The 58,038-nt window shown below is 35.8% G+C and overlaps 1 protein-coding gene across 1 annotated transcript; it reads right to left on the bottom strand.

Moving 5' to 3' along the window:
* Positions 1-21,388: 21,388 nt before the first annotated feature.
* GFRAL (GDNF family receptor alpha like) lies at positions 21,389-56,360 on the bottom strand. Its single transcript, XM_030317083.1, has 7 exons — positions 56,339-56,360; positions 51,595-51,729; positions 49,193-49,351; positions 36,477-36,533; positions 35,290-35,620; positions 29,750-30,000; positions 21,389-21,582 (listed from the first exon to the last, which is right to left on the bottom strand). Exons 1-7 carry the CDS (start codon positions 56,358-56,360, stop codon positions 21,389-21,391), a joined length of 1,149 nt encoding a protein of 382 aa, XP_030172943.1.
* Positions 56,361-58,038: the final 1,678 nt, after the last annotated feature.

Genomic DNA, 58,038 nt, shown 5'->3' with positions numbered 1-58,038 from the left:
CTATTGTTGCTACCTTTTTTTTGTTACCCTTAGGGGAAACTCCTGGCTGCTCTATGGCCGTAGTCTTCATGGGAGTATTTTGCTAAACGCATTTCTAACTTACTTCACAATTCACAAGAGAAAAATGTGTGATCCTTAAAATTAATTAACAGGTTCATTTTAGGTGCCTTTCACTGATAATTTGAAGTGAAATCACTCCTAGCTTTGACTCAATTCAATGCAAATATGAATGTCAAACATACCAATAGCCCAATAACCAATTTCTTTGATGATGAAGATTCAGGTAAAATTTGAGTCTTTCAAAAAGGTGGAGGATCTCATGAGATAAATCTTCCTCTTGAGACAGGATTTGCTGTCCTCTCTGATTGTTTCATGTACTTTGAGAACTGGAACACTAAGTATGAGTAGACTGCTGTTTGTAGAAATGAGTGCATCACATAGTGGAAATACATCTGATGACAATAAGTGACAATAGGGTTTGAGTAGGAAGGGAGATGAGAAGACATATTACCATTAGTCCCATTTCATCCTCTCTCCACCTGGCGTTGCTGCTGTTCAGAAGCCAACTGCTTGGAAGCCAACATTTGAGGTCTATGTTAGGAATAATCACCAGAAAGCACAGAAGACAGACTTCAGATCAGTAACAAAGGTCTCAGGGTGGGGCCAAGAGAAGGAGCCAAACATAAGAGGTAGAAAAGTGAGGTTGTTTTTTTTTTTTTTTATTAGAAAACCTATTTTCGAGAAGTCTAAACTCTAATGCAGTGAAAATATTTTAGCTCAAGATTTTTAAATCTCTGATTTACATATTGGATTATTATATATTTCTAGAAGTCTTTCTTAGGAACTGAAAAATCTGTAATGCAATCAGTTTACATTACTCTTCTAAATGTAAAAGTAATAAAGGTAGATTGTGTAATTTTTTTTCAATTTTTTGGTTATAAAATATTTTTTGTTGTTCACTAAAGTTAGAATAGAAAAATTGAGCTATTTCAAATACCATTTTTATACTAGTGGTTTCTTTTTTTGGACGGATCTTAATCAAATTTATCTTACAAATTTTAGTGAAACAACTTATATTAAAAGTTTAATTCAAATCAATTCAGAATATGAAGAGTAGTTTTACTTTAAAAAAAAATTCTATGGTGGCTCAGTTGGTTGAGTGTCCAACTCTTGATTTCAGCTCAGGTCATAATTCAAGGGTCCTGAGATAGCCCCGTGTCAGACTCCATGCTGGGTGTGGAGCCTGCTTAAGATTCTCTTTCTCTGCCCCTTTGCCCCTTTCCCCCACTCATGCTCTCTTTCTCTCTAAAAGAAAAAAAGAAAAAGAAAAAGAAAAAAAAAGAAAAAATCTATGGCATTTTGTGATGCTGTAAACATTTAAAAATGTTTTAATTCTATAGCATTTTGAGGCAGATTCATGGTTCAAATGTAAACGTATATAATGTACATTGGATAATTATGTGAATGATGCTATATTTTCCTTTATGAAATCCTATCCCTAAGTACATTTGGTCTAGTTAGGTACAATGATTCATCTTTGCATAAGAAAAAAGGTCACTATTTTGACAAATTAGGCTACCTTTTAAATATATCTGCCTAAAGTGATTGTTAAACATTCACCTAGCAAAATTTAGAAAGAATCGTCTCATTCACTAAATTTCACTCACATGGAACTCATTAACAAAGTTATAATAGATCAATGACAGAAATGTTAGCTAATGATCCCAGTGAAAATTTTAATGTGTCTAGCAATCACTCCACAATCTTAAATATTGCCCCCTAGGAGGATACCGAATATCAGTTAGAGAGATTAATGTTACAGAGGGTTTCTTGGCTACTGAAGCCCATTGGAGATTCTCTTCTGCCTTTTATAAACAGTGAGGTTTACAATGTTTTATAACCATGAAATTAAAGTCGGCAGAGTTAATAACCAACCTCGGTCCCACACCATCTGCTATATTTATAGATAAACACTGTCAGTGACTTGTTTATCTTAACTCGTACCCTAGAGGAGTTAAACACTATTATGAACTATATTGTAAAATCCCTGTACATTTGACGGGAAATCAAGATTAATTTCAGCCTTATGTTAAGAACAAATTTAAATAGTGTTCTCCCCAAATGAGCTACAGAGATCTGATCATTCCTTTTTTTTTTTTTTTTTTTCTTCTCAAAATCCTTGTGCAGCAGTGGCTGAGGGCTGATGGGATCTAAAACTTTACTTTGTATAATTTATATGATATGGTAAATACATGATTAAAGATATGATACATCATATAAAATCTAATGATTTAAAAATAAATGTCATGGGGTGCCTGGGTGGCTCAGTCGGTTGAACATCCAACCTCAGCTCAGGTCATGATCTCACAGTCTGTAGGTTCGAGCCCTGCATCGGGCTCCGTATTGACAGCTCAGAGCCTGGAGCCTGCTTCAGATTCTGTGTCTCCCTCTCTCTCTGCCCCTCCCCTGCTCATGTTCTGTCTCTCTCTGTCTCAAAAATAAAAACATATAAAAAAATTTTTAAATAAATGTCAGAATAGTTGAAATAGAAAAATATAATCACAAAAAAACTTTTGCAGAGAATAATTTAAAAAATATATTTTATAGTTATTTATTTTAATTGTTAATGTATCACATGGCATAGTTAAATTTTATTGTCTTCTTTCCATTTTTAAGGAAAAGATTGCCAATACCATGGCAATATCATAGTAAGAATGAAAATTCGAGGACGACCTTCTTGCATATCCAAGGATTGGAGCTATTTCTAATTTGTCCATTATTTTCTCACCTGAAGGTATTTCAGTTCCCAAATTGGAAATAATTTTTGAATTTTTTCACTTAATAATCAGTAGTGATATTCATGTATCATGGACTCTTTCAATTATTAGTGTATAAAACCTTCTAAGATGAATCTAAAAAGCATTGCAGTTGGGAAGAAAGGAAAATATATAAACATCTTTAAAGTATGAAAAAAACCAATACATTAGTAACGTGATAAACCGAGGTATTAAAAACATACAATGACAATATAACTCCACTGCTTCTAAAATGTAGGTCGTAAAAAGTAAATTGAGCAAATAATATGCTTGACCTTAATAGACATAACATGCATCAACAAAGCACATTCATTTATTTAGGGCATAAACTCCAAAGAAGATAAAAAAATGTCTTAGATTTATCTTCTTGCACTATGTATGGGTAAACAAATGGTTGCCAGGGGTTAGGGAGAAAGGGAAACTTAGAGGTATTAGCCTGCTAGTTTGCAATCCTCAGGAATTCCCTGATGAAATCTATAATCAGCCCCCCATACACAGAGGGCAAGGAAAAACTAAAGAAAAAGGTAAGTCATTCCAGATTTGTAGGTGGCTGTTTTAACAAGGGAACTTATATACGAGGCTTGTCTTGGGCACTCACAAGATAGTAGATCTTGGCACTCACCCACCAGAAAAGTAAAAGTTTATACAGATGTCTTAAATGGGGTTCAGCCACAGAGACAGTCCATATGGTCTCAACAACACATTGCTCTCTCAAGACTGCATCTTTGAAACACCTCTGGCTATGAGGACAGTGAATAGAATGCATATTCCAAGAACAGGGAAGGTGGCAAGGATCCTCCAATTGTCCTGGTACAGCTCACATGTCAACCAACAGTAATATCTTCTGGCGACCTCCTCCAACATAATCCAAAGGTACAAAATTTCAGTTATGCAAAATGAGTAAGTCCTAGAGACCTACTATACGCCATAGCACCTATTGCTAGCAATGCTATATTTTACACTTAAACATTTTCTCAGAGGGTACCTATTAAGGTAAATGCTCTTATCACACATGCAAAATAATAGCAAATAGAGGACAGGAAGAAACTTGTGGAGGTGATACAGATTATACTTATGGTGTAGATAGTGGTGGTAGTTTCCTGGTGTATATTTACCTTGAAGCTCATCAAGCTGTATACATTAAATATGTACAGTTCTCTGTATGTCAACAAAAACAAAAGCAAAAAACGCCTCCTTGAATAAGTGTACCCTGTAGAACATTTGCCTTGATCGTTTGGCATGAACCAAAAAGCTCAGTGTTAGTGAATGACGGTATTGACAAACCTGGCAACTACTCTTCGGCCCTCCGTTGAATAACAGTGTTGTTCACACGTCAAGTAGATTTGCTTAGAGATTATAGTGAGTCTCAGCTGCACTACTAAAATATCTCGAATTTTCTACATTTTCCTTAATAGTTTCTGCAAATAATAAAATAGCAGCTGAGACAGCAATTAGAATGCAAATTATGTATCGGTATCTGATAACCAACACTAGATTATTTTATTTTTTTTTAATTTTATTTATTTATTTTGAGAGAGACAGAGACAGTGCCAATGGAGAGGGGCAGAGAGAGAGAGAGAGAGAGAGAGAGAGAGAGAGAGAATCCCTATCAGGCTCTGTGCTACCAGTGCAGAACCTGATAGTGGGGCTCGAACCTCTGAACCATGAGATCATGACCTGAGCTGAAACCAAGAGTCAGACACTTAACTGACTGATTCAACCAGGTGCCCACTATGATTGACTTAGAAGGCAATAATTTTACATTTTGGAATTAAAAATATATGTCACCTGTGGGCTCATATAAAACATATCTAAAGATACAGATTGAAAATAGGATTAAATATTCATGGTTAGAGTATATGTCAATAAATGTGATTATATATATATATATATATATATATATATATATATATATATATATAGTGGAATTACAAACTGGATGGGATTCCTTAGATGATCTAATTCAAACTTTCCATTCTTCCTCACTGTTGACACAAGTAAAACTATTCTAGGAATGAGCCATTTCACACCTTCTATCTTTCCACTACTGTTGATGGTCAGTTCTAGTTAAAATATAAAGTATTCTAGACATCTCTTTTATCACCTCATGATGATAAACCTACCTTCTTTTGCCTAGCCCTCTGGTTGCTACATACATGTATGTTTGTTTTTGTGGAGGGAGAAAGATCAGACTGTAAGGAGACCTCATGTAGCAATGGTTTTCAAACTTTAACATGAATCTCAGTTTACCTTAAAATGCCAATTTCGAGTCAGTAAGTCTGGGATGAGGCAGAAATTCTGAATTTCTTACAACTCCCCAGATGCTGCTGCTGCCAGAATACACACATACACAGAAAGAAATGCATATACATACTCATCCAATACACAAAATGCTTTACTTCTGTATATATGATGCTTCATACTTTAAAAGGCACTTTGACAAACACTGCTAAACTTTATAACATCTAGCCAAATAGGAATTATTATCTCCACTTGATAAAACAAACAAACAAACAAACAAACAAACAAAAAAAAAACAAAAAACCTCAGACTCAGAATAGTTGTCTTGTCCAAGATCACAGATTTGGTAAATAGTAAAGATGCAATCTACAAAAGTATGTAAAACACTTTCAATGTTGCCCGGTGTGGCAGCCAATTGGATTGAGAAATAACCTTGAAAAGTAAGAGGGGCAAGTTGTATTTGATAGTGTTGCACGATAAGAGGCATTTAATAGTAATATCTGCTTGCAAATGTTCATGACCATGTATGTTTCTGTTGCTGAAATCTGCAATAGAAAAGGTGACATAAAGCTAATAATTAAAGCTTCTGAAATGACTCATATACACCTGTAAGATGTTTCAACTTGTGCACCCTTCTGAAATATGTTAATCATTTTCAGTGTAATCGAATAAATCAGCCACTTAAACTGTGACATTTAACAGAAATTAAAAAAAAATAAATGCTGCAATTTTCAAGGTAGTTATCTTAGACTATGATATCAGTATGAGCATTTTCTGTTTTTACAGATGTAGAATTAGGACTATGCATAAAGCTTTCCAGAGTGTTCAACAGACAAAGGGCGCACAAAGAATAATGCACAAAAGATCAGTTATAACTGTTTAAAATCAGACTTGGCTATTTCTTTGGTTGCTATAATCTGTGTCTATATTGATACAACCTGAATCTTGGATAAATATATAAAATAACCCCACTGTTTAAAAACTGCCTCTATCTGGAATGAATTTATTGGGGGAAAATGTGTTCCTGAAATTTAAGAGTAATTTTTACCTTGAATTATATTATACACGCACTAGGAGGGCTTGTAATGAGACAAAAGTAAGATAAGAGTGGGAATAATTTACACTGTATTTAATCAATTTCATAGTTTTTGTTTTTCTATATGGAGGTTTCTAACATACAGAAATATTTTTATGAAAAAGTATATGTGACAATACATTAATTGTCCAGATAGCTTTTGCTTTCTGATGTTTCCACTTGGAATTGAATGATTCCCTAATGTCTGCCCTTTTGAAAATGTGTAAGACTTCACCTGGCTAGCTTACACAATTTTTCATAAACTAATTGAAAACACCAGGGAAAAGAGAGTTAGGAAAAAAATGAAGAAAAGGGATACATTTTGGAAAGTCTTCATAGCCATTTGGAATGATGAAATAATTCAGAAAGTTTTATAAATTATTGAGTTTTAAAATGGGAAAAAATATATATATAATTGCAGTATCTCTTCCCTGCACATAAATTTGCAAATTTCTAGGAGAAAGCTGAATTTAAAGGATGATATATGTTGTTGGTTTTCCTTAAATAGCAAACTTCTTAAAAATAGACACCATATTTATTCAATTTGCAATATAATATGACCATCATAATGCCATGCCTATGCAATTATCTAATGGCCAAAAAGCATATATTAGCAATTTTACATTTGAAATAGCACATCTGTCACTGTGTAGTGACATATACCAAATAATGTATGATTATATGATGTTTAGTTATTTCTTTGACATTAACCCAGGGTCATTAGATAAATCCCATATTTTTCACATATTATCAGTTTTGTAAGTGAAAATTCAGAGTCCCATCTGTAATGCATATGGTCACCCAATCAACAATAATGTATTAAGAAACTATTTGGCAATGAATTCTAATGGTCAGGTTTGTTATACTGATGGGCAAAGAGTTAATATTTTGGTCAGTGGATTAGGAGATATCCAAAGCAAAGAATTTTGAGAATTTCTCTAGGCTTCAACTCTCTCATTTATAAAATAAAACTAGTACACCTAGCTTTACAAGATTTTTTTGAGGATGAAAATATTAAAACTCATTAGCATAAACAGGGCTTTTGGAGACTTCCATGAGAAAGAAGGTACAATTATAGGGAGAATGGGAAGGGAAAATAAGGCTAAGAGAAGGGATTCCTTTGATGGTTCCTTTTCCTTTCCTATCCTCCTTTCCTTCCTTTCTCTCCTTGGAAAGATCTTGGGCCAATTCACTGAAGCAGAACCCCCCATTATTTTCTATTTCAGAAACCCGATTTCAAGTGGACATAGTCAATTCAAAGTTTGTTAGAAGAGGCAAACTTATCTAAATGTTTTCTGTGAAACACGATTCCTGTAGAACCCTTTAATGTGTTAGCCAAATAAAACATCTTATAAGTAAATGATTGGAAAATTTTAGATTTGACAAAATAAATTCTGTCCTTTTTTTTTTCCTACAAGTGTTTTCTAGGTTTTTGGTGGTGTTGTTTTGTTTTTTTACTATAGTAGAAGGGACACTTTACCTAAATTTATATTCTCCATGGAATATGTCTAGGAACCCACTTAAAAAAAAGAGCAAAAAACAAAAAACTTAGAAGGGGTGCCTGGGTGGCTCAGTAGGTTAAGCATCTGAATTCAGCTCTGGTCATGATCTCAAGGTTGGTGAGTTTGAGCCCATATCAGGCTCTGTGCTGACAGCTCAGAGCCTGGAGTCTGCTTCAGATTCTGTGTCTCCCTGTCTGCCCCACTCATGCTCTCTCTCTCTGTCTCTCAAAAATAAATAAATGTTTATAAAATTTTTAAAAACAAAACAAAAACTTAGAAAATATCGGCATATGTGATTGATAGACAAATATTTATGTATTTTGAGTAGGTATAGGATTTTTATTGAGGATAATTATTTTTATTTAGTCAATGGAAAGCCAGATAATATCATACTAATAGTATTTTGTGTTCCTGAATACAGGCACCATTTATAATCATTTCCTCTATTAAGCATACATATATACAAGCACCTGACACCACAATTTCTCTTGTTCTCTATTCCTGAGAGTTAAGCAAATTTTTTAACCTATGGTTTGGGAGATGCCTGACCCACAAAGGCTACTCCTATTGCCCCTTAGAGAGATTGGTGTGATGCAACATTAATTCCACATTTGCTGCCAGTTAATCTGCCATACTTCAATTTCTCAATTTGTCCTCAGGGGACATGGAGAATTTAAAATCTGCCCTCTACTTAGGAGACCCATTCCAGCAGAACGAGAAGGGGTTCATGGATCATTTACACCTAGTCACCTATGAATGTCCACAGGACCCCGTAGCAGAAACCACCATATTTGGACCCACATAAAGATTTTCCAGATAAGTAATTACTTCCTACTTCAAAATTAGCACCATGGCAGTCAGCATGGGAATATATTGGTAGGATGATGCATGACCCCACTCTTATGAAGTTCTCAATCTAGTTTCAGGTAAGGGAAATAATTTAAATAATGTGAGGTGGGAACCGACCAGGGAGAGCTAAGGGAAGGTACACATTTGAGGAATGGGGAGAAATAAGACTGATTTGCATTCAGGGTGTTCTTGGGAATCTGAGGAAGTTTAGTGATCTCTCTGTCCTCAGACCCCAGCTGAGGTTGGAAAGAAGGAGCACTGGAGAGCAACAGAGGCCTTTTGCAGACAGAAATAGGATGATCAGGACAGAGTTGGAGACTCAGTCTAGTCATAGTCTAGTCATAGACTTAGTCTACTCATTTGGTGAGGAGACTACGAAACAATTCAGATGTGAGAAGATGAAAACTAAAAATAGGTGGTAGAAAGTATTGTAGAGAAGAGAGACAGTGTGTGGTTACATTTCAAACATAGCAGGCACAGATGTTAGAATTGGGTATGGATCAGACACCAGCTCGGCCTCACCTCAGCGCTGTCATTTTAGGCAACTTACTGAGACTTTGCTCCTTTATTTTTAAAATGGGATAATGCCTACCACAGCACTGATTGTTCCAAATTAAACAAGACAGTATGTGAAAAGAACACAAAGGAAGTGCTCAGTAGATTACATAGTTATTAAACATTTTGCCATTTGGAGTTTTATTTGATACCAAAAAACGCAGAGGACTAAATGAGAGGTGACTCTTAGGTTCTTGAGACGACTTGATGTTTTAGGGTACTTCAGTGAATTGGCCCAAGATTGTTCTAAGGAAAGAAAGGAAGGAAAGGAGGATAGGAAGGGGCAAGGGGTAGAGAAAAAGAACCATCAAAGGAATCCCTTCTCTTACCCTTGTTTTCCTTTCTCTTCCTCCCTACAGATGCACATTATTTCTCATGAAAGATTCCACAAACCCTGCTTATCCTAATATGAGTTTTAATATTTTCATCCTCAAAAAACTCTTGCAAAACTAGGTATTCTAGTTTCATTTTATAAATGAGAGAACTGAAACTTAGAGACATTATCAACCCTCTTTGCTCTTGAATGTCTCCTAATCCAATGACCTAGATATAGAGAATGGTCAGGATGGAGATTCACTGGTAGAGAATGGAAAACACATGGTTGGACAGAAGGGAGGGCAGAAGGTGGACAGAAGGGAGATAAAATTCTAAACCACATTATGGTAGGCTAATAGAAGTTCATAACTAGAAAGAGAGAAGAGGTCAGAGATTTAAGTTTAGTAAGTAAAGGCCTTTGAAAAAACCAGCAGTTGGTGGAGAGTAAGATACATAGATAGTAATTGCTAAGTAATTTACTGATTGAAAAAGATATATATGTATATATTTGTATCAGTAAAAGATGTTACACCTCAAAAGTTCCCTTTCAGCTACCTGGCAGTATTAAAAGAACAAAACAAATTAATGTCGAATCACTATTTTGTACACCTGAAATTAATATAACACTGTATGTTAACTAACTGGAATTAAAAACTTTAAAAAAAAGAACAAAACAGTTCAAAGCAACAATATTTCCATTGTAGAGGAGGAGGGGTGCTGGAATGGAAATTTGGGCCAAAGAACAGTGAGAGAAATTGACTGGGTGGAAGCAGCCGTGTAGAAGTGTTGGAAGGAGCTATTAGGGTTGTAGACATATGCTTAGTGTACATTTTCCATGTAATAACTACCATATGTACTTAAAACAAAATACTATTGTAAGTTTCAGGCCATTACACTAGGAAGAGTGAGTGAAGAGAGATGCAAGTACTGAATCATAGCTGCCTAGACACTAAAGACATCAACAGAGGCATCTTCCTACATAGACCCCAGTGACACACAGCAGTGTATCACTAAGCTAAGTTGCCCTTTGGAGAAAGCACTACAGTCCAATTTATATGGCTTTTCTCCTTGCAGATCACCTTGACTCTCAACTAAAGTAGACATACAATCTGGAATGAGTGGGCTCTGGCCTCTGTCTTCAGTTGAGTTACTTTGAAAGTCCCTAACCTATGCCTACAGTGAGCGTCTGGCCACTTGAATAAGGTGCTAATGCAATAGTCAAACACCAGTCCCAGAGTTTTCTGAATACTCAAAGCATATTGGGATTGGTAAAGCCACTCTCCGGGCTCAGTGGCAACCAAAGGAAGCCATTCCACCCTAAGCTGAAAGCCAGTGGAAAGGAAAGTGACAATGAGCAATAGTCTCTGTCTGTCACAGATGCACACTCTCATCATATCACCAGGCAAGCACACCGTGCCATATAGCAGCTTTCGTCCATTCTCCACACTCTTATCTACTTATCTACTTATCTACTGAAAGTCAGTTTGCTCACTGTGATTTGTACCACAAACCCCAAATAAATGCTTTTCAAGGAATAATATTTAGAAGAAGAAAAAATATGCTGTGCCCATTCTTACGGTTGACTACATATCTGTGTGATGTTAGGGCATTCTTGCAAATTTGAGACTGAGAGAATATTTGCCGATGTTGGCAATGCTGTAAAAGTTTTTCCTGAACCCATGGGGGGAAAAAACCTCTAGAAAGAGGTTTGAGACAATCTGATATACTAACGGAAGATGAAAGATTGTCGTTATCAGTGAATTGTTAATAATTGTCTCTACTCCTTGTTCACCTATCTCATCTACAGGATTTTATTTGTCTGAGTGCCAAATGTTCTTTACTCTAAGGAGTCTCCCTTTAAGATGATATCCCAGTATATAGGTGCCAGGGCAATAACTATTAAGTGCCCACATATGGTGTTTTATGGGAATACATGTGATGCTATTATACTGTTGTCACAAGAATACTTGGCTCTTTAAGCCAGGAATACACATGCTCATAATAAATTATTTTTATGACTTCACATACACAATCATGATGCACAGAAAGTATAAAGGAAAGATTGCTTATTTTATGCAGCTTTGGCACTAACTCCATCCCCAATTATAGGCAACAAGGGGATTATATGAAGCCAATGAAAGCACGAGAGTGGAAAATGGAAAAGATAACACTACGCTTTCACATACTGAAGCCTGTTATTGTTCAAATTGTAACAGTATTGTTTTGTTGTTTTATTTCCCTCCATGATCTTAAATGCTCCTTCCTTCTCTAGTGATGCCAAAAGTTGAGTTGTCTCACTCATCAATGGCAACTCTTTAATCTTTCCTTTTTGGCTTAGAGCAAACAACAAAGGTAGTCATGGATGATTCATACCATCTTTCATGCTCAGAGGCAGACATTTTCCCCTCTGTTAAAAACACCCAAGGTTTTAAGGGTAGAGGTGGGAGAAAGTGAAGGTAGGAGACAGCTGTTCTCCTGTTGTTTCTGTTAAGGGTTTGTACACTTCAGTCTTTCCAGATTACAGCCGTGTGAAACATTTTCTGCAAAATAGGAAGCCAAGCCAAATTTGCTGGGTTTCAGGTCTGTAGACAAAATTTAAAACAGCTGGATTTTATTGGTAACTTTTGCATGCAAGTAAACCTAGTGGTGAAACTAAAACCAGCGTTTGTCTCTACTGGAGTGGGCTACATCTTTAGGGGCTATCCCCTCCATGTCTCTTCCCTTGAGAGAGTTTTGAATTTTGAAGGGTCCTAAGAGAAACCTGCCAGATTATTCCTTAGAGTACCTGATTGAAATCTTAGCCAATGAAGGTGGAAGGCACAACCAGATATGAGGCCTCTCATAGTCAAATCTTCAGGGGGATGAGAGGAAGATTGGTCTCTTTCTGTAATCTAATTTTAAATTACCTCAATTAAAATAGCTAATGATTCTCTCTTTACATATATTAAACAAAAGTCCCCCCCCCAACACACACACACACATAACACAGTAGTGCTTAGTTACAGGGGCAAATAATGGCCAACTTATTGGCATTGTATGTAGCAAAAGTCCCACCTCATATCTTAAATATGCCCTGAGTGAAAATGATCATATTCCTTGAAAAAATAATGCAAATTTATAGATTTAAACATAAAAAATAGAAGCAATGACACATGCTCTATCATGGTTATATCGTGAGTTTGAAATATGTTATTTATGAAGCTATTTAGAATTTGGGGAAACAAAACAATAAAAAGTAATCCAGCACTAGAGAAAACCATTTTATTACAAATCTCAGTTAAGATCTCTGAGGGCATGAGTATTTCTCAAGAGCAAAAAAAGAAATGATACACACTATCTTAAAATTTTAGCATAACCATAGAAAGAAAAAGTTTTTGGCTGTCTTTGGGCATAAGAAAAATATATATATCACTTCAGATATATCCCAATTCGCAGGCAGTGACGAGGTTTGTGGAAAGTGCAGTGGCATCAAAAATATCTTCAGTCATCTACCCCAAGAATATTAAGCACATCTAATATCAGAGGTCATCTATTTTTGTTAAACCATTACCCAAATTTAATATGCAAGAAATGTGAGGTATAAGGAGGGAATAACTGACCTCCTTCAAACCACCATGTGTAGGTAGGGCTCAAACTTGTTGCTTAGTTCTTGTTCTTTTTATTACTCCATACTGCCTCCCAACAAACACATTTTTTTTTCTGAAATTCTCTTGTTATGTAAACATACTCCCTGGGAGATAGAACATCAGTTGTGAATTCTAAATTTCCCACCATTAGATGAGAAGAGCATATTTTGTTTTTTGACATCACAGTTTCTGGTCTCCAAAATCTCCTTGTTTAAATTATGCATCTATTGCCTTCTGTGTGACCTTGGACAGGTTACCAAATTCTAGGTGTCTCTGTTTCCTCTACGGTAAAAGAAAAAAACACCTACCTCATATATTGCTTGTGGAAATTAATCAAGACATATTAAATCAGTAAAATCGTTTCTCACACTTAGTAAATACTCAGGTTGTAGGACACTGAGTAAGCAAAAAACAAGTAAACTAGTGTTCATAGCCAGGGTACAGCTTTAAACTGGGAAGCAGTAACTTTAGATGTTTATTAAACCACCATTTAAAGGATATTATATCTTATTATAGCTTCAGTTTCCTCCGTGCTTTCATTTCACAATGATGAGTTTGTAAGCAGATCCGTTAAAATGTTCATTGTGGTTTGTCAAATAGTAGGATTATTTTCAAGAGTTTGCCCAGATCCTAGGATTATTAATAATAATTCAACGTTTTAAAGATCTGCTCCTGGCCATTAGTTCTTTACTCTTTCTTCAGTCTCTTTGAGGCAGGTAATAATTTGCTCTAAGAGTACCAACACCTGATAGTTATTGCTTTCCATAACAAGTGATGTCAACTATGAAGCTAAATGCATGGTAGAAGCTCATCTATTGGCTCTACCTCTCTATTGCAAAGACCGATGCCTTCTAGAATAGCCCCAAGTACACCATCAAAGAAGTTAGAGCATTCCACATAGTCTAACCTGACAATGGAGTCTAACTTACTCACTGCTATCCTTCTTGAGAGGCTAAGCAAATCCAGGGTGAACTAATGGGTCCTGAGATGATTCTTTTTGTGGAGTTCTGATGCAGATTCCAACTACCAGGACAACTGGCCTTTAAAGTTGCAAAAGTTAATATGGCAGATATGACTTACTCAAGTAACCTTATCCAGTGAATTTCCCTCTTCACCCTTTGGCTGCTCTTCACCTCCAAGTCTAATTTCACGCAGTGTGAAGCACACTTTCTGTACTACTTTCTAAATACCATGTGTTGGATGCTGAAATTCAACTGATGACACTGTTCTGATGTCTTTTAGATCCATGACCTTTATCTATTAGATCAGTGGTTATCATGTGGACAGTGAAATTTTGGGGCCAGTGAGCATTCTTCTAGTGATCCATGTTTACTTTTTCATGTTTATAACATGACAACCTTGGCACTAAATACATCTGGGATATATTAATAATTTATTTACATGTAATACAAAACAGGCACCACTTCACTATTCTTTAATCAAAACCAGTGCCTCTCTTGATGTTGACTCTGGGGATGTTTTATTGTGTGGGGATAAATGGGAGGTGATGAGGTCTTTTGGTTCCCTGACTTGGTAAGCAAATTCAAACATTTAAGAATCATGATTCTAGGGATGGTATCTTTTTGGTGTTCTGAGTCCAAATCCAATGTGGCAGGAGAGAGGTTCCCCCCACCTCAACAAGCAGCTCTCAAGACATCAGCTGGGTGTCCTTTAATTCAACTCAGTCTGACACCACTACCCTGAGATAGCATCAGATACCACAGGTTAGGGATTCAGCCCTATAAGACCCCTCCCTCTTTTCCCCATTTCAGATGCCTGTTGCAAGTCCAGGTTGTTATCTGTACTTCTGAATGACTGACTATAAATTAAAGATTCCCATGACCTCCTCTTTGTGTTCAATTAATTTGCGAGAGTGGCTCACAGAACTCCAAGAAATATTTTGCTTCCTGGATCACTGGTTTCTTATAAAAGGATGTAAGTTAGAAACAGCCAGATGGAAGAGATGCACAGGGGAAGGCATGGGGAATGAATGCAGAGCTTCCAGGTTCTCTCCAGATGTGCCATTTTCCAAGAATCTCCATGTGTTCACCAACCTGGAAGCTCTCCAAACACTGTCCTTTGGGTTTTTACGAAGGCTTCATTACACAGCTATGAATGATTAAATCATTGGCCGTTGGCCTTTAACCTCCAGTTCCTCTCCCCTCTCTAGAAGTTAAGTTGGGATTGGATACTGAAAGTTCCAACCCTTTAACCACTTGGTTGGTTTCCCAGGCAACCAGCCCCCATCCTTAGGTTATCTAAAGGCTTTCCAAGAGTCACCTCATTAATAACAAAAGATAACTTTATCACTCTTGTCACAGGAAATTCCAAGGATTTTAGGGGCTCTATGCCAGGAACAGGATAGAAAAGCAAGTATATATATTTTTTATTATAAGTCACAATATCACAGTATTTCAAAACAACCCATGTTGAAATGTCTCCAGTGGAAGTTCAGAAGTGTATACCTACGGTGATGATTCAAGTAAGAGAGTATTGCTAGACTCTGGCTGATTTCAGGAATGAATCAATGAGCATTCTATGCCAATGATTCTTAAGAATGCAACACCTGGGAACTGGTTAGAAATGCAGATGCCCAAGTTGCATCGCAGACTTACTGAATCAAAAACTCTAGGAGTAAAGACCCAGTGGTAACAAGCCCTCCAGGTGATTCTCATGGAGCTAAAGTTTGAAAACCACTGTTCTAACGGAGCGAAAGTTTGAAAAGCACTGTTCTAAGCTACTATCTCAAGAAGAGCTTTACAATTATAAAGACATCTACTGAAACTCTTTCATGGCACTAACACACATAGTGTACACGGAAAAGAGATTACTACATTGACAAAATGCACCAGATTACGTTGGTTTATTTCTCAGTAGCAGACATGTTGTTATATATGAGACATATAAAGTATTTTATACACACACACACACACACACACACACACACACATGCATGCATACATACATAAAATTAGATATTTTTATTCAAAGGTTCTTAAGAAGTTGTCTAGGTCATGCTACTCAAAGTGTGACCTCTGTACCAAACAATGTTAGCATCACCTGGGAGCTTTTAGAAATGCAAATCTGAGGCCCCATCCCTAACCTACAGAGTCAGAATCTGCATTTTAACTGGAAACCATGTGATTCTAATATACATTAAAGCTTGAAAGCAACTGTCTGAATTCATCATCTGCCCTAAAATTATCCAAAGATATATATTCTCACTTATCCTGAGAAAATATGACACCTTTAGATCATCTAGAAATAATTCTGGCTCCCACACCACCTGGATGACATCATAATTATTTTCCAGATCCTTCAAAATCTATATTGAGTTAGTATTTACTGAATTTCACTACATTATGGATACTTTATTATATAAATTAACTGATATAATCATTGCACCAAAGTTCTGGGTTAGAATTAATTATATTCTATATTTCACAGACAAGAGATGGAGGCAACAAGAGAATAAGTTTTTCAGTTACCTGTCTCATAAACGGCCGAGAAATTATTTGAACCCAGACATGCTGGGACCATATTGCCTCTCTATGGTTGTGCTCTATAAGGCATATCAACATTTCCAAATATATCATTTCATTATTAAAGGCATTGCCACTAGTCACAATTTTTAACCAAAATTCAAGAGTGGGGCTGAGGAGGAAACGGGTAGAAGAGGCCCTGTTTATACTTTAGGTTTGAAATCTCATAAAGGTTAAATACAATGATTTATCCCTGAGGCCCCAAACCCAAATAAATATCCGGAGTTCTAAGACTACATGTGAAATAACATAAAAGCCAAAGTTACAGAATTTACCATGAATCCAGATTTTTACATTGGATGGTAACTAAAGTCATGCTAAAGAACTGGTTTGTTTTTATTTTTTTTTTTGTATTGCTAACTTATAACACACATGCTCATTTTCTTTTTTAAAGTAATTTTTTAAACTTTTAAAATGCTTATTTATTTTTGTTTTTAAAAATTTTTTTTTCAACGTTTATTTTATTTTTGGGACAGAGAGAGACAGAGCATGAACGGGGGAGGGGCAGAGAGAGAGAGGGAGACACAGAATGGGAAACAGGCTCCAGGCTCTGAGCCATCAGCCCAGAGCCCGACGCAGGGCTCAAACTCACGGACCGCAAGATCGTGACCTGGCTGAAGTCGGACGCTTAACCGACTGCGCCACCCAGGCGCCCCGCTTATTTGTTTTTGAAAGAGAGAGACAGAGCATGAGTAGGGGAAAAGGCAGAGAGAAAGGGAGGCTCTGAGCTGTCAACACAGAGCCCGACGCAGGGCTCGAACCCACAAACCGTGAGATCATGACCCGAGCTGAATTCGGATGCTTAACCAACTGAACCACCCAGGTGCTCCCACACATGCTCATCTTCTAAAGAATATAAAAGAGTTTGCAAATAACAACACAAGATCCTAAGGAATAATAATTAATTTCTAAGAGGAAAAATATACATTAATTAGTGAGTGTCTATGAATCGAAGGACTACAAATTCACTATGAAGCCACTTTAATCCAGAAAATACAAAATACTGGACTATTTAGAGGCTATGTTATAAATATGAATACAGGGAAGAGAAATTCTGTCGAGTGTTCCTTGGAAAAACAAGAGACTTTTTTTTAGCACCTGGACTGAATTTGAAGGAAACTGGACTTGAATTAGAGTTTTGTGTAGAAACCAAAAAAAAGTCAGTGGTTTTGGCTAGATGAAGTGATTTATTTAAAGCCAAAACTTAACATAAAGCTCCTGGAATACTAACCTATATGAATTGGCTATAAGAGAAGATGGGGTGTGTGTGTCCATATGTGAGAGGGACAGAGTGGGAGAGGGTATTGTTGCAATGGGAATATCTTCCACAATTCACTCAGCTCAATGTTTTATTCATAGTCTATAATCTTCCTTTCTCAGACAGCTAGTGATCAGATGCAAATAAAAAATTAAGAATATATATGAAAGTGAGTTTGAACTTTTATAAACCCATATTACACAATCTTTAAATGACTTTACTAAGAATAAGTGTAAAATTTTATGCAGTTTAGAAAAAAATTTATAACTATATATTATGCACCTACATAGATATATGGGTGTGTTTAATGAACTTTCTATTAAAATCTACACTAGGGAAATATTAGTTTTAGATAGAGACCTTCACTGGAAACAGGTATGAAATGTTGTAAGGTACGAGGAAATGCAGCCAAATACGGAATCTATCCATCGAATGTAGAAAAGATAAATAAAATGGCCTTACTAGCAATCTTGATATCCAAGATGAGGCCTCCATCGACAGGTGGGATAAAGGGCTACAGAAAAGAAATTAAGTGGTAGAAACAGGTACTAATTAGAAGGGCTCTTTTCTTAAGCATCTCAAAAGACTATATACATTTTTAGGAGTTTCTGTATTAATATTTAATAAGAGACAGCTAGTTTTACAAATCTTTGGGAGATAATCTTTTTTTATCTTTGTTATTAATAGAGATAATAATCTCACAGAGTTTGTTAAGAAAATACCCATATTTAAGAGCAAAACTGTTAGGATCAACTGTTTATTTACAGTGTTGACACCATCTCAGGATCAAATGTAAAATAGTTTCCTACTACTCAGACATTTTGAAAATAGGTCTATAAAGGGGAAAAGTGTTGGAAAGCAGAAGGGGTTTGAAATGTTTTATTAAAGTGAGCAGTAGCACCCTGGTCTTGTTAATTCCTGATTCTTTTGGTCAAATATTTGAATTGAAAATTCCAGCTTAAGTGGAAACATAAATGAGTGTGGTTGTTAATAAGGAAGCTGTACTATTAGAAGAGTTCTAATAAGGGAAAGAAAAACAACAGTATTCAGAAGACAGTGCTGCCATGGAGACACAGTAGACATTGGTTCATTCATTCATTCATTCATTAATTCATTCATTCGTGTGTTCATTCATTCATTAACTATTTATTGAGTGGCTAATGTATGCCAACTGTGTTTTTAGGCACTGGGGTAAAGCGGACCACCTTGAAAGCTGCCTGGTATTAGTCTTGCCTTTCTGAGCACAGACGTTTCTCATTCTCTGAGAGGTGTGAGCGAAAAGAGGCTTTGGGACTGATGGCCGGTGACCAGATTTTTCCCACATGTGGATTAGAGCAGCGGTTCCCAAACTTGGTTGAAAATCGCAACCACCTGGGTCATTTTCTTTTTTTTAATACAGATTTCTGAGCTCCACCCCAGGCCCACTGAATTGGAATAAATGAAATTAGGTAAAATGCATTTTAAACAAAGTTTCTAGATATTTCTGAAAATTAATAGGTTTGAGAACTAAAAATTTAATGTCCATCCTCTCAATACTTTGAGGTTGTCTTTGTGATCTTTAGGCTCTTCTTTAACATTGGAAAGAGTATTCCTAATAGAGTTGGGGAACCAGCTGGCTTTAGTGCAACATTAATGTAGAAACTCCTAACAATGTGTATAGTCTTTGTAAAACATCAGGAAAAGAAACCCAATGGTCCAGTCCTGAATCTGGGACCAAAAGCAATGACATTTTTTTAAAGACAGGACAATTAAAGTGTATAGAATATTTGATATGTAATGGACATTTTATCCACTTAATCTCATTCACACTCTAAATAAGTAGAGTTTTTGCTAATGCCTAATAGGAGAATTACAGCACAGACCCCTCACATTCTGCAGCAAGGCTATGCCACCTGCAGTGAAAGACCATTTGCCATTTGAAATATAGCCCCTAATAGTCTGCTGAGTATTATAAGATCCATTAAGGCATTGGTTCCCAAGATGGAGAGCACAGTATATCAAGGCTATATATAAATATATCAAGGCAAATAAATGTAAAAAAAACAAATTTTTGGAAAAAGCAAACTTGGAAGATTGTAGACAAAGTGAGTTGAATGAGGTGAAGAGGCATATGGAAACACCCATGGTAGTGGCACAAAGTAGGCAGATCTTTTTATCTCGAGTTAATGCCTTGCAGAGCATCTACTATAGAACAGGACCTCAACAACCAGGTAAACTGATGATCTACCCAGTAGAGGTCAATCATGCCCTCTCTTCAGCCACCCAAGTCCTGTGCAATGAACATGAAGAGAGCAACTCAGGTGGCAAAGATGGTGGCTATGCATGGGCCCCTCAAACTAGATCGTCTCTCCCTAAGGCTGATCCATCAAAGTTCTCCTAATAACACCAAACCTCCCGGGAACAATAGTGACCTACACTGTGCCCACAGTTCTCCAGGTTGGTGGCAGAATGATGATACCATTATCCCTTCACTCTGAAGGAGGCCATCATGCATATGTATTTATCTTTGTTTTTTACCATCAAAATGCTTCCCTAAATGCCTAATCCATCCTTGTGTAGATGCGTCCTTACAATGTTTACCTTGAACTTTGCACCATACACTTCCTTCTTTCCTCCTCAGTGATTTTCTGTCACTGCAGCATGAAATGTACATTGGGCTCTACTTGGCATTCATAGATGAACTATCCACAATTTCCAGGGAATCGAGGCTCATGGGACCACTCCTCAGAAGTGAAAGACCAGATCCAAAGAACCAATACTTTCTCCTTTCTTCTGTCATGAAGACAGTTCTGCAGGGCATTTCTCCAAGCACCTTGGAAGATCCCAAAAGGATCAAGACAACTTGAAAGAGGTAGAGTGATGGTGTGAATTGACTACTCTGGACAGCATTGTGCAGAGTTTTACAGTAAAGATATAAGCCAAGTGGAAAATAGCTGGTTTTCAGACAGAGATCAGCTAAAAATAAGGACTCTCCAACACTGAAAGCTGACTGCTTCTAGATCCCAAATAATAAGAGATAAGACTGAGAAAGATCTCCAGGGGCTCCTGGGTGGCTCAGTTGATTGAGCATTGGACTCTTGATTTCAGCTCAGGTCATGATCTCATGGTTCATGGGTTCAAGCCCCTCATATGGCTCTGTGCTAAAAGTGTGGAGCCTGCTTGGAATTCTCTCTCTTTCTCTCTCTGCCTCTCCCCTACTTGTGCACTCTCTCTCCAAATAAATAAATTTAAGAAAGAAAGAAAGAAAGAAAGAAAGAAAGAAAGAAAGAAAGAAAAGAAAAGAAAAGAAAGAAACTACAGTTGTAAAAGATCCAGTATTTTTGAGTTCAACTGACTCAACTATGCAGCAAAAATCAGATTGAAGGTATTACATTTTTACTCTGCTCTATTGTTTAGAATAGCTTAAATCATTAAATGAGAGACGGGACATGGGGGTGAGGAATCAAGGAAATAAGGCAGACTTGGGAACCAAGTCAAGAAAACACTTTTTTTTATTGTGGATACTGGCACATGTAACTGAATAAAAGCAAAAAAGATTAGAAACCTAACACGTTTTTAAGAGATTATGCTAAAGGAGCCACTAGTCCATTTGCAAAAAGTCTGTGACTGCTAAACTTTTAACGCCTCAAACTGTATGAACAGGATACAGTCTATGTGAGCTCCATATTCTTCAAGGAGGGCATTTTTCCCTAAATCTTCTTCAGATATGGCTATGGAGGAAGATGGATAAGGAAGAACTTTCCAGTGGGCAAAATGGGAGCCAGAGAAGCTGGTTCCTTCCCAGGTATCCAAAGAAATCCACACTGCAAGAGAGGGTTCACAGTGTCTATCTAGCAGGATCTCATTATTGTGTTCTAATACTCTACCATTTTTCTTTATTTTGAATGGAAACTTTTACTGAGGTTATTTTATCCTTATTACAATATATGCTATCCCTGTTACAATATATGCTATTTAAGTATACTATATATGTATACACACACACATACACACATACAATATGTGTGCAGTGTTTGGTGCTTGTGTTGGAGGGATGACAGGGAATAACTAGTCTTTTTTAGTCATAGGTTGCCTATGCATTATAAGGTACCACAACATCTGGATTGCACATCACCCAAGATCTAGAATAATTTTAAAATCCAAAAGAAAATATTAAGTAGGTGGGCAGATAATTGTATCTGAAACTTAGAAAAGAGGTTTGCCACAAAGACTGTAAATAAGTGTAAGGGGTAATGATGTGGCCACAAAGAACTTCTCCTGGGAGAAAATTAGAGGGTTACTCTGGTAGAGAGACTACAGCTAATCTTTAAGCAACATAAATATTAAATGGCCAGTTGGATGAGCTTACAAGGTAAACATAGAAGAGGCATCCAGAGTGATCAAACGATTAAGAACCAAGAGAGAAAAAATGTGTATCAAGAAAGAAAGAATTGGGGCGCCTGGGTGGCGCAGTCGGTTAAGCGTCCGACTTCAGCCAGGTCACGATCTCGCGGTCCGGGAGTTCGAGCCCCGCGTCAGGCTCTGGGCTGATGGCTCAGAGCCTGGAGCCTGTTTCCGATTCTGTGTCTCCCTCTCCCTCTGCCCCTCCCCCGTTCATGCTCTGTCTCTCTCTGTCCCAAAAATAAATAAACGTTGAAAAAAAAAATTAAAAAAAAAAAAAAAGAAAGAATTAAACTGTTATTGAAAATGGCTTAAGATTCCAGTAAGACAAAGACTTCCAGAATCTCTGACATGGATGTGGTTGTCATCTTGTAAGATATGTTTTATGAAGGGATCTGTATCCAGAGACCAGGCTAGACTGGGTAGATCAATATGTAAAAAGAAATGAAGAAATTGAAGTAATGAACACAGGCAACTCTTTTTTTGGAAATTTGGCTGTGACAGAGAAGAGACAGGGTATTAATTTGTAAGTTTTTTTTTTTTCCTTTCCTTTTCATTCAAATGGAGATCCTTGAGTATATTTAGAAATGAATAGAGTACTTCTATTTCTAATAGTATGACAAAATTGGCACTGTAACCAATCACTCTTTTACAAGAATATGATTAAAAAGTCCTGAACACATTTTAAATGAAAACTTCAAATGTAGGTAGAAAAAGCACTTACTAAAATTCAATGTTCATTTTTTTTAAAAAAGGAGTTATAGTCAAGGAATAGAAGGGAACTTCTTTATTCTGATACATAGTATCTACAGACATAATGACAAACATACTTCCTGCTAAAATGGTGAAAGAAGGTCCTTTAAGGTCAGGAACAAGTGTACCCACCATCACCATTTATATTTAACATTTTTCTGTGGGTCCTAGATGTGGAGTGGGGAAAGACAAGAAAAATATAAGAGCCTTAGACAGAGGAAGCAAAACTATAATTACTGAAGAGCATATGATTACATAGGAAACACAAAAGAATTCCAAAACCCGTTAAATTTTGTGAGTGTTCAAAAATGCTGCTGCATACAAATGCATACATGAAAAATCACATAAATTTCTATAATTCGATGACAGAGTTTGAAAGTGTAATAGATCTGATATGGAAGATGTGATTTGCAGCAGAAATTGTAATAATTAGTAATATCTAGAAATAATTAGAGCCAATGTTATACAAGAAAATTATTATTGAGAAGTTATTTTCATTGAGACAATAAAAGCTTATCGAAGGAATCTACATAGAGAGCACCTGGATGGCTCAGTCAGAGAAGCAACCAACTCTTGATTTCGGCTCAGGTCATGATCTCATGGTTCATGAAATTGAGCCCTGAATGGGGCTCTGTGCTGATGGTGTGGAACTGCTTGGGATTCTCTCTCTCCCTCTCTCTCTCTCCGCCCCTCCCCTTTGCACTCTCTCTCAAAAGAAATTTTAAGGAACTAAAAAAAGAAAGAAAATCTATGTACATGTATTGGAAAGCTCAATATCATTAAGAAAATACAAAGGCAGGGGCAAACTGGGTGGCTCAGGTCATGATCTCCCGTTCGTGAGTTCAAGCCCCAGGTCAGGCTCTGTGCTGACAGCTCAGAGCCTGGAGACTTCTTGGGATTCTGTTTCCCCTTTTCTCTCTGCCCCTGTCCCCACCCCCATCTCTCTCTCTCTCAAAAATAAACATTAAAAAAATTTTAAAACAATGCAAAGGCAAATGTCTGGTGGCAAGTGAAGAGTGAGGAATGGAGGAGTGCTGAGTGGAGGAGGGCACCAAGGGGTGGGGCAGGCAGGTAAGAACCCACCTGTCCTAGGAAAAGTAGCAGGAGGCAGGAACACACATGAGCTGAGGCTCCTTGTACCTCGCATATGTCCCAGTAGAGTTTATTTACAAAACACAAATTCAAATATACAATTATTAACAACTTCAAGATGATGTATGCAGAACATGAAGCCCCAAGCTCAGGACCCTTCTGAACACAGAGCCTTGTGTGATTGCACTGGCTACATGCCCATGAGACTAGCCCTACTGATACCCATGTATACCCATATAATGTAATTTTATTAGTTTACTGGGCCTCAGAATTTTTAATCTCTTGGTGATTCTCATCTTCGGTCAAGATTGAGAACCACTGTCCTGGGCAATATCACACATATGTGTGTATACAAGTTATGTATCCGGCATGTGTTTATCAGTATGTGGGTGGTTACCTCTGAGTTGGGGGAGAAAGGATGTGATATGAAGTGAAACTTTAAATTAAAAAAAAATTAATGATTATTTATTTTTAAGAGAAGGAGAGAGAGAGAGAGAGTACAAGCAGGGGAGGAGCAGAGAGACAGGGAGACACAGAATCTGAAGCCGACTTCAGGCTCCAAGCTGTCAGCACAGAGCCTGACCCAGGGCTGGAACTCATGAGCTGTGAGATCATGACCCGAGCTGAAGTCAGATGCTTAACAGAATGAGCCACCCAGGCAACCAGAACTTAAATTTTTTTTTTTTTTAAATAACGGCAATGCTTTATACATTAAATTGAATTGTAGATTCAATTATTTTTCATACTTGTATTTTAAAAATTCTTTCCCAAATTATATTTTTTATTCAGGTATAACATACAGTGTTATGTTAGTTTCAGGTGTGCAATGTAATGATTCACAATTCTATACATTACTCAGTGCTCATCACCACAAGTATACTCTTAATCCCCTTCAGCTATTTTACCATCTACCTCCTCACTGGCAACCATAAGTTTGTTCTCTATTTTTAAGAATATGTTTTTTTATTATACTTTTTCTTTGGTAACTATTAATCAGTTTTTAAAAATGTCTTTTATAGCAATGGAAATTATCCAGTTGAAGAACGCTTGACTATTCAAGAAATGATTAAAAAAATTTCCTTCTTTACATAACCCAGATAACACATAGCAGGGCGGAGATCTGAACCTGAGCCTACAATATATCAGATCATCACTTTGCCATATAAGACTATGAATTCATGATAATTTTAAGAGGTATGTCTATTAGTGAATACTCACATACTAATACAAACGTCTGATTTAAGCAACAAAACTTCCACTTGCCAGTACTAAAAAAGGCAGGTGTTTTGGGAAAAGAATATGTATATGGAGAGAAATAGAGCATTTCCAACAAATCACTGAACAAATGCTCAGCATCACTTATAATAAAAATTCAAATTAAAAATTAAGAGTTTTCTAAGAATGTAATTGGAATAAACTTCTTTTTCCAGTTTCTACCAAATTTAAAAACATAAAAATCCTATGGTTTAGTAACCTCACCGTTTTAAATATATTCTGTTGAAATGCCAACTAAAATGTGCAATAACATTTATCACAGCAATCAATGCCTATGGTGATAAACAATCACATTCCATCTAAATGTCTCCATTAACAGTTATAGATAAAATAAATTATGGTATACACACATGCATGCATGCGTGCATATACACCATAGGATACTATTCAAACTTTAAAAAGAATCAAGTCATCATATATGCACACACTTTCAAACGGGCCCACCATATATATTTAAGTTAAAAAGCAGGTTGTAAACCAGCCTGTGTGGTTTGATTACATTAAAAATATGTGTATGTGTGTGTCAGTGTAAGAGAGGCATCTGTTTGAGTGTATAGAATGCATTCAAGTTATGTATGTATTACAAGAAAAAAGATTCCAAAAAAATGTACACCAAATGTCTTAACCTTGACCCTCTCTAAACAATGGGACTGTGGGGAGGAATTTATTTTTTTTTCTGTAGACTTTAAATTTTTTTAAGCTTGTATTTTATCCATATTGCTATGCTTTCCATTCCCTGTAGGATTTAACAGAGAAAGGTAGTCTCTTTTTATTGAAAAAAAATTTTTTTCAATGTTTATTTATTTTTGAGAGACAGAGAGAGACAGAGCATTGAGTAGGGAAGGGGCAGAGAGAGAGGGAGACACAGAATTCAAAGCAGGCTCCAGGCTCTGAGCTGTCAGCACAGAGTCCGACGTGGGGCTCAAACCCACGAACCGTGAGATCATGACCTGGACTGAAGTCAGACGCCCAACCAACTGAGCCACCCAGGCGCCCCTCTTTTTATTTTTTAAAAATCATTATTCAAAAAGAAAAAAAAAAACTTAGTCTTTAGGGGCAGAATAGGGATTGTCCAAATCCTTTTTAGATGACTGTGGGTGCATTAAATAAGCCAACTTTGAGCAAGGCAAAAAGAGAACGCTCCTGTCAACGCCAGGTACACTCATACCTATGGACTGAACCTTTCAGTTTAACAAGGAAACACAGCAGTGCTCCTTTAACTCTTTCCACTTCTGCAGGCCTCTGTCTTAACTAATTCCTCCCTGCTCCATGTTTCCCACTGTTCTCCCAGCTCTAGCTGCCACCAATTTGCTCTGTGTTGCAAGATATGAGAAAAATGTAAGTCTGTATGGATTCAAAGATGAGTAAGTAGGTAAGAGGAAGTTAGTGGCCAAATATACAATTTGTTCAGGATGCTCATTTGCCTGAGCATCTCATCTGGTCCTGCATGCAGGAATGGAGGACGCAGAAACACACTCTGCAGCGTGTTTTTGAAGCTTTGTTCTCATACCAGAACTAGGAGGTTCCAACTGAGAGGGCTTTGGAGCACACTAAACAGACACAAGCTTGCTGTCTTCACCATTTCACAAGTAGAAGAACATACTGGCTCCGAGCCAGGGTTTGGATCCTGAGTCTACCTCACCCAGCTTGGGTATAGAGCCCTGAGCAAGCCATTTCATCTCTTAGCTTCTTTTTCCTCACGTGGGAAACCAAGAAAATAATAGTATCTGGCTCATTGAATTGTTAAGACTAAATGAGAAAATGTGACCAAAAATAAGCATTCAATAAATGCTAGGCACTCTATAATTATTTGTAATTATTATGAGTGCCTTGGATACATCAAAATGCCGATTATTTCTAGATGAATTTATGTTCCAAGTAAATGTTTTTTAAACTTCAGAGAACAACACATTAGTTAGTCATGAAATCATTTTTAGTGGGTCACAGTCAGAATTGAAAAAAATTAAAATGGAATAGAATAATAATAATATGTTGTTTTTTTTTTAAATAGAAGGCATTGCACATAAAAAGTTAATGTAACATGCACTGCTTACTGTGGTGAGAAGTCAAATGAGTTTGAAAAATCACGTTTCTGAGCCAACCAAAGGTGACAGACAAAATCTTCCCTAAGTGCTCACTCAGTCCTACTCAGTTCTGCTTTCAGGTAGAGTGAGCAGAGGCTCCAGAACGTTGGACATGAGCTGCTCTGATGGATGATTTTGATAACGCATAGCCCGCTGTAGTTATCTGGGCAGTCAGGAGGCAATGGTTAGAGCAACAGTCCATTAAAAAATGTCGTTGTGCTCCTTCTCAAGTATATGGGGCAAGGGAGAAAGGTTTGTTAGAGCTAGCCCGGCCTAAGGACTCAGTTCTTGTTTTTGTTTGAAACTTTGATGGAATGTTTCCATCAAACTGTGATGGAAAGCCTTGAAATTTCCTTTAACTCTACAAACCTATCACTTGAAATTCCTACCTTCAGTAGGTAATGTTTGAAAAGAAAATCTACTAAGTTTGGTCTGATCAGGGGAGTGAAGAAAGTCAAAGAGTTTCGAATTTTCATTTTTCCAAAACATTATATAGTACTTCCATGTTTCTGGATTTTTTTAAATGTCCATTTCTGCTGTTGCTCTACAAATGGTTTTGTTGTGGACAGGTTATAGCACCTAAACATGATGCAAGTCAAATACAACAATAATTAAAAACACATGGGTGAAAACCGGGTTCAAAACTAAAATTACATTGTCAGCACTGGCATTTTTAGGGAGATTATGCCCAAAGAACTAAGCTATCCTTAACCTGTAGGATCTTGCATTATTTTCCTGGATGTCCCTTAATATCCATGGTAAGTGCCATGGTAATGTAGCTGTACATATTTCTGTTGGTTTAAATTACTGTATTTGGTATTTTCCTCTGTAATGTTTTGAGCCATTTGTTGTTAAGTACATTTAGTTCCAACAGTTAGCCACCTAATATTAATAGGAGAAGATTATTTACAGAATATGACTCAACACATATAATGCTACAATCTTCCGCTTTGTACCATGATTTCAATTGAAGTACGTACATTATCCTAATTATAGAAATTGAAGAAATTCCACAGAGACCTCTGTTGGAATGAAAACCATATACTCTGAGTTGTATCTCTATCACCTAATACACATCAAATCACAATTCTGATCATATTAGCTAATGTGTATCTCTTTAGTATCTAAGAAAAAATTTTAACAAATTAAAAAAATGTGTGTATCTACATGGAGTTATAGGTATAGATATATACATATCTGTATCTGTCAAATATACATATATATAAATATAAAGATTTGGCTTGCAGTGAAACAGTAAACATCTATTATTTTCTCCTGGGAATGGTATTTGTAGGTTTGGTGGTTATAATGAGGGGCTTATGGGGATATTTCAAGACATGAACAATTTTAAGGACTAACCCAGAAGATGGGTAATAGAGAAGCCTTGATTTAGTATGTGATCATATTCTTGGATTTTTTTATAAGACTCATATATATATATATCCCTGTCAACCACCTGCCCATTTGGATACTCTGGATAAATTAAATTCCTAAATCTCCATTTTCTTGTTCCTAAAATTGAGTAAATAATACCTTTAGAAAATGTGTTTTCATCCTGTTATTACAGTTAATCAGCAGACATGTTAAAGATCAAGAGTAGAAAAACTAAATCCAAGAGTAAATATTTCACAGAGGTTGGGACAGTCATATAATAGATTATTAAATTAATGATCCTCTGATGAATCCAACCTTAAATATACACGTCCTTGTATAGTTCCCTCTCACAGTGACTCAGAGCCTGGCCATGTGACTTTCTCTGTCCAATGAGACGTTAGCAAATATGACAGAAGCAGACAATTGATAAGTATATGCACATAGGGGCTTAGCTGCTAGGTATGCTACTATCAACATGTAAGATTCCAGGGTCGACTGCTAAAGAGAAGAACCATATATCCCAGCCAGTAGCGCTTGCTAAACACCATGTTGGACTATCCACCCTCAGCTGAGTCACTCAATGACAGTAGCTACTTGAGTGGACCCCAAGCAAGGCCATCAGCAGAATCACCCAACTAAGCCCATTGTGCAGAACTGTGAGCAAATAAATGGTTATTTCAAGCCACTACATTTTGGGGTTGTTATTCACAATAGATACCTGATATTTTCAGTAATGTGGTAAGAGAAACCTTTCATGCTATTGATATTAAAATCAGTAAATGAAAACTAGGAGTGACCAATCATATACATTAAAAAATATATACCACTCACATGTAAATGAATAAAACAGCAAGTACACAAAACAATCAAAAAATATATTTTAAGATAGAAAAGCAAACATAAGGCTGCCTTTGTTAAATTTCCTATGCTGGACTAGTACTTTGTGCTGCATAGACAAAAAAAAAAAAACAAAAAAAAAACATGTATAATTTACTGAATATGTAGAACTTACTGAAACATGATCTTCTATGAAGCATATGTTGGAAAATCTTGCACAAAGATTCTTCACTTTGTGTGATGGTCCTACAGGTGCACTGAGCTTGAAGGACTGTCCCCAAGATCCCAATGTAAGCTGCTTTGCAGTCATCACTCCCTGAGCAAGTGAGATCCTGCTTGCTTAAGGTACTGATGCAAAATTCATCTTCATGGCACTTTCTAGTCACTTGTTGCCAGCATTTCCACTGAAATGTTCTATAGCGCCTCCTAGAAAGAATCAAGAAATGGAATTGGTCTGCATGATATCTCACAATAATATGTGGAGCTGCCTCACCTAATGAAAGACTGACATAAAACAAAAAGCCCTCCAAATGCCGGTATATAGCTGAAAACAAACTTGGTATGTTCAAGCATCCCAAAAGAGACTGTAAAAGAAGAGAAATCTTGTGAATTATTTTCCTTTTGTGATGAAAGACAGAGGCTAAGTTTAGGATTTCCTGGATGAATCATCTTTCATTACTAATTTTATTTCCATGGGTGATGGTGAGCAGTATGAACTACTTGGTGGACTTATTCGCAATATTCTTGAAGCAGAATGTGCTTTTGTGGCTAACATTTGGTCACTGTCTCTTACCAAGTTATTTCATATAAGGCTCTTGACCTTTCCAGCCAATTTTCCTACAGGATGGGAAGTACTGTACTCTTTCTTAATATTTCTAAGCAGACTAATTAGAACTTATAAAATATTTTGAGCTTCTCTAGCAAGAGCTAATTGAAAAAAAACATTATTAATTTATTTAATGACTGAGAATCCATTATAACCATATCTATTCATAACTTTTCTATGTATTTGATTCTTGCCGTTGTAGCTTGGAATAAAAGTCTAGATAATGAACAACAATTTGACTTTTAAAATGTTCACAGAAAGAAGATATTCTCAGTGGAACCAAGGATATTAATCTTCCTACTTAATATTGATCACCTAAAATTACTTCTTACCCTTTTGTGAATAGGTCACCGTCGAACATGCATGAAAATCTTCTGAGTAAATGACATTTATCTTGAGCTTATTTGTCCACAATGTGATACTCTGCTTAAATCCATAACTATTTTTAATAAGCTCATATTTTAAGTAACCTTAAAGGAATCAGCTTTTTAATGTAATGGCAAAAATTTATTAGTATCTATTAAAATTTATATTTAAAAAAATCCTACAAATTTTTTGAGCCAGCAGAATATGTTCCTTTAGTTCAATTAAAGGTTATCTAGAAATGTCATGTAAATATAAGGAATTTATATTTGTACCTAGGTGTCATTTTTTTCATTTTTAAATATATATTTTGCTACATTTAAGTTGTAGGAGTTATCTACTCATGGAAGTTATTTCATTCAGAAAATTAATCGTGATATTCTGCACAAATGCTGAATTAAAGGATATCTTAAAATTAAAACAACATACAATTAGTACACATTACCTATATGAGTTAAATATGGCAAAAAATTATATGATAGAAATTCTTTTCCAGGTTTAAATGTTTTGATGTACAGTGTTTCATTACCCTTCTTTTCTTGATATACTGCAGTTTTCTATTATTTTGTTCAAACAATTGTTTAAAAGTATTTTTTGAAATGGAATTATTTTGTTTTCATTTTTGCTATTGATTTCTGGTTACATTGCAAAATGCAAGATAATGCAGTTGGTATCATTTCTGCACATGGAATGTATTACATTTGCCTTTGTGACCTAATATAACGTCAAATTTTGTATTACATGGCACTTAAAATAAGTGTGTACATAGTAGAGGTTTGCTTTTAAAAAATAAGTCGAATTTTTTTAAGAAAATACTTTTTTTCACTACTTTCTTGAATCATACATATGAAACTATAGTGTACTATAATTTTCTGTAAGCTCATAAACATATATAATTGGCAAAACAGGGAGCCTGGGTGACTCAGTCAGTTATGCGGTCCACTTTGGCTCAGGTAATGATCTCCTGTTTCTTGAGCTCTAGCCCTGCGTTGGGTTCTGTGCTCACAGTTGAGAGCCTGGAGCTGCTTTCAATTCTGTGTCTCCCTCTCTTTCTCTCCTCCTCCCCCACTCCACTCTGTGCCTCTCTCTCTCTCTCTCTCTCTCTCTCTAAAAAATAAACATTAAAAAAATTGTAATTGGCAAAACATAATCTCATCCCCCAGGATACATCTATTGGACAAAATGAGTTGAAAAATAGTCTTTATACTGCCTTCTTTGGCCTTTTCAAATAAATAAAGGAGTTTCAAAACCTAATATCTATTAAAGAATATGGAACGGGGACAGAAACTTTATTTTAAAACCCAAATGCTCTCCTCTCCCCAAGTACATGCTCTTCAACAACAACGACAACAACAACAACAACAACAACAACAACAAAAGGCAGATAAAAGACAACACTCTCACTGAAGGAGTAGTTTATCATGTGGAGTTTTTCATCTGAATTACATTAAGTTAACATAAATGCTAGAAATCTTCCTAAGGCAAAATTTGCTTGAGAAAATGACAGGATTTGTCTTTTCACCTTGACTACTCATATTGCATCATATTTCCATCACCTCTATAAAATATTCATTAAGGGACTATTTACACATGGTGAAAAGAAATCTAGACTACAACAGTTCTTCCTCTCTGAATTAATCCATGAAAGACAGACATTATATAAGAAAAGACACATATATGTACATTAAAAATCATAAAAATTGCAAGATATGCAATTGCATAATTACATGATATTCAAAGGTGGAGGGAAACGAGATGATGTCTTTTAAGTGCCTCTAGTTTTGCAGACCGTGCACCAAGCATTTTGGAGTGGTGGTTAAATACAGGAGTCCTTTTGGAGAAAAGTTACCAGCTCTGTACCAATCAGTCTGAAAAGGCATTGATGCCCAGATGAGTTGAATTCAGGAATGTGTACATCAGAATCCGTCATGGGGCTCCTCAAGGATTGTAATAGCAGATCCCATCACTTGCCAGTAAAATACTTAATTTGATAGGGAAGCTAAGATATATTGTGTTCTGAAAATTAAATGCAAATAACTTTAAGATAATGAGGAAGTATACCTAGGATCTTGGCATTGGAATTAAGTAAAGCTGGATACCCATTCATGGAGACATCTGATATTTTTACAGGAATTGTTTAAAAAAAAAGTTTTCCTGGCTATGAAGATATTATTAGTTTTCATTATTTGCATAGGTAGATGATTAACAGGTAGATGTAAATATTCTATTTGTGATATGATAAAAAGGATAATCAAACATTTTTACCATATTTCACTGATTATAGGAGATACCATTATTTTATTACAACTGAAATAACTTATTGGAAATTAAATCGTTGTTTTAATTTAATAAATATTTTCTTATCTTTGAGCTTAAGACTCATTCCAAAGATTTTATAAATATTAAAATGTGTAAAAAATTACATCTTAGAATCAATGAACTACAATATTTCACTGACTGAGGACTTATGAAGATAGGAGTTTAAAAAATCTAAATTGCATTGTAAAAAAATTTTTTGTCATGAATTTTTTATTCACTCAAGAGATCGCCTTAATAAACCTCAAAATAACTGATAAACTTTTGTAAAACGAGATCCTCAAATAAGACTTTCTTAAAAACTTTGGCAATTTTTGGTGGTAAGTTGACACAAAAACGATGTCAATGTTCTGGCACTCTGCTTAGATATTTACTCCTCATGTTACAGAATGTGTGTTGCAGAAAAGCACCTGTCTTTTTCGACAAATATTTAGGAGATCTGGAGTTATTCTGAAAGTTGGAATGGCAGAGTAAAGGAGTGTAATTAAAAAGCTAAAGAAAGCAGTTTGCCGAGAATCAGCCCCTTCAGGAAATTGATAATAAATCTTTTAGCTCATTTGCCAATGGTTAAGGCAAGGCGACAAATGTGACAATCCTTGCTCTGAGCTATCACACACTAGACTACTCTTCTACGTTAAATGTATATTTTGACCTTTAAGTGATTTTGCTGTATGGAGTTTTATTTATTTAAATTAAATTAAATAAAACAGTCCTTGCTAGAAGGCACTGGGCAAATTGCTATGAAGAATTATTCCAAAAAGAAGCACAAGACGAATCCAAACAAGATATGATTTAATGCCAGTTGTGAAATAAAGCTCCTTTAACATGGTAACAGCAGTGTTACAAATTATTTTGATTCATCAAATTTATTTAGTATTCTTCTTTCCTGGATTTTCTTACTCATCCAAGAGGTCCAATTAACTGCAGATTTCTTACCGTATAAAAGATAAATTCACCTTGAATATACAAGGAAATGTGTTAATGAAGACTGTAGTGAGGAAAAGAAAAAATCCAGTGTTGAATTAGATTTATGGTTCCCGGGAGTAATTACCTGGAAAGACTCAGACTAGTCTCAACCAGCAGCAAGAGTGGAAGTTGTAATAAGCGAGCCAGATCATTCATACTTCTGCTCAAAATCCTCCAGAACCTGTCTATTTTACTGGGAGTCTAAATCAAGTCCTTAGTATCCCTCTGGGCCCTAGGAGACCTAGGCAGGCCTGCCCCACATCCAGTTAAATGCTTAACTGCAGCTCATCTTGCTGTCCCCCATACATGCTCTGCCCTCACTGCTTTTTGAACAGGCCCAGTTTTTCCCACAGCACTGGCTGGTCTGTTTGGTATCCCTGTTTTCAGATGCTTGCTGAGAGAGGCTCATTCCTCCACTTCCTTAAGTCTGGTAAAATGGTCCTTACTGGGACCACCCTGTTCACATTGCAACTCTTTCTGCCCATTCACAATCTCACTTATTCTGTTTTCCCTCTTGGGGTGCTAATCTCCAGAATACTCATTACCTTTTAATATAATATACATTTTCGTTATTTATTATCTCTCTTCCCCCACTGGAATATAAGCTCCGCGGGACAAGTATTTTTGTCTTTTGTACACTGATGCCTAGAGTAGAAGTAGATGCTTGATAATTATTTATTTGAATAAACAAATAAGTGACTAACATTACTCCCTTGGAAATCAAGGGTGTGAGGTTGGGAAGAGGAGAATGGGTACATTTCTGACCTCATGGTGTACATATGTGCTGGGGATGTCCAGACTAGGCTCAAGCTAACTTCTCCTTCCTGATCTCCAGCCTAGGAGAGGAAGACTAATTTTGAAGTTTGAAGAGTCACCTTGTCAAAACTCTCTGACATTTAGCAGCTTTTTGTAATCATAGCAAAAACCAAATTAAACTGACATGTAAGTCTGTTTATTTATTCATTAGTCTAACTTGAATGTCTAATCTTAATAATGCTATTTCATGGCTACCAAATCTTGACATACTGAATTTGCTTATTCTGAAAATATATTCTGCATGTGAATTTCAAAATGGAAGCTACACATGTACCACAGATTCAAAAATATGAATTGTCTGGCTTTGTTTACATCATGTTGGATGACGATGGGAACTGTAGCTAATGTAATGAGATCAAGTGTTAGGACTGGACTGTAACAAATAAGGTGCCGAAATAAGAAAGTAAGGTATGCGTGTTTTTACTCACCTGCATAATTCATCATTTCGGCAGCTGTGAATTACATTGAGGCAAGTAGGGGGTGGAACTATGTTCACGGCACATGGCTTGCTGTGAAGAGCTTCTTTGGACTGCTGACAAGGTATATCAGATGGAGCACAGTCACAAAAAGCCAACATCTGGGCAATGTTAAAAGGCATACTTTGATAGAAGAACCGTATGGCTGCTTGGCAGTGTTTCACATCACATAGATTTCCATTTGCTGAGCAAGCTTTAAGGTAAGGGGCCAACTGTGCGTTACAGACCACATCCCCTACGCACGCCTCTGCCACTTCCAAACAGGACTGGATCCCTTTGATTCCTGAAAGCAAGGATATGTCCAGGTCGTGGAAAAGTAAACATAAACCTGTACCTACAGAACCTGCAAAACACTATAAGAAGTCTATGAGCAACACACAATGGTGTAACAATGTGCTACTTTGGGCACACAGTATGTGTGTGGTTTTGTTTTGTTTTGTTTTGTTTTGTTTTGTTTTGTTGGTATGAATTTACTGAGGCCTGAGTAGTGGGCTATTTGAATCATCCTTCATTTATAATGGATACATATTATGATCCAGAAGTGATGGGAAGTGTGTAGAGCCAGAACAGAGTGGAAAAAAAAATTCTTGAGTCCAAGTTTCTCAAATGTAAACAATAAATCTTCAGAAATTGCATGTGAGGTACATAGCTTATGGTGAGTTCATGGGCTCAAATCAAAATGATTTTTGTTCGTTCTGTTGTGCTTTTTATGGGTGAAAATATTGACTAAAGGTTCTGCCTGGATACATAGTTATTCTAGCAAAGAAAGATGTTCAAGTTCTGGAAAACACAGATACATGTGAGTGCCCCCTGCCACCAGACACATACACACAAAAACAGTTAGCCTCAAACAATTTATGTGATCAAAATACCAGTGAAATTTAACCCAGATCTAGTTTTTAGTTTTAATTGTAAAGTATTCCTCAGCATAACTGTAAATAGAGGATGGATGGGGAAGCAAGTTGCTTTGACACATGAGCGAAACAAACATAAATGTTGCATTTTGCAATATTAGACTAGTAAAAAGCCACACAATTTATTTTGTATTGGCATATCTTTAAGAAAGCTGGCAGCCATGCTTAAAATCATATTGTCTAGTATTTGCAATACAGATGGAAAGTACAACATGTAAACATTACCATTATAGGGAAGAGTGGTCAGATTCCACTTGGATTGATTATCCTCTTTCATGTTATCTAGAAGGAAAACAAAGAGACCATTTCATTAGTGAATGATTTTTTTTTAATTTAATAGAAGTATGCAGGCTAGGTTTATAAATGAATAATCAAGCAAAAATAAATACAAGACAAATGGAACACTTATTTAAGACTTGATACTCAAAATTAGTAGGTGTAGATGAAGAAAAATCAACCCCCAAAGTATCATTCAAGTGAGTTAAACAGCCCTCTCCGAGGATTCAGTTACTTGAAGATTTAAACAAATGCTAACGGCCAGGCCATGTGCACTGAAGTAAACAAAGAATCTGGGGAAAAAGAACAGAAGAAATATTGTCTGAATCAAAAAAATTCTTCCCAGCAGGGTCTTAATTAAATTGAAATGCAATTTAAAAATGATTTCCACCTCTGATTATCTTAATCTCTTAGAGTTCGTAGGAATTATAATCATAGAGTTAGAGAAGTGCATTGCTAGAAGTCAACTCAGTGGCCAGCTACTTCTAAACTCTTTCAAGAAGCATTGGTTGAGTCCCTACTATGTACCAGGTACTATACTGAAGACACCAATGTGTAGTCCCTATCATGAAGCATTCACAGCTTGCTATGGAATATAGACATATAAAGAAAAATCCAAACAAAACATAAGGAGCACTAATATACACATGCATAAAGCGATAAGGGAATAGTATGGTCAGATCTGCATTTTAAAATAAAAGTTCAGAAGCACCTGGGTAGCTCATTCAGTTTAGTGACCGACTCTTGATTTCAGTTCAGGTCATGATCTCATGGTTTGTGGGTCTGAGCCCTGTGTGGGGTTCCACACTGTCAGTGCAGAGCCTGCTTGGGATTCTTTCTCTCTCCCTTTCTCTCTTCCCTTCCCCTGCTCTCCCTCTCTCTCAAAATAAATAAACTTAAAAAAAATAATGACTTCTGTTATTGTGTTGCAGTCTTTCCAGGCTCTTTGTATTGTTCCATCTGTTCTCATTATATGTGTTTTCTCCTTTTTATACCAATAAAATCTCAGCTCACGAATCACAGTGCTTCTAGATCCACCCTCCTGTGTCACTGAGGAAGCCTGGAATGTTCCCTCTTCTGCTCTATTATTCCAGATTGAGCAAAATCCCAATAAGTGAACCTCAGAGAGTCATACAGCTTTTGCAACAGATATAAAAGTCTAGGCTAGACTTTCATCTCTGCTTTGGCACTGATTGGTATGGAGATGCCACTGATTACATACCACATATTCAAGAGTCTGTCATTGAAACATAAATAAATCCTGAATTTACTCACTTTTATGGAGTGAACGTTTATGTTCCTCCAAAATGTATGTGTTGAAGCCCTAACCCCCTATGTGGCTTATTTGAATATGGGGTCTCTCAAAGTAATTCAGGTTAGCCAAGGTCATAAGAGTGGGGCCCATCTGATAGGATTATCATCCAAGTAAAAAGAGACACTAAGGAAATCTCATGTCAGGATACAGAAAGAAACCACGAAGTCCAGAAGCCAGGAAAAGAACTCTCACCCAAACCAGCCCTGCTAGACTGTGATCTGGAAGTTCCAGCCTCCAGAACTGTGATAAAATAAGTTTCTGTTGTTTAAGCCACCCAGGCTGTCGTATTTTGTTATGGTGGCCCCAGCAGACTCATATACTCACTAAGTGGGTAATTATTAGAAACACAACAAAATATTTATTTTAGCATGGGAAAATAAATCCCATCATGGATGTGTATTGTTTTATCTGCTATGAGTAATTTAGGTAAATTCTGGGCACATTAAATCCTAATTTCATATGGTACATATATGAATATACATTTTTCCCGGAGGATATTTTAAACAGTAGCTTAATTGCTGAAGAGGAGCTAAAGGGCAATATGTCACAGTAATAAATCAAAGAATGTACCAATCAGATCAATCTCTGAAAGAGAAGATCATATACATCAAAAAAAAAAATACACATGTTCTTTTTTATTCATCCACTAATATCAAAATATATCCAGAATCTGCTATCTTCTCACCTTGCTACCACCCTAGTCCAAGTTAGCATGAATTTCTCTGTTGACCTCTAGGTCCATGGTCTTATTTATCAGCTACAAGTGAATGATGCACCCCATCCCTGGTTTATACCTATTGTACAGATCTCACCTTTTTATGCCATACATAGAATTTAGACATCAATTCCATACAAGGGGCTGCCTAATTTGATGTATTTACTTGGTTACTTAATAAACATTTCAGACCCAACCTGTCCAAAACTGACATCTGACTTCTCTGTCCCTCACTGAAACCTCTTCTTCCTGTAGTTGTTCCCATAGTAGTTAGCAAAAATAATGGCAACAACATCCTTCTAATAACTCAAGATAAAAACCTTGGGATCAACTTCCATTTCCCTTCTTTCTTGCATTTCCACATAATTTACTAATATCAAAATATATCTGGAATCTGACAACTTCCCACAGTGGTCCATTGTCCATCATTTTTTTTTTTTTGCTGCATCATTATACAAGCCTCCTAACTCGTCTTCCTACTTGAGTCTTTGCTTCTCTTCAGTCAATGATCAACATAAAAACCAGAATTATCCTTTTAAAGGTATAAATCAGATCATGACGATCCTTTGTGAAAATTCTTCAGTGATTTACTGTATCACTCAGAGAAAGAACCAGTGACCTAGAAATGACCTAGAAAGCCCTCCATGATCTTGCCCTTGTCTTATTTCTGATATCATCTTCCACATCTCTCTCCCTTATTCTCTCCTTTACCTATGTGTCTCCTTACCTCTTCCTCAAACTTCCAGACAGATTTCCAGTTCAGGACTTTTGATTCCCCTTTTCTTCTGACCTAATTGCTCTTTCCTGAAATATCCACAAGGCTCATTTCCTACCTCTTTTCGTCTTTGCTCAGAATTCATTTACGGGTGTAACTGTCTGGCCATACTATTAAAATTACAAACTACCCACTCAGACCTCTTTTTTCCCTCTGCTTCATTTTCTCTTAGCATTCATACTGTTTGAAATATGAAAAATACTAAGATACCCTTTTTGGTGACACAGGTTCTCATTTTCCCAGCTGCTGAAAGTATAGTTGCGTGATGACTCACACTGGTTATTTTCTAGGCATTGCCCTCAAGTGAAGAAAGTGCAGCCAAGGTTACACATTTTCCCAGAGGACAGCTCATATCTCAGGACTAGCCCACAGGAAGTGTTCGAGGATCTGATCCCTTGCCTCAATAGGTGACATCTCTGAAAAGCCATTCCAGGTCCAACCTTCCTATGGAATAAAGTAAGTTTGCTGTGGCTGCTGTATGAGTTTCAGCTGTTCCCTCCCTCTGACCCTGTTTTCCTCAGTTCCTTGTTGCTTTTGTTTCCAAGCCCTCAGGACACACACATCTTTTGTGTGCAAACCTTGTTTCAGAGTCTTTTGCTTGGGAAGCCTATTCAAGACACCCCTCAATATAGAATGTAAACTTCAAGAAAGGGATGATTTCCATTTGTTTTGTTTACTACTTTCCCCCCAGGTCTTAGCCCCAGGCCTAGGCATAGTAGGAACACAAAAGAAATATCTATTAAATAAATACATAATATTACTTACCACATTTTGTCTATTTATTTTTCAAATCCCCTAAAAAATAATAAGCTCCTTGAATGAAGGACAAGTGTTTTGTTTTGTTATTGCTTTTTTTTTTTTTTTTAATCCTGCTGCACAGGACATAGCGCATTATAAATATCTCATATTTGTTTAACGAATGTGTAATACGTGCATAAATGAATGGATGGATGAATACAATTAACGTTTTGTTAGCCACCTGGGTGGCTCAGTTGGTTAAGCAACCAACTAATGATTTCAGCTCAGGTCATGATCTCATGGTTGGTAGGATTCGGCCCAGTGCCAGGCTCTGCACTGACTATGGAGCCTACTTGGAATTCTCTCTCTGCCTGTCTGTCTGTCTGTCTCTCTCTCTCTTACTCACTGTAAATAAACAGACAAACAAACTTTAAAAAAAGATGATGCTAAAACCTTTTAGCATTTGCCTCTTTCTTCATAATCCCTTTGGACATATTCATGGCGTCATTTTTTTAAAAAATTTAATTGTCAAAGAGAAACAGCCATATATGACAAAGTTGGAATTAGAAATTAAATATTCTTTACCTAATTCATATTCGTGATTACATACTTAATGTTCCTAAATTCTTCTTGTGTGTACCAACCTGAAACAATTTCCTGGCTGAATCCCTCTTCATAGTCATCACTGTAGGCTGGAACTTGATTCATGTGAACATCTTGTATACAAATATCTTCAAACAAACTTTTCCAAATTTCAATACACTCTACTTTTGAAGGGTTGTTGCAATGACAATTCCACAAGATCGTTTCTTTCAGACTTTCTCTTAATGCTGCACACGTGTAGCCTCCATCAAGGGTCTTGCATTGTTCTGATTCTCTCCCACAGGTTTTCTTAAAATTTTCATACAACAGAGTGCAATGTTCCGACTCCTGGCAGATATGTGCTGCTGTGACACAGTCAATCTTTTTTCTAACCATTAATGATGTGTTTTTCTGATGGAACCACTGTGTGATATTCGACTGTGAAGCCAAATGTAAAGACAGTGCTGATTCTTCTATAAAGTTAAAATTAAAAAAAAAAAAAAAAAGAGAGAGAGAGAGAGAGAGACCAAAAATTAAATAATTTAATCTTACTAACTGGCCTGGGTGGCTCCATTGGTTAGGCATCGGATTCAGATTTGATCTCATGGGGTTCATGAGATGGAGCCCCACCTTGGGCTCTAAGCTGACAGTGGGGAGCCTGCTTGGGACTCTCACTCTCCTGCTCTCTCTGCCCCTTCCCACTTGTGCATGTCCAAGTGCACACTCTCTCTCAAAATAAATAAAATAAATGAATAAACAAATATAGCATATAGACTTATCTTTTATAAATATTCTTGTATCTATTGTCTTTCACAAACCATTAAAATTTTCAAGAGAGCTATTACAAATGAACCCAAGTTTTTACAAACTGAAATAAGGGGTGCCTGGGTGGCTCAGTTGGTTAAGCATCCAAATCTTAATTTTGGCTCAGGTCATGATCTCACGGTTCATGGGTTCCAGTGCTATGTTGGGCTCTGGGATGAGAGTGCAGAGCCTGCTCTCTCTCTCTCTCCCTCTCTTTCTGCCCCTCCCCTGTTCACACTATCTCACTCTCAAAATAAATAAACTGAAAAAAAAATTTAAAAATTTTGAAATAAAAACACTGATTATAGTTTATGTAACCACATAATGGTAATGCTCAATCTCTTTTAATGACATTTTGTCTTCATCATTTATTTTTGTTTTTCATTACATTTTGATGACGACTGGTAGAAATTGTGTGTAACTTAATACTTATAAGGCAACACATTATTTCCCTTGCATAAATTTTTATGGATTTCCATCTTCTCCTAGAAATACACTCAGTGTTTCTCTGTCTTTTAAAAATATTTTTATGTTTCCCTTAACAAGCTTTTTCAGCCCTTGGGGGTTATATCCCTCACTGAGAATACATGCTTTACTGGACAGTTCAAATGAAGTCATAATTATATGAACTTTACACAAAAAAGATAAGAAAAACAACTTCAATAGGAGACTCCAAGTCAGCTTAACATAGGCTTTCAGAAGTATACTATTTCTAAAAAGTCTTACCTTCCTCTAAGGCACTTCAAGTAGGTCTCCACAATAAAAAACAAAAAAAATCCTTGACCCTACAATTCTTCCCAAAGTAACCTTTTTCCCTGTGGTATTTTGGTCTAAAACTAAAAGATTGTTAAATTTTGGTTCATTAAATTAATTTTCTTATACCTTATAAAAGGTATAAGACCTCACAGCCTTAGTTTCTACAAATGCATCATATTTATGCAAGATAAAGGTAATATAATCAATTTCATGATATGAACATGTTTACTTAAAACCTGCTAGGGCATCCTTATAAGCACTATTTGGAGCCAGCCTCTGTACTGCATGTGTTTTAAAAAAATACACTACTATAGCATTTTGCACATTTCTCAAATAACAGCTCACACTGGATTTTATAATTATATAAATCAGACTCCTTTACTAGAACAGAGGTCTTCTTTTCTATTACTTTTGGCTAGCATATGCTGGGTTGCATGAATAGGATGGATGTGAATTAATGCTGTTCTCATATAATTAGTTCTATTACATTGATAATTATATACCTTGAAGTAATCTGCAATTCTGTCTAAATGTCATCAATAAATCTATCTAAATATCTATCTTTCTATCTATATATTTAATCAGCTGGACTAAATTAAATGACTTGGCTAAATGTCAATTTTGCCCTACTATATTTTCAGCTAATCAAGAGCAGAGACTGTTTCATTCATCTTTATATCCATCCTCCAGCATTTATATCTACACATGTTAACTGAATAATAAAAACTTTATGAATAGATGCATGATTTAGGTGCTCAAAAATATGTTTAAAAATTTGAAATCCTTATGTTATGATATTATTGGTCATTTGCTAAGTATCAGGTACTGTGCTGGGTGCTTTATCATAGTAAGTAAAAAAGAAAAAAGAAATGCCAAAGCTGATTTGTTCAAGAAGTTTACAGTATATTAAGGAAGAATAGAACAGTACACACCTATATATGTTTGGGAATGTTTTGAGAATCCAAAGAGGGAAGGTAGGGAAAGGAAGAAGGAGGTAGGGAGGAGGAGGAGGAGGAGGAGGAGGAGGAGGAGGAGGAGGAGGAGGAGGAGGAGGAGGAGAGGGAGAGAGACAGAGACAGAGATCGTGTCTTGGAATGATGACCAAAAAGTTTGTGGAAGGTGTTATAGTTGATATAGGATGGATATTAAGATTTCAGTTATTTCCTTCCCACACTAAGCTAAATTATAAGCAATAAACTAATGTTCCCTGTATACATAACAACTAGGTCATGTCCATCATGAAGTTTATTTGTGAGATCATTTAAGTCTTCTCTATAGGGTTTTTATATTCCTGGTTATCAAAATTATTGCATAGTAGTCTTTAGTAAGTGTCTATGGGGAAAAAAAGGGTTTAAATATGTGAACTGATTTCAATTTAACTGCTCTAAATTTATATGTACCTGTTGACTGGTCACTACATTTTGCCAGAACTTGGTATGATTAAAAGGGGCTAAAGAGATATAAATTAAGTTGTCTTACCATTGTGAAACAAAAGTCAATAAACATTTTTAGTATTCCAATATGCTTTTATTTCATCCCACTTCAATCTAAAACTAGTATAGACCTATTAATTAGCTAACTAATGTCATTTCAGGCTGTCCTAGTTGATGACTTCTCAGCATTTATAATTGTTGACTATTTTCCCTGTGTCTCTTTCATTGATTTCAACAACTCTTTCTGATGTTTCTTTTCCTATCTTTGAAATCTTCTTTTTGGTTACTTTAACTATATCATGAATTTTATTCTCAAAATCTTTATAATATTCTCACCTTATAGCCTTTCCTGACCAATCCTATCTTCCTTCACGGTTTTATCTATTTCTTATAAACTTTAAACTCCAAGATCTGTATGTCTATTTTATATTATTCTCTTCAGTACAAGATCCATGTTTCCAAATGCAAGCTAGATGATGTACATTCCTTCATTTCTTTTTAAAAATTATTTGTATCTTGCAAAACTTCAAACAAAATGCCAACATTCCTAATGTGAATGTTCCAAAGCATTCCACAGATGCAATGTCTCCAAAATATAATTCATCACTTCTACCCCTAATCCTGTGCTTTATTCTTTCTTTCCTATCTCAGTGTATGTCAGTACCCTGTCCCAAGCCATGCTTTATACATTTCATTCTCCTCATATCCAACTGCCACCAATTCCTATTGATTGTGATTCATAAATATACCTTACTCATGTCTTCTTCTCATAGTCCTCAGCACCAGTGTGTTAGTTTAGGCATACATCACCTCTCTCTCAAATTATTTGATATCCCTGGCCTGAATCTTTCCCACCCCTCCATCCTGTCTTTTGCATTCCTGCCAGGGATACCCTTTGAAAAGCCGATTCTGCATTTCTCTGTTTAAAATGCATTAATAGCCCCTTGTAATAACAGTTTGAGGCCTAATCCCTTTAGAAAGATACATAAATTCAGCCTTCCTCCTTTTTATAACATCTGCTTTCTTCCCAGCATCATCTCCTAATACTCCTCCATTCTACAGTCCAGTTTAACAAAGGATTTGTTGCTCCTTGAATGTGCTCTGCCTGATTCTATTTTCTCTGTTTAGAACATCCATTTTGTCTCTTTAATCGACCCAATTCACCCTAAAAGCCCCAAGTCTGTCATTTCTTCTGTGAACCTTCTGAATCACCATTATTTTATCCTCTATAACTTCAAACACTGTGTGTGTGTGTGTGTGTGTGTGTGTGTGTGTGTATCACCTAGCATGTATCACATTGTACAGGGGATACTTAGCACTTACCATTTTAATTAAGAATTGAACTAAAAGTAAATAACAAAGGTATCTGGGAAATCCTCAAATATTTGGAAGTTCAACAATGGTATTGTAAAATAAACCATGAATCAAAGAGAAAGTCACAAGGGAAATGAGAAACCATTTTGAATTGAATAAAAATGAAAACATAGCATACTAAAATTTGTGAATATAACTAAAACAGCACTTGGACATTTATATAATGAAATGTTTATAGGAGGAAGGAAAAAAAATATCAAATCAGTGATATAAGCCTTTATCTTAAGAAACCAGAAAATGAAGAGCAACTTCAAGTCAAGTCAAACACAACAGCAACAAAAAATAATAAAGAGCAAAACTGAGAGACAGGGAGAGACAAAGAGAGGAAGACACAAATTACCACCATCTGAATGAACGAAAGGACATTACTATAAGTCCTATAGATATTTAAAGGACAATTTGAGAATATTAGGAACAACTTAGCAGAGAGATACGGAAAAAAGGTAAAATGGAAACCCTAAAAATAAAAATTCAACATAAATCCAACAAACAGAAAAGTTCACTGAAAGACACAAACTACCAAACTCACCAAGAAATAAGTAAAACAGTTCTATGACAAACACGCTAAACATTTTTAAATCTTCCAATGAAGAATTGCCCAGATAACTTCACTAGTGAATTAATTAAATTGAATTAAATTAATTCCTTAAATTTAAGGAAGAAATACTACTACTACTTTGTATACTCTTTTAGAATAAAAAAGAGGATAAAATACTTCCCAAATCATTTTAAAAAACAGCATTATCCAGGGGCACCTGGGTGGCTCAGTCAGTTTAGCGTCCGACTTTTAATTTCTGCTCAAGTCATGATCTCACAGTTCATGAGTTCGTCGTGAGTTCAAGCCCCAAGTCAGGCTATCTGCTGACAGCTCGGAGCCTGCTTTGGACTCACTGTCTACGTCTCTTTCTCTCTCTTCCCCTTCCCAGCTCACACACACTCTCTCTCTAAACATTTAAAAAAAAAATAAAATTAAAATTAAAAACAGTATTATCTAGACAACAAAATCAGACAAATATGCTGTCAGGAAAACATTCCAATGTCCCTCAGGAACATAGATTAAAAACCCTCAACAAAATAGTAGCAAATTCAATCCAGCAACATATAAAATGAATAAATACTTCATAACTGAATAGTATATATCCTCAGAATGAAGGGTTAGAACCAACACTAAGAATCAACAAATAATTCATCATATTAAAAAAAAACCTAAAAATATAAACCATGATCATTGCAAAAGAGGCAGAAAATAATTTGCAAATCTATTCATGATAAAATCTCTAAGCAAACCGGATATAGGAAGGAATTTTCTCTGCCTGATAAAGGGAGGAGGAACCTACAAAGAACTTACTGCAAAATCCATTTTTTTTTTAAAAAACATTTTTTTATGTTTATTTTATTTTTTAGAGAAAGAGAGCACAAGTTGGAGAGGGGCAGAGAGAGAGAGGGAGACACAGAATCCAAAGCAGGGTCCAGGCTCTGAGATGTCTGCACAGAGCCTGGTAAGGGGCTGGAACCCACGAATTGTGAGATCATGACCTGAGTTGAAGTTGGTCACTTAACTGACTGAACCACCCAGGCACCCCTGCAAAAACCATTCTTAATGGTGCAAAACTAAATGCATTTCTCCCAAGACAGGTAAAAAGGCAAGGATGGCCACTCCCAGAAATCCTATTTAACATTATCCTGCAGGTCCTACTCAGAACAATAGAGCAAGGAAAAGAAATAAAGGCCTACAGATTGGAAAGAAAGAAATAAAACTCTCTATTTGCAGATATAAATATTTAAGTCTATGTAGACAATCCTATAGATTCTACAAAATAAAAGATACTAGATGTAATAACTGAGCTGAGCAAGTTACAGGCTATAAGGTGTGTGTGTGTGTATATATATATATATATATATGTATATATATATATATACATATATATATATACACACGTATATACACACACACACACACACACACGTGGTATATATAAGATATACGTATATATATGGTATATATATACGATATATGTAAATATATGGTATATATAAGATATATGTATATATATGGTGTATATATATGGTATATATATATGCCTTATATATATACCATATATATATAATTTTGATATATTAGCCATAATTGATTAGAAATTAAAATATAAAAAAGTTACCATTTACAACAGCATCAAAAAAGTGAAGCATATTTATGTAAATCTTAACACAAAGTGTGTATGAAGTATACACTGAAAACTACAAAATATTGCTAAGAGGAAAGTATTGGCAAAAGTACAGAAATATAGGCAGCTGGAACAAGATAGAACAATCTAGAAATCGAGACACTAATATATAGCCCAAAGGATTTTGGAGAAAGGTGAAACTGTAGTCCCTTTATCAAATGTGGTAGAACAACTGGATATCCATAGAGAAAAAAAATAAATAAATGAATCTGACCCATGGTTTGCACCATAAACAAAAATTAACTTACAGTGTATCATAAGCCTGAATGCAAAACCTAAAGTACTTAATGTCTAGATCATATAAGAATATCTTTGTGATTCGGGGTTGGATAAAGATTTCTTAGATGCAACAGCAAAGGTATTATTTATAAAAGAAAAAATGATAAGCTTGACGTTGTTAAACTTTAAAAAACAACAAACTTCTGCTTTTTGAAATATACGCTTAAAGCAATAAAAGATATAGACAGGGAAATATCATTTACAGAACACATATCCTGATAAGCCCTATTCAACACAGAGGAAAAACTCTTAAAACCCAATAAAAAAGGCAAAACTCAAATTAAAAAAGGGCAAAATTTTAAAGAGATGCTTTACCAAATAATGTATATAGAGGACACCTAAGCACATGAAAATATGTTCAACATATTTTAAGTGCAAATTAAAACCACAATGTGACACTACCACATGTATATTGGAATGGCCTCAAAATAAAAGAAAATAACAAAATCAAGTGCTACTGAGGATGTGGAGCAAGTGGAACTTTTATACATCGATGGTTAAATTAAACTTAGAATACTGTATGAAAGCTTATCATACAGTTGAACATAAACATTACCGTATAGCCCAACAAGAATATGGAGAAATAAAAACTTATGTTTGTAGGAGTCTTGTATGTGAATATTTATAGCAGCTTTATTTATAATCTCTAAAAATCTGGAAACAATGCAAACCACTTTCAGTGGTGAATGGATAACCAATACAATGGAATACTACTCAAAACAGAGAACAAACTTGTTAAAAAACTACTAGTGAACCTCAAATCCATGATGTTAAATTAAAAAAAAAAAATCAGGCAGGTTCAAGTTTCCCTAATTCCAAAAGGTTACCTAATTCCATTTATGTGAAACTCTGGAAAAAGCAAAAGCATGGAACAGAAAATTGGCCAGTTTGCTCACCATGAGTGTTTTGAGAGGTGGGATAATGGGACCATTCATGATAAATGAGAGGTAAACCTATTTCTTATAAAATGGGAGAAGGCTGATTATGAAAGAAGAGGCAAGAACCCCATGATAACAGCTGCAATCCCAAGCTGTCCACTTTTCAGAGAGAGTATGCAAGAACATTGAGGATCCAGAAACTGATTGTTTTAGAACTATTTCATCCTCCATATCCCTTTGAAAATCTTTATGAATCCTCAAGGACACATGCAGACTACTTTGAGTACCACTACTTCAGTGTCAGCCCAGCACCTTGAGTAGCTCTAAATAAATGCATAAATGATTAAATGCTCCCATCCAGAGGCAAGTAGAATTCCAGACAAGTGGTTATATTTTGGACTTTCTCAGGAAACTGAGTTCTTTAACAACAGAAACGATACCTTACTTGTCTTCTATCACTTAGGTCTTGGGCAAAGCCATAGTGAGCCTCACAAAAATATGAACTGAGAGAGTGACTATATAATCCTAATTAATTATGATTGGATGAAGCTAGAAATAGTGGTTAACAATTACAGAAATACGTTAGGCACTTACTGAGATCTATGACTCACAGAACTTTGTATTACACAAAAAAACTGTTCAAGTTACCAATAAAAGAGAGAGAAAAAGAGAGAGAGAGAGAGAGAGAGAGAGAGAGAGAGAACTAATCCAATTACATAGATGTGGTTAATTTTGAAACTGTACTTTTATTTTTTATGACTGTAATATTTCATATAACCACATATTATTACCTGATTCATTGATGCATTTTTTCCCAAGCAATTTGTTAATAGTGCAATGGAGGTTATCAGTGCAGAGACAATCTTCAAACTGGAAATTGTTTTCCACCAAGGACTGGATGCTCAGGTTACAGTTTGATGAATCCTTCATCTTGCAGGGGTTACCTGGGTTTTAACAAACATGTAATACTCCTGATATTAATCTAAGTATCACCCTACCCCAAATGCTTTTAACGTATTAACCTGAGTAATGCCTTATTATAATAAGATTTCCTGGGGATGCTGCAAGATGTCCACGTAAGTGACTTTTTAAGCACAAAATCTATTTTTACTATCTTTCCCTCAATGTTTACTTTCCAAAATGGATTAAAGCTTGCTGTATTTTAAAATGACTTTGTCCCCACTTAGAATATCAGTTTTTACTCTTCTATAATAATCAAGGCTGTCCTTATATGAGGTGACCAGAATGATCCATAATCTTCACTATTTTGTCAGTTTAGCTATTTTTATTAACTATTTGTCATAATCTTCTAGTGTATATGTCATTCTAAGATTATAATAAGAGACATGCAAGTGGCTCAAAATTCATCATGAGAAATGAAGTGGTCCTAACACTTTGTAAGCACTTAATAAATATTATTGAATAATGAGTCTTTCACAATTATCAATATTTCCTTTTCTGCTTTAATTTACAAAGTCCTATTCATCCACCCAACAATTTTCTTTTAATCATTTTTTGAATAAAATTACTTGAGTTCATTTCATTTATGTATTTGAGAATATTTCTATTTCAGCTTCATGAATGAGATAATTATGCAAATATTACTGCAATTCACTGAAAATGACTTGCTATTTGTATACTGAAGTACGTGTTATAATTCATGACACACTGAATGCAGTATTTTAAATTGCTTTATAAAATGTAACAAGGAATTTCATCATCAAAACAAATAACAGATTTTTTTGTCACTGTCTTCTATTCTCATCTTAAAATTACTGTATTACTTAGAGCAAATTAGGCTTTTAAAATTCTTTTCCTGACTTGTAATAAGAATGTTGGGTTAGGCAGCTATAACTTACTTTGGACTATGGACTTACTGCCTTCAAGGGCAGGACGGAGAAGGAAATCATTCTCTTTTCCTCTACATCTTATATAATTCCTTGAGGTTGTGGGGATGGGGAGGACTTCCGATGGTGGAGATTGTAAATGTTGGCCATCAGAACTATAGGCTGCTGCCTCTTAAACCCAACTTACTTCCCCTTACGTCTTTTGGGAAGTAGAGGATGCACACACAGATAGGCAAGAGTCATGAGCAGTACAGACGTCACACTGCGCAAAATAGAGAAAGTACGTCATGGAAGAATCTATTGTTATTTTCCCTTTTCAATTTTTCTTACTGAATATTCCAGAAAGTTTATGAGGTTTTTATAGTATTATAACATCCAATATACAAGATGATAAATTATATGAGAATACAATATTTTGAAACGTTTGTGATAATAGTACTAAGGTAATGTCTCACTATGTAATCAGTTTATCTATTTTTAGTGAATGGAGTCCTACTATAACGGTCCATACAATATTTATTCAACGAATTGATATATTCCGTATGTTTTCTTTTTCTTTTAAACAAGTAACAGTAACTCTAATCTTCATATTCTCTAACCCTCGGGACTCTGCTCAAATGTTTGGAATGTAGGACATGTTAAAAATAAAAATGTATTTTAAATTGTTCTCGACACGGAATGGAAGATAGCATGTCTGTTGCAAGAATATAAAAATGTGTATGATACACATACAAATAAATAACAATGCTCTTGATCATCACAAATTTTTTTTTCCTATTTTATTACTGACATACTAATATGTAAGCAAAAACACATTTGAAAAATTTTTGCCATACTTCTGACAAGCATGCATATAATTATAACATTGTACATGATGAGATAAGTAAAACAAACCCTGAAATCTTGCATAAACCTCCCCGCAGGGCATTAAGGCTCTTGAGTTCTTGTTACTACATTCGCTAATAAGCAATTGAAGGTAAATCACTTGAATATTAAGTTTGAAAAAAGTGTTTGGAGCAAAGCTAACTTAGTTCCCAGGTCAGTGAAAGAAAATATCAAATCCTATTTTTACCTCAGTAAAAATAAATCATTTGTGTGTATTTTAAATAATGTATTTTATTGAGGCACTTGGGTGGTTCAGTAGGTTAAGCGTCCAACTTCAGCTCTGGTCAAGATCTCATGGTTCATGGGTTTGAGTCCTGCATCAGGCTCTGTGCTGATAGCGCAGAGCCTGCTTGGAATTCTCACTCTCCCTCTCGTTCTGTGCCCTCCTCCCTCTCTCTCTCTTTTTCTCTCTCAACAATAAATACATAAATAAACTTAAAAAATTAAATAATATATTTTACCTGAAACATTACATGAATCTTCCATCTTTCTCCATGCAAGTTTACATCCATTTGTATCACTTAGGCATTGCTCTCTTAAATACGTGCAATCAATGGTTTGGGAAGTGGATTCATTTTCCAAGCATAGCACCATAGCTGAAATAACAATAAGAACAGAACAAAAACAACAAGAACGTGTTTGCAGTATTACAGTATGACAGTTATTTACCTCAAAACTAAGTTACTGGTGATAAACAACAGTGTTATGGAAAATATAATCTGATGAGATCATTACAAGATTGGAATGGATCTTAACCTCCCCCCTAACTACAGATCTGTATTTCTCCTTTATAAGATTCTTAAATGAAGAGTCTAGATTTGTGCTCTTATTTGGTGCATATTTATTCCTCAATTTATATTTTTAAGACTATTGCTCTATTGAAACTGCTCTCTGAACTGTCCTAATCATCTCCATGACATCAACCTTAATAGTTTTAACACTTCATCTTGCCTACTTTTATCATTGCACGTTTTGTTGCTATTTTGTTCTTAAAACTCTCTCTTCCTTTGGCAACCAGCTCTTCTAGTTCTCTTGATACTTATTCATTTGATATTTTCTGACCATAGTTAGGCCTCTTCCCAGGATCTTTGTCTTTTTCTGTTGAACTGTATTTTTAGCTTAATGTCTATCCTCAGATGTTTCCCATTCTCATTTTACACATTCTCTATGTACAATTCCATATACTTTAATGGTTTTAACTAAAACCTCTAGATTGATGATTCTCTAAAGCATAATTCAATCCCATTATTTTTCAGTATTCCAGTTATATTTGTTGTTATCTCAACCGAAGTGTTCCAGATACATTTTAAGACTACAGTGTATTTTTATCATCATCACTCCCTGGTGGACAGCTCTGCTTCATCAATTTCACTGTTCTCATGGGCACCCAACACTAGAAACCACTGATTCATCACAGACTCCTTTTTTATCCTCGACTTCATTCTTTTATATCCATTTGTGCATAGTTCCTTGACTCTTATTTTGAATATTTGACCAACCCATCAATTAGTCAATTTGCCTCCAGTTTCATCTTACTCACATAGGTTCTTTATACCCCCTAACCTGCCTACTGTACCATCCTGATCCTGCCATTTCTCTGCTTCGACCTTTGGATGGTTCCTCATAGGATAGTTCTTATATTCCTTATCGTATGCAATCTAGACATTTTTGAGCATGTATAGTTTCCCAGATGCTCCATGCTGTCTTGTACCTCTGAGTGTTTACTGTACCCTCATTAGTAGGCACTCCTTTTTATCTCCTAGAAACTTTTCTTTCTTCTTTCTTTCTTTCTTTCTTTCTTTCTATCTTTCTTTCTTCTTTCCTTCTTTCTGTCTTTCTTTCTTTGTCTTTCTTTCTTCTTTCTTTCTTTCTTTCTGTCTTTCTTTCTTTCTGTCTTTTTTTTTGTCCTCTAACACTCAACACAATAATTACCTATTTTATGGAATCCTTCCCTGAATTCAGTACCCTCTTCCTATATCCAAATTAATTTAACACCTCTTATTTGTTTCACTAGAATACTGGGATTTCCCCAAGCATAGCTTTACTGCTCTGTAATGAAAATGTGTATTTATATGATTGTCTCCACCATGGGGTTCTAGGGTCCTACTAGGCAGACATTGGAGGTAATTCATAATTGTATCCTCATCATCAAACACAATGAAACATTATGTATGTATGTTGACTTACACTAACTTGAATAGTTACTTAAGAATGAATTATAGGGGCACCTGGGTGGCTCAGTCGCTTAAGCATCTGACTCTTGATCTCAGCTCTGGTCTTGATTTTGCAGTTCGTGAAATGAATCCCTTCATTGGACTCTGTGCTGACAGCATGGAACCTGCTTGGGATTCTCCCTCTCCCTCTCTCTCTGCTCCTCCCCCACTCATGCTGTCTCTCTCTCTCTGAAAATAAATAAACTTAAAAAAAAAAAGAAGTTATAAATAAGTAATACTATAATACTATAATAAAAATAATACCTTCCAGATATTTACAAGTTATGTTGGGTAGAGGAGAAGTTTCCAGTAAGTTTTCTAAAAATATCAAAAACATAGTGATGCTAATTTAGTATAATGTATAAATTATTTGAATTGATTCTGCAAGCATGCCAAGCGACACTTGCTGGATCAATCCATAGAAAAATATGGGAAGAGCAATCGAGTTACAGAAACAATATATTAATTATAATCTGGAGATCTCAAAGTAGGTCTTAGAGTCAAATTAATTGAATTTTTAAAAAGATGATGCTAATTATGAATTGCCTGTGATAATGCAGAGTTATGGGCTTCAAGTAAAGCCTAAAATCTTTTCTTTATCTTACCTCTTTTCAAACCTCTTCTCCTAAGGAGAATCCAAGACAACTCATTGGATGGATCATATGTACTACTTGCTGGGTCACTGCATTTGGAGATTAGGCCCAAGGGTGTGGCTCAGTCACATTTTTCTTGTTGAGGGCTGGAGTGAAAATTGACATATCAGCCTTCTGTTTTGTCATGTGTTCATTGTTAAGCTCATTTAACCAATGAGAAAGGGAAAGAGAGCCCCTTCGGTTCTGGCCCAAAGTTACTTGTTTGAATCCAGCTTGCCAAAGACCCGGAAATATTTTATGTCAGACTCTACTCATAAGAAAGTGGAATTCTATGGGGCGACTCAGTGGCTCAGTTGATTGAGCAACTGATTTCAGCTCAGGTCATGATCTCAGAGTTTGTGGGTTTGAGGTCTGCATTGAGCTCTGTGCTGACAGCTAAGAGCCTGGAACTTTCTTCAGATTCTGTGTCTCCCTCACTCACTGCCCCTCTTCTACTCATGTTCTCTCTCTCATTCTCTCTCTCTCTCTCTCTCTCTCTCTCTCTCTCTCTCTCTCTCAAAAATAAATAAACATTAAAAAAAAAGGAAAGTAAGAAACTGGAATTTTATTTGACATTGATCATTGAATCTTGTAAATAGCTCCTTCAGGAAACTTATAGATGATGGTATCCTGAATATATCATCAAAACCTTACCAGTACCTCTGTCTAATGCTGGTTAATTAATTCTACATATTATGTTTCTCAAATCTGTTTCATTTTCTTCCATATTTAAAATTTTAAGTTCCACTCGATTGTTTACTTTATACGATTTTCCACACCCTCTAGTAGGATGAAATACTAAATCTACTAGGAAAACCATCTCAGTGATCTGGCCCACAAGAATGAAAATAACTTTAACTTGCCAAAATCTTAGTCATTCCTTACTATAATTTGTTGCCGCGTATTTAATCCAGGAGTTTTCAAGGATTCTCTTGAAATGCTCAATGAAAAACAAGTTCTGTTTTAAAGTAACAATATGAAAAATGTTGCACATAATATTACCCTCTTAAGTCTTATTATGATATGACATGTTCTATTTTAAAAATTTACCATGCCCCACGTTCCTCTGGCAATAGAACTTTCCCGCACCTTTAGACCTATTTAGGTGATGTTAGACAAGTATTCTTAAGAATGAACTATGGGAAATACAGGTTAAGCCTATCATATAGTACAGCTTCGACCCTAACAATGTTAGAAATCATTCACTTCCTAGTCTCAAAATTAATTTAGAATGGAAACTTGAAAACAAGAGGCGATCCTTGCTTTTTCAACTGGAGCCATAATGAGGTTGTAACATGTTTTATGTGTTCTGTTATACTGCTGTCTTATCTACAAAATTAAAATTTCCCAGAGTTTTCTTTATAATCATGAATGGAAATAAGCAAATAGTGTTAAAATAAATCCAAGAGCAAAATTTTGAGATAGGAAATAACTATTACTAAAACTAAAGAAAAACTGAAAATACATAAAATATTCCATTCTTTCTCCCCTTAATTTTTTTGATTCATGTTCAACATAATTTGGAATAACCTTCTTTGTTTTCTTGCCCACAATTATGTTTTTATTCATTAATATCCATTAGTGTAAACAAAAAAATACTGGCTCTGTTTTAATGAATGGAATAATATTCAGCTATAATCATAACTATTTCTTTTCCTGAATTCATTTTATAGATTCTACTAAATTCTGAAGAAAAATACAGTAGCTTGTCCGATGACACCTACAGCAAGTAGATCTTCATGTATTCTACTTTAAGTATAAATGAATTCTTTTCCACCAGCATTTTATGATACCTTCACACTATCCAACACAGGAGGGATTATTACAAACCTTTCCTGTAGCTAACAGAAGCTAACTAAAATGTGAAGCATTTGATGGGATGTTAAGTTGTTTTATTCTATGAAATGAATTCTTTTTAGTAAATATTAACACTTTAAAATTCGGGGAATTGAATGCTTTAAGTTAATCTCATTTAATTTAATTTCAAAGAAAAATAGATAAATTTGAAATTTGCCATCTTATAACTTGTAAATAGATACTGGAAGGTTTCATTTCTCAAAGGCTCTACTATCTATGTGAATTCCATAAATCCTAGGTAACTGGATTATCGCATATAATAAAATGCAAACAATCTGAGAGATGAATGCAATCCCTGCACTGTGAATTTTCTACAGAGTTATAAATGAGTAAGTGTACAATTTTGAGAAAGTAAGAAACCATGTTAAAGTATACACTGAAAATTGAGACTTCCTATTACAAGCCCATTAGTTTAATCAACAGTCAAGTCAGATAAGATGGCATTCAGTTCATGAAGAAACAGTGCTATGGATCCAGGTAAACTAGAAGCATGATTCACTTACCAAGGAAAATGAAGACTATCATGCTGGACAACCTGGAGTTATTCACCTGCAAGAAAGGCAGACCTGTTGACTGCAGCCACCTCCTTAACAGTAACTGTGCAGATGAGGCTTCAGCTTCTGCCCTTGCTTCCCGAAAGCATTACTGAGTCAAGTCAGCTTCCTTTGTCACCATTTCCTCCCCAATCTTTCCTGAGCTGTGAACTTTCCTAATTATGTCCAAATTCAATTATTTTCTTCTGAGCATACTAATCTCGGCTATTATGCTTCCAAGAAAAACCCACAAGCCAGATGCTAAGAAATGATACATGCTCAGCACATTCATGAGAAAGGTTTTTGGTTTTTGTTTTTTTTTTTCCTTCCAGTAGAATAGTAAATTGTGTAAAAGCCTCTCAACTATAACCCCCAGGTTTCCTACGCACTGGAGTATCCTCAGTTTCCACTTCATTAATTAACCTCATGACAGCAAGTTTAGGTCATCTGAGAACGTGGAAAAGGAGAAAGGCGATAAGCAGCCCAGGCAAATGTATAGGGAATTCAGGTTCCACTAGAATCAAAATGGTGTGCCTCATCTTCCCAAACAAGACGTGTTCTCTACATGTGCCACATGCTCCAGTATGCTTTAAGGTTGTAGTGTTTCAGCTGCTGTTCCCCAAAGTCACCTGACACAGTTATCAGTGTAAGAAATGACTCCTTGCAGCGATGCAAAAATTCCCTGCTCCGCTGGAAAGGTAAGCCACTTGTAGTCACTTGACAACTGTGTTTCTCCCAGCTTCAGTAAGAGGCATTGTTGTGGTCTGAATATTTATGTCTCCCTACAAATTTACACGTGGACATTCTAACCCTCAAAATGATTACATTTATAGGTAGAGTCTTGAGGAGGTGCTTAAGTTGTCAGCGTGGAACCATCGTGAATGAGGCTCCAGAGGGATCCCTTGCTCCTTCCACCAGGGAGGACACAGCAGGAAGTCACCAGCTATATGAACTGGGAAGAGGGCCTTTGTGAGAATGTGACCACGCATTGGTGTTGGACTTCTAGTCTCCAGAACTGTGAAAAATAAATTTCTGTGGTTTATGAGTGACCAGACTGTTGTATTTCGTTATAGCAGCCCAGATGGATTAGACTGATCCTGTATCTCCAATGCGTTCTTGTTCACAAGAACCTAGAGCACATCATGTCCATTGGGGCATCCTGAGGCTTCCACTTTTAAAACATCTGAGATCTTTCTGTAATGGATGCTTGGACGTATACAATGCTGTGTCAGCAAGAAATTAAGAAAATGCAGGTGTGAAGAAGCTACTATCTTGAGATGAGACAGAAGCATTTTGTCCACAGAGGAAAAATTGTTGAGTCCAATTGTCCACGTTTATTTTACACTAGAGAGAATTTATAACATATTTTGGTTTCAGAATGCATAATGGAAAAAAAAAACAGATTCGGGAGTCCAACAAACTGAAATTATAACACTATTTTTCTCTATAAATGTAGGTAAATGAGATCTTATTGGAAGTTGTTTATATTTATTTACTCCTTGATAAAATGTTCTGATTGTATCCATGGTTGCTGTATACATCAAGTACGTGTAGGGGGCTTATATCCCAAAGATCAAACAAGGCCAGTTATACTATCCTCGGTGACTTATCTAACAAAAGAATGATGTCATAAAATTATTCAATCATTTCCTTTTAAAGACACCAAGTTA

This window comes from Lynx canadensis, chromosome B2, assembly GCF_007474595.2.
Source record: "Lynx canadensis isolate LIC74 chromosome B2, mLynCan4.pri.v2, whole genome shotgun sequence".
NCBI classification, from domain to species: Eukaryota; Metazoa; Chordata; class Mammalia; order Carnivora; family Felidae; genus Lynx; species Lynx canadensis.
This window is presented reverse-complemented; position numbering and strand designations above follow the sequence as displayed.

Coding starts and splice junctions, on each gene's coding strand:
- GFRAL (XM_030317083.1), bottom strand. CDS start 56,360: ATGATAGTCTTCATTTTCCTTG. Junction 35,621..36,476: donor GACCACTCTTCCCTATAATG/GTAATGTTTACA, acceptor CCTTGCTTTCAG/GAATCAAAGGGATCCAGTCC. Junction 21,583..29,749: donor TCATAGAAGATCATGTTTCA/GTAAGTTCTACA, acceptor CCTCTCTTGCAG/TGTGGATTTCTTTGGATACC.